A 72089-nucleotide genomic window follows, 5' to 3' on the forward strand; every position below is an offset into this window, starting at 1 on the left:
TTAGGGACATCAAAGCTGTTCCACATCAAATCTGTGATAAGAGTACCATGCAAATTCATTCAAACCTCCAAGGCCTTTCTTCACTCTTTTTACTTCTTTCCAGATGAACTTGACCTTTCTGCTCTTGATCCCTCCATGTCAACCTCAACTGTTCCCTGCTCAGTTAAGACTTTCATGAATGACCCACCACCCAGCAGAGTTAAATAGCTCCTAAGCATATGCTCCATAATATGATATAAACATGAAAATGATAAAACTTACTACATTATTGTAACCTTGCTTAGGTGTTTATCTTCTAGGTAGACTTACAGCTGTTTAGAGCCAGAGTCTTATTTTTCTCTCAGAGAGGTTTTGTGGTCTAAAGGGACCCTGGAGGGCCTTCTGAGTGCCTTCCTGCTGGGGTGATAGGATGCAGTTTGTTAATAATAACAGAGAAATGTGGTGGAATAATTTTCAAAAATAGCAATCAACATTGCCCACACCCCATACACATTTCTTCTGTTTATCCTTCCTTTCAGTTCAAGAAGCATTTGATGTTTCTGTGCTGATTGGCTTAGCTATGGGGCCAGGGAGAATGTTACAGGCAAAATGTAAGAGCTGGAGAGAAATGCAAGGCTATGGGTCAGATGCTGAGACCTTCAGTGAGGTGGTGTGTGATCAGAAGGTCAGTAGAGATCAGAAATAAGGTGAGCTTGAGAGTGGGATAGTGATACCGTTGGTCTCAGAGGCACAGTGATGTTACTAGAAAGTGGAGGAGAAACAGTTTGGAGGCAGCACTGGCAATGAAAAGAAATCCAAGCTCCACATTTCAGGTCATGGGCTTCTTTTCTACACTGACATGTGAACGGTTTTCAACTTTCACTTGTGTTGCTACTCTCCTCCTCTGTTCTGAGAGGCACTACAGGTGTCGAAGCACATAGGGATATTTTCCCCCGTAAATTCTCCAGTGGGCACTTACACATTGCCTGGTCCCTTCCTCCTCCTGTACTTTGCTCACCAGATGTGTACGCCAACATGAGACAGTCAGTAGGCTTCTCACTCTTCTATTTTGCTATTTAATCCTGCAGGGAGGAGGAGAGTAGAGAGGAAAGCATCCTTATTCTTCCTGCTGGCAGTTCTCATCCAAGAGATAGGCAAGAAAGCTGGGCTATCCATGCCCAGTTTCTCTTTCCAAATTCGTCAATCAGTTAAGTTCTCCCTTCCAAACCACACCAGTGAAGGGTAAGAGAAAAAAACATGAAGAGAGGTCTAGAGTGTCACCTTAACTCAGCTCCTTCTATGTGAAAGAAGAGCTCCCGGGCTTCCCTGGTGGCACAGTGGTTAAGCATCTGCCTGCCAATGCAGGGGGCACGTATTCGAGCCCTGGTCTGGGAAGATCCCACATGCTGCAGAGCAACTAAGCATGTGCACTACAACTACAGAGCCTGTGCTCTAGAGCCCGCAAGCCACAACTACTGAGCCTGTGTGCCACAACTACTGAAGCCCACACACCTACAGCCCGTTCTCTGCAACAAGAGAAGCCACCACAATGAGAAGCCCGTGCACTGCAATGAAAAGTAGCCCCTGCTTGCCACAACTAGAGAAAGCCGCACACAGCAACAAAGAACCAAAAGCAGCCAAAAGTAAACAAATAAAATAAATAAATTTATTAAAAAAAATAAAGAAGTGCTCCCTCCTGTAGTGGATGCTCTGATGTGCCACCCAGATCTCCTGCAGGACCGAGGCACCATTCCACCAGCTTCTAGCACTGCTGTCTGCTGAAGTACCGTGGCTGGACCTCTCCCCAGGGTGGTCTTCCTGCCGAGGGAGTTGTCTTGTCTGAGGTTATGTTTTCTTTCCAAGGCCAGCTCTCATCCAGTGAATGTTTGATGTATAAGACAAAGGCCTCCGCAGCATCAGAGCTCCCTACGGGGCTGGTAGGTTGCTTTGTTGCAGCTCTATATCAGTTCAACTTCTGTCTTTCTATGCTGCCCTCACTCCTTCACAGTTGTTGCTGACAACACTCCCCAGATAGCTTTCTGCTTGCAAATCTCTGTCTCACAATCCATTTCTCAGGGAACCCAACCTATGATATTTTCTACTTCAGTAGTTTTTATATCAGAAAATGTGATTATCCTCTCTGTCTCTCTATCTCTGTCTGTCTCTGTCTCTCTGTCTCTCAGGTCAGAGCTCATTCGATCCATCCTTGGATTTTCCACACTGAATGCAACCAAGACGCTTTCATAGAGGAAGGAAATGTTATGAGCTCTAGTTTCTCTTCCTCCTCCTCCAATATCAGGAAACATCCAAAATCAAGGCCCTAACATTTTAAAGGAGGGGGAGTATTCTATAATTACATCCTTGGGAAGAAGACAAGGAGTATTTGTAAACAGGCCTCTCCCCAGCTTCCATCTTTCTGTAGATATCGGGGCACAGACGTTGATTGATAAGCACATCAGGAAATCTGGTGCCTCTAAGCTGCTGTGAGTCCTGAGTGACCATGTTTCATAGGTGGGATTTATTCAGTCAACACAGACACGCACAGCACACCCCAGCACAGGTGTATCTGCATCCCTGATTACCACATTACCCCACAGGAAATTCCATTTTAAAATTGCGTAATGAAAGTGTATGTTACACTTCAATACATAAGATGCATAAACCTATCATCCCTAAACCATCAATCAGAGGTGGTTAATATGTTTGCCCTAAAATGATAAGGGTAGCTTGCAACACACTATGTAGCTATTAACTCTAAACTTCTTGCATTTTGCCACCAACTCCTCTCAGGGTCCCATCAGTACAGAGAAATGAAAACAGTGGGGTGACCTGACATGGAGCTACCCTGGTGGGTCTTTGTTATTTCCAGATGTTTTAAAGTGTCCCCAGGATCCCAACCTCATCTTAATTTTCTCAAGTCCCTGGGTCCTCACAATCGCTGATCGAGGTAGGGTTTATTCACCGAGACAAACAGCTCTTAGAGCTCTTCCAAAGGCCTCTGAAGCTGCTCTTGAACCCTTAGCTATCATGATAGCTCTTCATCGGCACTAACTGTGGGGACCTTGGCTGGAGCCACCCTCTTGTCCCTTTCAAAACACATTTTCCTCATTATCAGGCATGAGCCTTGCCCTCCCCTTCTTTCCCTTCCTTGATTGGCTCTGTAACAGAAAGGAGTAGGAATGGTGGCCAGATTCCACCTGATAAAGCTAAGAAAATGTTTCACTTACAGTAGCCCCAGTCTGCTCTATATCCATCCTACATTCTCTTCAATTTCTCTCTCTAGCAGTGGGCTCTACATCTCTAAACACAAAACTGTTCCCTTGTCCTTTTAGGGAGTAATTAAGAAATTAGTCAATTCTACCTCTGCCTCTCCACATTCTTAAGCCTGTCCTAAAGCACAGATGCAGTGTTATCATTGATGGAGGGTCTGTTTGAGCCCAAATATTGGGCTTCGGAGGTATCATATTGACCTCAAGAATTGCTGAGATTCGATCATCATTTTACCAGTATCTTTGTAGAGGTTAATATATGGCTATATAGGTAGTTAAAATGTTGAATAATTTCCATTACAATTGGTAAGTGGTGATATGCTGCATCCCTTCCCCAGGTTTGATCTTCTTTACCTGCCTAGCAGCCTAGCCAGGCTTGCCCTAGACTGCCCCCTCCCAACCTTCCTATAATACAACAACTAGAGCATTAATGCCTGGAGTAGCAGAGGGCCGCTGAGAACCTGTTCCAGTGCTACTGGTGGTATCCACTTGTAGTGGGTTGAGTAGTGTTTCCCCTCAACATTCATGTCCACCTGTACCTCAGAATGTGAACTTATTTGGAAATAGGGTTTTGTAGAAGTAATTAATCATGTTAAGATGAGGTCATACTGGAACAGAGTTGGCCCTAAATCCAAATATTGGTGTCCTTATGAGAAAAGAAGAGAACACACAGAAACACACACAAGGAAGAAGGCCATGTGGAGACAGAGGCAGAGATTGGAGTGACGCAGCTACAAGTCAAGGAATGTCAAAAATTGTCAGGAGCCACCAGAAGCTAGGAAGAAGTAAGAAAGGATTCGGGAGAAGCATGGCCCTGCAAACACCTTGATTTTGGACTTCTTCCCTATAGAACTCCAACAGAATAAGTTTCTGTTTTGTTAAGCTACCGAGTTCGTGGTGATTTATTATGGCAGCTCTAGGAAAATAATACACCACTCTAACCGATTAATGCCTATGTCATTTCAGTTATGAAATATTATGAATTTCTACCCCATGTTGTATGATCTAGTCAATATTTCAAGATTTCTATGTATTTACTCATAAGCTAGTTTATCATTAGGGTCAGTAGACTGGCAGACTTCAACACAAATTTTCTTTGATTCACTACTTTGCTGGTACATCTAGCCAAGGATGTCACATTCTAGTTTGTTTTAATGGATTCTCCCATCTTCTTCCAGTTCTATCACATCCAGTAGGAATTCCCATTACCATTTCATAGAAAGGATTTTTATCCTGTTGTATTGCTCTTCTAGTAATCTAATGCCCATCCTAAGTAATGCTAAAATGATGAGAGAGAAACACGTGGCTCTAGGTTCTGGGTGCTACTAAGCACATGGTGTAATATACATGGCACCAGATCGTCCAGTTCCTGAGCCCCAACTGTGATGGAACTGAGTTCTTCAATGTCCTGGCTCAGAGGGAATCTTGAGATGGCCCTACTCAGCACCTCATTGGGTCCTGAGGACTTTTTTTTCCCCAACACCATTAAGTCAGTAGTTTTAAAAGACTCATAGGTGTCCTAGAAATTACAAGGGAAGTATTTCTTCAGGGGTGGATTGGCATCACTTCCATTTGATGATTACCAGGAAAGTTTTAGATATAGTCAAAGTGCAGTCCCCTGCAAGCACCTATGGGTCTAGTTTATCTGACCTAGACCCTAGATTTGAGAGAATGCTCATTGAAGTGAAGGCTGGGCTGGCCTGGAGGCTGACTCAACTCTCACCTCTCTCCTGGGGGCGCTGTAACAAGCCCTCTGCAACAGCCCTTTGCTAAAATAATTCTTGATCCTGTCAGATGACCCAACCACTTTTTGTTCTTCTTACCTCCTTGTCTGTTTAATCCTCTACCTCTTTCAGTTGCAAAACTTTTTTCTGGTGAGTAGAAAGTGTCCTGCCCTCTTTCTTTCTCCTGATGTTTCTTGCAAACATTTTACCTAGTCCCAGAAATACTTCTCCAAAGTCTGAGGCTCTTGCAAAGAGTGCTAGGAAGAATCCATTTGCTTTCTTCCTTGTTGCATATTTCCCCTGACTCCTTGAGCCCAGAATGGCCTAGCAGCTTGTGCAGAGAGAAGATAAAGTGGAAAATTGCTGGGGAAAAATATGAATTAAAATTTCAAAAAATATTATTCTATCACATTGAAAGTATTCTAAAAACTCTATTATAATTAGCACACAATCTGCAAATATTGTTTCCCAGACCTATGAAATACCTGCTAGACAGATGCATGAGTGACCTATAGATTACATCTACTAAAATCCTATAGTCTGTGATGAGGTTCTAGATGTGATCTCTTCAAGGCAGGAGTGACATCTGTGTCATTAACTTGGGACAACACCCAGCCCATGTGGGTTCTTAAAAATGCTTCCTGGTAATAAAGATGCAGACGTAGAGAATGGACTTGAGGTCACGGGGAGGGGGAAGGGTAAGCTGGGATGAACTGAGAGAGTGGCATGGACATATATACACTACCAAATGTAAAACAGATAGCTAGTGGGAAGCAGCCACATAGCACAGGGAGATCAGCTTGGTGCTTTGTGTCCACCTAGAGGGGTGGGATAGGGAGGGTGGGAGGGAGACGCAAGAGGGAGGGGATATGGGCATATATGTATATGTATAGCTGATTCACTTTGTTATAAAGCGGAAACTAACACACCATTGTAAAGCAATTATACTCCAATAAAGATGTTAAAAACAAACAAATAAAAAATGCTTCCTGGTGTCTCTGGATTACCTGCGCCTGGGTCCATAGCCCTGTGAACATTGTCTGGGACAGGAATCTGTTTCCTCTTTTCATGAAAGAAAAATAAGAGTTTGGGGCCAGCCGCGGCATTCTGAGCAAACTGGGAATGTCAGCAGGAAATAAAGATGAGTGATATCCAGTTCACAACTTGTAAGAAGGGAAAATCTCCTTTGCTGTGTGACAGTTTCATCTGCTTACCCCAACCTGATGTACAGTCAGCTTCTTATTCCCTGATTCCGACGTGAGACATCTATCTCTGAGCCTCCTTCTCTCCTCCCAGGTGGGTGATGGGTTGTCTCTGGCACATGGATTATGGAGTCATTATAAATGGCTGCCTGGCCATGCAGCTGTGTAAGGCTTTCAGAACTTTTCCCAACACAGCAGAGCCTCCAGCTACCTTATCATTTGTTGCTTCCTCCTCCCTGTACCTATTACCTTACTTTTCCTTTTATATCAAATGGCAACAATCTTTCTTCTTGGCTTCCTGGATCTATTCCTATTAACCCATGTCAGCAGCTGAGGTCCATGTAGGCAAAAAGTCTGAGCAGAGATGGCCCCAGTTTGATTCAGGCCATGTGTGGCTCATTTTCCTGTATACATAAGACCTGTCCTAGACCACAGGGGAAACTGCTGAAACTCCACAGTTTGCTGCAGCTTGCAGGTTGGAAAAAGGATTAGAGAACCATCTTTTATAACCTCCTATGAACTTACGTGGTATTTTGGAGCACATAACTTTTGACTGACAGAACAAATGCATGAATGTGAAAGAGTAGATCTCACTTTGGGTTCTCTGTTCCTGAGGTCATTCTGTCCCAGGCTTACATGGCAAGGATGTTAGATACAAATCAGATCCTAGACTCTTAACTATCAAAGAAAATTTATATTCAGAAAATCAGCAATCTCTCTTTATAGATTGTGTAGTCAGGCTTGGACAGCCATTGTCTCACTAATCCTTCTCAGAGTTCTTATTTCATCTTGAGGAGCACTGCTTCCAGTGCTAAATCTGAGAAGGTTCTTCTGTTTGATGTCTGACACATCACTGCTAACACAGATGTAGGAAAAATTTAAGAGCTGCTTTTGTGCCCACCTTTTGAGTTACTAATCCTCCAACTACTCTCTTTTCCATCTTAAGCACTAAATTTAGTTTTCAAATCTTTAAATTTTTCCTTTCCAGTTAATGTTATCTTTTTTTTTTTCAGTGTTAAACCATTTTATTATTCACAAACCTTCTCCACTTAAAACAAAATTTCAACATTCTTATGAAGCAATCAGATAGTGTGTCTCCATTATGATGCAATACATCACCTATGGTGTGTTCAAGCCAAAAATGTTTAACTTGAATCCTTTAAGCCTTTAGCAGCAGAAAAACAGTTCTATGAGTCAGTGTCATAAAACATAGTTGGAAGGGGCGATGTGTTAGATAAGAAGAGAAGTAATAGACAGTACAACCAGCTGCAACAAGTGGTCCTGGATTAGACCCGGTCTGAACCACTCACCTCTAAAGAACTTTTTGGCACAATTGGGCCAACTCAAAACTACATTAAGAATTAGATAAAGTAAGCATTTGCTGGTATGAAAAGGTAGAGATTGGCAAATGAAAAAGTAGATTACAACATGTGTGATATGCTCTGATTTTGAATTTAAAATACACATGTATTAAAAAAAATATGTACATATATTATGCATTTTCATATAATATGCATAAAAAGATATTTAGGCATATACAATGCTTAGTGTTAGTGTATGTAAATGTCTTGTGTTTTTATTTTATTATTCTTATTGATCTATATTTTCTAACTTTCTACAAGATATTCTCTTGCAATAATTATTTTAATCAATTGATTAATTAATTAAGAAAGGAAGAAATCTCATTATTAATGATGTGATGACTACTTGCACTGCTTTTGGTGAGACACCAAAGAGTCGTAAGAATTTTAATAAATGTGATAATTCAATTATCTTAATTATTGTGATTCTTAAGCATCAGGGAAAGACAATTCTTCTGGGACCTGGGTCTTCATTTATTGCTACTATTGGGCCCCTTAATTAATTTTTTGAAATGTTCACCCCATTTATAAAAAAAGAGTGAAAAAGATAATCACCAAAAAAAGAAACATAACCCTAATCCTGTTGCCTGAAACTTTATTGTCATTCACAATCTCTTCTTTTGTTAAAACAAATTATTTAGAGCTAAAGGCTCTAGGAAGGCTGTCTGGCTACCTGAGAAAAAGTTCAGAAAGTAGACGATGTCTAAATGACAGACGGCTCAACTCTTGATTTTCAAATTTGGGCTATATTTTCTTTAGGTTCCAAGGAACAAAGAAATGGATAGGTATTGTAATCTCAGCATTAACTGCTGAGTTACAATCAACAGTGATCTCAGCTCTCTCTTTCAGTGGACTTTTTTTGAATACACAATCATACCCATGTGCCTATTAAACTGTGCCACCTTTATCGCATCATGTTTTTTGTGTTCCTTACAAAATCCATGCAATGTTATGATGTTGTCTTAGCTTCCAGTCTTTCACACTTAGGATTAGTATGCCATTAGTATCAATAAAATGCTTAGTGAGATATGATTGAAGAAAGAGCCCTACTGTGTGTCACGAGAAGCCTCCCTACAGGAAGATAGCAAAAGCAGTCATTAAACCATCTATTCTTGTTTTGTCTTCAAGGATGACTTCAGACTCTGTTGAGAAACTTGCTAGAATTCAGATGCACTGTGCTATGTGTTCCTTTGATTTATTACTCTAGAAACCCTATGACAAAATCACGTGAAGCTTTTGCAACAGGGCCTTCCCTAAGAAAACTCATACCAACTCCTTTTAATGATATCTTCTAGAATCTTGGCTTATTCCAACATCAAACTCATTGATCTGTGCTTTGCAGAATCAATATTCTGAAAATATTTGAATTCCTCTAAGTACTCTCCCACCTCAGTGATGCCGTGGTGATGACTGACAGAAGTTAGCTGATCTCCTCTTGGTCTCTGGGATACAGTTGTTTCTAATTAGGATCCCTGAACTCATCAGAGCACCTAGGCTTATTCTTACAAGTACCAGGCCTGCCCTGAGCTTCAATTCCACTCTTTTTCCCCAATATCTGTTTCATCCTTTCCAATTGAAAGATCAGTTGTCTTGGCGGAGGAGATGGATGTCTCACAGCTTTGCTATCTTTCTGTCATCTGTAAAATCAAAGTTCTATCCTTTCTTTATTATTCTTGCTCAAACACTAAAAAGTCCTTTCCATGATCTTTCCAGGCTAGCAATTTCAGCTCATTCTCAGCATTAACATTTTGGACACCATTCCTGCTGCATTCTTTTGTTGATCCTTGGTTATGTGCCTTTATTTCTCTCTTTTGTGCATTCCTTTTCAAATTTAAGCTTCTTGAAAAGTTCTCTCTGTAGCCATTAGTTTTTAGGCTGCTTCATCATTTCTTCCCCATTGGAATCATTTGCAGTTGCCTAGTCAGAATTATGGGTTGGGGAACAGTCTGACCCCCTGGAAATGACTTTTATACCATTTCACAGAACTGAAATTCCACTTCAAGAATCAATTCCTCCAAATTAATCAGATTTAAGAGAGATGAAAGTATTAGAAACATAACTCAAGAAAGTAATTACATAAATAATAAATAGTGCAAATTAGGCTAACAATCCAAGTAGGTTTACTTCTTTAAATATCTAACCAGCTTCTTAATCAATTTATAAAACATTTCAGATGATTCCTTACTCTTATGTTCTCCCCGGCCTGGTTCCTTTAAGGAGGGAATTATCTATTACATATAACTCTCAAATGTATCCCCCTGGTCTGGTCTACTAATGTGGACTCCTAATTCTCATTTCTAGGGGCTGAGCCCAGGAATATACTAATACAAATGGTTTGTAGTGGCCACCTGTGTATCCAGTAGCTCTTCTGTTTATCTTTGCTGCATAGCAAATCATCCCAAAACTTATGCCTAAAAACCACACTAATCATTCATTTTTCTCATGAATATGTAATTTATGTAAGACTTGCAGGGATTGCTCATCTCTGCTCCATTGCAGTATTAGCTGGGGCAGCTCTACTGGGAGCTGGAAGATCCATTTCAAGATAGTTCACTCATATGGCCTGCAAACTGATGCTGACTCTCAGCTGGGAGCTCAACCAGGTCTTGTGCCAAAGGTCCTCAGGTCCTCTCCTTATGGACCTTTATGTAAGTTGCTTAGATTTCCTCACAACATAGTGTCTTGGTTTTGAGCATGTCTCCAAAAGAATGAAGGGCATGGCATTTTTTGACCTAGCCTTGGAAGTCACACAGCATCTCTTCTACTGTATTCTATTGGTCAAGGCCATCAATGAAACTCACCCAGTTTCAAGGAGAGGAGACCTAGAATCTACCTTTGGATGGGGGGATAGTAAGGATCTAGAAGAACATGTGGGCAAGGATATATTGTTGAGGACATCTTTGGAAAATATTATCTGCCACCATAGCAAACTAAGTTTGTCCAGTGCCTTCTGTCTCTTAGTAAATCAAAAGATGTTGAGTGGCATGGTTACCTTAAATGGCACAAACATTGTGATTTGGAGAACATATCTTTAGTTCCTCTCATGCAACCAACCAACAGATATTGACAGCCAACTTGTGTCAGCACTGTGTTAGGCACTCTAGTGACCCTTAAATTCATATCTGAATTTAGAGAAGTCCATTTTCAATATATCTTCACCCTTAAACATTTCATAGGGATTTAGTCCTTTCTTTTTTAAAATTCTCATATAGCAAGTGTTTTTAAAAAATCTGCATTTCTTGGCCTGGAGCTAAGAGGACATTTTCTGAAGCTGTAGTATAGCTACTGCTCATTTATTAATAGGCTGATGTTCAAGATATTTGCCAACTGCTTTGGTTCAGACACTGACCGATCAGCAGGGTCTCTGCCCAATCAGATTAGAAGCTGACCTTAAAAACCTGATACAGTCACATTGGTAATAGTAGGTGTAACAACTGAATACCTGCCTACTCATTTTTCCTTCTCCATTCAAGTAAATGAAAAAAATGTTGAGCATGGACTACACTCAAGTGCCTTCGTTCGGCATTGAGGAAACAAAAATAAATAAGCAGATCCTGTATGTCTGCTCTTCATGGGATTTTAAAAGCCTTTGCAATTAATGTGTCCTCTGCCTAGAATATTCTTTCCCAGATATCCACATGGCTCACTCCTAACTTCCTTCACTTCTCTGTTCATGTGTTACCATATCAGAGTTTTTCCTTGTTTGCACTAAAGTAGCACCCTCCCATTATTTTCTGTCCCTAATGTATTTTCTCATAGCACATATAACCACCCAGAATGTTGTTTATTTACTATTTGCTTCCTTCACAAGAAATAAAGTACATAAAATCATCTCCTTAGCATTAGGAGATACTTGACACACAGGAGGTGCTCAGCAAATATGTGTTGAATTGAATTGAATACTTGTTGAGATGTGGAGATGGAGGGAGATGGCAGAGAAAGTAACTGAAATTCAAGCTAAGGTGTCAGGAGGAATAATAATGCTATGAATAGAAGTAGGGAGGATGGGTTGGAAGTGTTTTCATTGTGATTACTGCTTTTGTGCCATACCAAAGATTTGTCTCTTTAGAGACACACATTTGATTGCATTCTGGAATATTCCACAGATATAAAAACAAGCAGTTAAATGTTCCAGAATATTTCCTGACAAGCACAGAACTTTGTTAGCCATTTGGCCTGCTGCCCCTTTACTGTCCAACATCTTCTGGGACATCTTTACTACAGGAAATGCTACTCTCTGTCTTAGGATGACCAATCTCCATGGTTAGTTATTAATCAAAGGAAAGTGATAATGACTCATGTTAGCCTTTTATCCTTGACAAGGCTGTTTCCTAGAAGTAATATCCAAATATGATGAGGTGTAGAATCTCAATTGCCTAGCCTATAGAAGATCTCAGATCCCACACAGGTGCATGGGGTCGGGGGAGATCATGGAAAAGGGCTGGGAATCCCAGACACAAACAGGACCTCAGGGTCAAGGAAGGCTTCCCCAAAATAACAACTGTTCAAGAGCCAGGGCTTGTCTGTGTGCAAGCCAGTGGACATCAATAGTACACACAGCACTCAAGTGAAAGCAGAGGCGAATGATTTGGCAGTTGTTTCCTGACCATATAAAACTATGAAAAAATATTCTATTAACATAAAGCTAATAGAGAGATTTTTGCAGCTGTAATGTGACTACATTTCACATATTAATTCTTGGAGCCTAGAAATAGTGGATTCTAGGGGCTTTATTATGCAAGAAGCCCTAGAAAGAAACTATAACCAGGGTTCCAAAGATTTTCCAACTTTGGTGATCCTGAAGTAATGGGAGGTATCCAGGAGGGTCTGCTGGGGAAGGATGAAGGGGGAAGACAATGAACTGTAATGAGTTTTGTCTACCAACACCAACCTAGATGTCCTGAACAGTGGCACCTGGCAAAGCTTGAAAAATACCTATTCTTAGGCTGTTTCTGAGACAAATTAAATCAGAATGTCTGGGACTGGTGCCTGACATATGTATTTTTAAAGTCCTGCTATATGTCAGTTTCTTATGGCTGCTGTAAAAAAAGTACCATAGACTGGATGGCTTAGACACATAAATTTATTGTCTCAGTCCTGGAGGATAGAAGTCCAAGATCAAGATGTCAGTATGGTTGGTTCCTCCTGAGGGGTGTTAAGGAGAATCTTTCACATGTCTCTCTCCTGGCCTCTGGTAGCCTCAGGAGGTCCTTCACTTGTAGATGGCTTTCTTCTGGTGCCTTTACATCATCTTTTCTCTGCGCATGTCTGGCTCTGTATCCAAATTTCCTCTTTTTATAAGAATACCAGCCATATTGGACTAAGGCTCACCCTAATGACCTCATCTTAACATGATCATTTGCAAAGACCCTATTTCCAAATAAAGCCACATTCACAGGTACTGGAGTTTAAGACTTTAACATCTTTTTTGGAGATACAATTTGACTCATTCACAGGCTTTTCACTGTACAATCAATGAGTGTCTCTAATCTAAATCTGACTTGGGCCTCCCTCTACCCAGCCACTCTGAGAAGAAGAGAGAAGGGGAGGGGGAAATAAAGAAAGAAAACTTGAAGGAGATGTCTAGAACAGCTCATGTATGATTGTACTTGAAGAGGTAGAAGGACAGGTTTTCTTCATACCTCTCCCAACTCCTCATCCCCAAGAGATGACCTGCTACTGAAGATAAGCACTCTGGTTTCATCCTCTTCCATTTATTCTGACCACATGAACCTGATCTTTCCTACATGACTGATGCAGGAACTTCCTTTGGCTCTTGGTCCAGAATAAACATGAGGATAACCTGGGGGAACTTTTTTTTTTTTTTTGAATATCTTAACCATTTTTTAAAAATTTATTTATTTATTTTTGGCTGTGTTGGGTCTTCGTTTCTGTACAAGGGCTTTCTCTAGTTGCGGCAAGCGGGTGCCACCCTTCATCGCGGTGCGTGGGCCTCTCACTATCGCGGCCTCTCTTGTTGTGGAGCACAGGCTCCAGACGTGCAGGCTCAGTAGTTGTGGCTCACGGGCCTAGTTGCTCCGTGGCATGTTGGATCCTCCGAGACCAGGGCTCGAACCCGTGTCCCCTGCATTGGCAGGCAGACTCTCAACCACTGCGCCACCAGGGAAGCCCCTACCTGGGGGAACTTTTAAATAAAACACCAAAGCTCAGGCCCCATCTCTAGCAAGTAAGTTAGAATCTCTGTGGGTGTAGCCTGGTCATAGAGATATTTAAAAAGTACCCCAAGTTTCTATCCATGATGTAGTAACTGGAACTGGACTTTTCCTTCTGTTGTTAAAAATTAGAAAACCTGACAAAATATATAAAGTAATAGTTTTCAGACATTGGATAAAATGAAGCACAGAGCTGTGATTCCAGAGAAGAGAAAAACTGAAGAGATGAGCCTTATGATCTCCCAGTTTTCTTCCTGAAGACACCTTTGACTCAGGCAGGAAGGTGGAATCTGAAGCATAGAGCACCTAGTTAAGGAAATAAAAATCCAAGTTCAAGAAAATTGAAGCAGCCAGAGTTTGTAGGGCAAAGTATCAGAGAGGAGGGAGCTATACAGAGAAATGTGCGTAAGGTTTCTCTTGAGTGTTGCTGGATATGAAACCATGCACATGTAGGGAGAAACTCCGTAAGTCCAAGCACAACCTGTCAAGTAGCAGTAAGCTGGACAATTCCTAGAGCTCCCACAGGGTTGGGAGACATCCAGTTCTGACAAGCCAGAATGTAGATTCCTTATTGAATACTCAGGACATTCAGCAGAGACTCCAGATGGAGCATGCTTTAGAAATAGTGCTAAACTAGCCCCGGAGTAAATGATAGTCTGCATCTGCCTTAACAAATTTTTTAAAAAGCCTCAAAAGGATCAAGCTGATCCACAGATAAAACTGCCTCTCAGAACAAAGCCCAATACTTAAAGGAAGGCAACTGAATTAAGTACTCAACAATTTGAAATATACAGTGACTACATCCAGTCAAAAATTTCTACACATGTGAAGTAGCATGAACATGTGACCCAAAACAAGGAGAAACATCAGTCAATATAAACATCCTCAGAAATGATAGGTAAGAACTTTAAGATAGCTATTATAAATATGCTCAAGGAGTTAAAGAAAAATAAGAATTTAATAAAGAGGGGACTTAAAAATTACCCCAGATAATTACAATACGCAGCTAAGGTTGGAGATGTTAGATGTTCTGTCCTAGGGCAAAGTAGGTGGAAACAAATTTTATTTTTGTTGTGGGGAGAAATTTAAGGGGATAGATAATAAAAACTGCCATTGTTTATATTATGAATCCATTTCCTAGAAAGCAATTTATCTCTCCCAGCTCAAGCATAGTGCACTTTGCATATACAGGTGCTTGATAAAGGATATTGACCTGTGAGTTGGTAACTATCATGCATGAATGTTTTCAGATTGCTCTGTGTGTGTGTGTGTTCTCAGCTAACAATGTGTTGTATCTAGCATGAAAGGAAGACTTAATGGATTTAAATTATTTAAATAATTATACATTTTTTGCATTTGTCAGAGTATTATAACCATGTGTTAAATATAGTTACAAAAAATGAAATGTGAGCATCTGAAGACCCCATTCATGGGTGTTCTCTAGTATCTTTAAAGACACATAAAACTTGGATCTCTGATAAGAACATTACAATAAATATCATGTGCTCTCAAGAGAAAAAAAATAATGGTATCCTAAAGAGATACTCTAGGGAAGGAGATGTACTAAGTAGCTTCTTAAAGCCTTATCTGGGTTCAGAGATGGATAAGTTGGCTGTTTGAGAGTATAGCTCTCACAGAATATTGGGGTCAAGTCACTAGCTTTGGAAATGGGAACACTGTTCAATTGCTTTTTAAAATGCAGTGGCTGGGCTTCCCTGGTGGCGCAGTGGTTGAGAATCTGCCTGCCAATGCAGGGGACACAGGCTCGAGCCCTGGTCTGGGAAGATCCCACATGTCGCGGAGCAACTAGGCCCGTGAGCCACAACTACTGAGCCTGCGCGTCTGGAGCCTGTGCTCCACTACAAGAGAGGCCGCGATAGTTGAGAGGCCCGCGCCCCGCGATGAAGAGTGGCCCCCGCTTGCCGCAACTAGAGAAAGCCCTCGCACAGAAACGAACACCCAACACAACCAAAAATAAATAAATAAATAAAATTAAAATGCAGTGGCTGTGCAGACAAGTGACTAAAAGTGTTATTTCAGAATCAATCACATCATGATGTGTGCTTAAGTTACTTCAGATTTGCTCTTGAGATTCCCAAACTTAACACTGAAGGAGTATGTGGCAAAGAACTTATAATTTAACTCAAAAATTCCCCAAGGATGTGAGCAGCTTGTTCTTCTGCAGGCTGTGGTTTTTATATGGATCAAGAATTCTCTCTGCATAGTTGATCATAATTATAATCTTGAATCACTAGATAAGCAACAAGAGTGAGGATAGTATTAATTCAAGTAAAACCAACATTAACTACATTGACAATTTGAAGTTAAAAACCCAGTGACTCATGTAAAGAAGTGTTAATCACCACAGAGTGATTTTTATGCTTTTAAATGGTTGCATACGACATAAGACTCGAGTTCATGCAGCTCCCTGCCTGGAATGTTGCAAAAGATCTCGTGATATTTCACAGACTCCAAGAGAAAAATGCTGAATTGGAAAACATTCAGTGAATGACACCGAGGTTAATCCCAAAAGGAAAAATCATGCTGTAGAGCATATTTATATCTGAATAATGAGGAGCAAGTTCCTGCCTTAAAAATAATATCATGCAAGATCCACTGAAGTCCACTGGAGTCCAAACTCTATCTGAAATACCCTAAGACCACACGTTTTTTGGTTTTGTTTTTTTTTTTTTTTTAGTGAATAACATTTTATTTTGAATTGGACAGGTGGTGAGGGGAAATAATAAGAAAACTGAACCTCAGATGATGAATTCTTTTCATGGGAAAAATGAACCCCAGTAATAGTCTTATCTGATATACAAAATAAGACAAATAGGTATTCAGAAACAAACTAGAAAATTCAAAGCAGGTATCAGGAAGTACTATTAAAATGAGAAATCACAAGTATGTGAGAAAGATTATTATGGAAGAGGGCTAAGGGTAGAGTGAGGAGAGAGAGAGGGAGATGCAGTTGTGTAGGCATCATGGAAGCAATCCAAAGATATCATAGGGGAAAAAATATAGAATATGTAAGACATGCACAACTTTTTGTAGTGTCCATTCTGATTGCTAAATCTTTCATGTCTCAAGCTCTTACTTCAACAGGACTTTGATGAATGTAGTTATGTCCCACTTTGTTTATCTCTCTCCTCATCACTGTATCAAAGTGTCAATTCTAGGCCTGCTAGGTTTGCTGATAGAAAAGTTATCTGTGACTGAGCAAAGATATTATGCATCCCCTACTTGTAAAGGCACAAAAGAAGGGTCTTACTGAGACTTTATTACTCGGCAGATACCATATTTTCTCCCTTGAACCTGGTCTCTGGTGCACTGAAATCAATCCCTGAACACAGTAGAGAAGCTTCAGTATCACAGGTTTAATTTTTATTAGGCCCATCCATTAATAAAAACTCACAAGAGTGATTGCTTTATCCCTAATGATGTATGAAAATTCTGTCCCCAGACACATATCATGGGAATGCTGAATGAGAATGTTCATACCTCTGGCTCTTTGGTTTGCTCTCCAACTTTGCTGTCTGACTGTGTATCTATGTGAGCTGGGTAAGTTCATGGCTCTTCATGTGATTTACTCTCCACAGCACGTGCATTAGTGGCTCCATTGCACTGGGTGTGATTCAGGCCTTGGGAAAGGGAGTACCCTCTGGACTCACAAGGTCTGTAGTGAGGGGGTGGCTGAGCAGGTCTTCCATGACAAGTCCCTCTGACATTCCAATCTGTCAAAGCCCTTGGATACTTCCTCTACAATACACCAAGGAAGTTTGGACATTTTAAATCCACAGCCCTTGATGAATTCTCATATTTGAGCCAGTTTGTTATCTGTGTCCCCTTGAGAAGGATCCTGCTATGCTGCCAAAAATGTATCCCATTAATCGTTCTCCTAACTTTCCCCAAAGGGACCTCTCTTTCTCGAGTTACCAAGGGGACTGTACATTGAGGAAGGGGAAATAATCAGATTTTGGAGGGATGACTGGATACTTGCTTTAAACTGACACTAATTTCCGGAGACCCAAAATGCTACTGTGGTCCATTAATATCTACCAGTCAGAGTAGGGGCTTATGGAAAGCAGGCGATCAATGGAATTTTGGTAAAGTACCTCACACAGTGGGACTATTGGATCCCTGCATCCACCCTATGATTATTTCCTTAGCTTTTGATGCATAATAGGAATGGACACACTCACCAATTGACATATCCCCACATCTGACCTGTGGAGTGAGAGCTATTATGATAGGAAATGCCAAGTGGAAGCTACTAGAACTGCTTCTACCTGCAAAAATAGTAAACCAAAATTAGTACTGCATTCCTTGAACAATTTCAGAAATTAGTGCCACCATCCAGGGCTTGAAAGATGTAGTGGTGGTTATATCCACCACATGCAATTCACATATGTGGCCTGTGCAGAAGACAGATGGATATTGGAGAATTACAGTGGGCTGCTATAAACATAATCAGATAGTGACTTCAATTGCAGCTGGTGTTCCAGATGTGATTTTATTTCCAGAGCAAATTAACACATCCCCTGGTAATTCTTATGCAGCTATTAAATCTGTTTAATGCTTTTTTCTCTATACCTGTTAGTAAAGACCACTGGAAGCAGTTTGTTTTCATCTAGCAGGGCCTTTACTGTCTTACCTCAGGGCTTTATCAGCTCTCCAGCTCTATGTCATGATTGCAGTCCACAGGGACCTTAATTGCCTTTTTATTCCATGGGACACGGTGCTGGTGCATTACACTTATGATACTGAGTTTCTTGAACCTGGTGAGCAGAAAGTAAAAAGTACTCTAGACATATTGTTAAGATACTTGTGTGCCACAGAGTAGAAAATAAATACCACAAAAATTCAAGGGTCTGCCATGTTGGTGAAATTTCTAGGACATCAGTAGTCTGGAGCATGTTGTGTCATTCCTTCCATGGTGAAAGACAAGTTGCTGCATCTGGCCCCTCCTACCACTAAGAAAGAGGCACAATGCTTGGTGAATTTTTTTCTCTTTTCTTTTTGATTTTGGAGGCAACATATAACATATTTAGACATACTGCTCCAACTCATTTACCACATGACCTGAAAAGCTGCCTGTTTTGAGTAGGGCTCAGAATAAGAAAAGGCTTTGGAAAAAAGTCCAAGCTGTTAATGCAAGCTGCTCTGCCATCTGAACTATATGACCCAACAAATATGATTGGGGCTTCCCTGGTGGCGCAGTGGTTGAGAATCCGCCTGCCAATGCAGGGGACACGGGTTCAAGCCCTGGTGTGGGAAGATCCCACATGCTGCGGAGCAACTAGGCCCGTGAGCCACAATTACTGAGCCTGCGCGTCTGGAGCCTGTGCTCCGCAACAAGAGAGGCCGCGATAGTGAGAGGCCCGCGCACCGCGATGAAGAGTGGCCCCCACTTGCCACAACTAGAGAAAGCCCTCGCACAGAAACGAAGACCCAACACAGCCATAAATAAATAAATAAATAAATAAATAAATAAATTTTAAAAAACAGTAATTAAAAAAAAAAAAATTCTTGTAGAGGCTTTCACTTGTCTCCCTTCTTGGCTTTGGGTCTTCGCTTTGTGCCATTACTTAGGAGAATATGTCTCCAGCATCTTTCTTACTTGTAATCTACTGTTGTTGTTAATGGAGGTTTATTTGTGTGGTAGTAGGGTGTGTGTGTGGGGGGTATACTCTCTAATATACTGATTAACTCTCAGTCATTGGAGTGCACAGTGGACCGGTGTTTTTTTCTTTTTTTTTTTTTAGCATCTTTATTGGAGTATAATTGCTTTATAATGGTGTGTTAGTTTCTGCTTTATGAGAGTGATTCAGCTATCCATATACATATATCCCTATATCTCTTAACTCTTGCATCTCCATCCCTCCCACCCTCCCTATCCCACCCCTCTAGGTGGTCACAGAGCACGGAGCTCATCTCCCTGTGCTATGTGGCTGCTTCCCACTAGCTATCGGTTTTATATTTGATAGGGTATATATGTCCATGCCACTCTCTCACTTTGTCCCAGCTTACCCTTCCCCCTCCCTGTGTCCTCAAGTCCATTCTCTAGTAGGTCTGTGTCTTTATTCCCTTCCTGCCCTTAGGTTCTTCATGATCATTTTTTTTTTTTTTTTTAGATTCCATATATATGTGTTAGCATACAGTATTTTTGTTTCTCTTTCTGACTTACTTCACTCTGTATGACAGACTCTAGGTCCATCCACCACACTACAAATAACTCAATTTCCTTTCTTTTTATGGTGAGTAATATTCCATTGTATATATGTGCCACATCATCTTTATCCATTCATCTGTCGATGGACACTTAGGTTGCTTCCATGTCCTGGCTATTGTAAATAGAGCTGCAATGAATATTGTGGTACATGACTCTTTTTGAATTATGGTTTTCTCAGGGTATATGCCCAGTAGTGGGATTGCTGGGTCGTATGGTAGTTCTACTTTTAGTTTTTTAAGGAACCTCCATACTGTTCTCCATAGTGGCTGTATCAATTTACATTCCCACCAACAGTGCAAGAGGTTTCCCTTTTCCCCACATCCTCTCAAGCATTTATTGTTTGTAGATTTTTTGCTGATGGCCATTCAAACTGGTGTGAGATGATGTCTCATTGTAGTTTTGATTTGCATTTCTCTAATGATTAATGATGTTGAGCATTCTTTCACGTGTTTGTTGGCAATCTGTATATCTTCTTTGGAGAAATGTCTATTTAGGTCTTCTGCCCATTTTTGGATTGGGTTGTTTGTTTTTTTGATATTGAGCTGCATGAGCTGCTTGTAAATTTTGGAGATTAATCCTTTGTCAGTTGCTTCATTTGCAAATATTTTCTCCCATTCTGAGGGCTGTATTTTCAACTTGTTTATGGTTTCCTTTGCTGTGCAAAAGCTTTTAAGTTTCATTAGGTCCCATTTGTTTACTTTTGTTTTTATTTCCATTTCCCTAGGAGTTGGGTCAAAAAGGATCTTGCTGTGATTTATGGCATAGAGTGTTCTGCCTATGTTTTCCTCTAAGAGTTTGATAGTGTCTGGCCTTACATTTAGGTATTTAATCCACTTCGAGGTTATTTTTGTGTATGGTGTTAGGGAGTGTTCTAATTTCATTCTTTTACATGTAGCTGTCCAGTTTTCCCAGCACCACTTATTGAAGAGGCTGTCTTTTCTCCATTGTATATTCTTGCCTCCTTTATCAAAGATAAGGTGACCATATGTGCGTGGGTTTATCTCTGGGCTTTCTATCCTGTTCCATTGATCTATATTTCTGTTTTTGTGCCAGTACCATACTGTCTTGATTACTGTAGCATTGTAGTATAGTCTGAAGTCCAGAATCCTGATACCTCCAACTCCGTTTTCCTTTCTCAAGATTGCTTTGGCTATTCAGAGTCTTTTATGTTTCCATACAAATTGTGAAATTTTTTGTTCTGGTTCTATGAAAAATGCCAGTGGTAGTTTGATATGGATTGCGTTCAATCTGTAGATTGCTTTGGGTGGTAGAGTCATTTTCACAATGTTGACTCTACCAATCCAAGAACATTGTATATTTCTCCATATGTTTGTATCATCTTTAATTTCTTTCATCAGTGTCTTATAGTTTTCTGCCTACAGGTTTTTTTGTCTCCTTAGGTAGGTTTTATTCCTAGGTATTTTATTCTTTTTGTTTCAATGGTAAATGGGAGTGTTTCCTTAATTTCACTTTCAGATTTTTCATCATTAGTGTATAGGAATGAAAGAGATTTCTGTGCATTAATTTTGTATCCTGCTACTTTACCAATTTCATTGATTAGCTCCAGTAGTTTTCTGGTAGCATCTTTAGGATTCTCTATTATAGTATCATGTCATCTGCAAACAGTGACAGCTTTACTTCTTCTTTTCCGATTTGGATTCCTTTTATTTATTTTTCTTCTCTGATTGCTGTGGCTATAACTTCCAAAACTATGTTGAATAATGGTCATGAGAGTGGGCAACCTTGTCTTGCTCCTGATCTTAGTGGAAATGGTTTCAGTTTTTCACCATTGAGGACGATGTTGGCTGTGGGTTTGTCATATATGGCCTTTATTATGTTTAGGAAACTTCCCTCTATGCCTACTCTCTGGAGAGTTCTTATCATAAATGGGTGTTGAATTTTGTTGAAAGCTTTTTCTGCATCTATTGAGATGATCATATGGTTTTTATCCTCCAATTTGTTAATATGGTGTATCACATTGATTGATTTGCATGTATTGAAGAATCCTTGCATTCCTGGGATAAACCCTGCTTGATCATGGTGTATGATTCTTTTAACGTGCTGTTGGATTCTGTTTGCTAGTATTTTCTTGAGGTTTTTAGCATCTATGTTCATCAGTGATATTGGCCTGTAGTTTTCTTTCTTTGTGACATCTTTGTCTGGTTTTGGTATCAGGGTGATGGTGGCCTCGTAGAATGAGTTTGAGAGTGTTCCTCCCTCTGCAATATTTTGGAAGAGTTTGGGAAGGATAGGTATTAGCTCTTCTCTAAATGTTTGTTAGAATTCGCCTGTGAATCCATCTGGTCCTGGGGTTTTGTTTGTTGGAAGATTTTTAATCACAGTTTCCGTTTTGGTGCTTGTGATTGGTCTGTTTATGTTTTCTATTTCTTCCTGGTTCAGTCTCGGAAAGTTGTGCTTTTCTAAGAATTTGTCCATTTCTTCCAGTTTGTCCATTTTATTGGCATATAGTTGTTCATAGTAGTCTCTCATGATCCTTTGTATTTCTGCAGTGTCAGTTGTTACTTCTCCTTTTTCATTTCTAATTCTATTGACTTGAGTCTTCTCCCTTTTTTTTCTTGACAAATCTAGCTAATGGTTTATCAATTTTGTTTATCTTCTCAAAGAACCAGCTTTTAGTTTTATTGATCTTTGCTATCACTTCCTTCATTTCTTTTTCATTTATTTCTGATCTGATCTTTATGATTTCTTTCCTTCAGCTAACTTTGTGGTTTTTTTGTTTTTCTTTCTCTTATTGCTTTAAGTGTAAAGTTGGTTGTTTATTTGAATTGTTTCTTCTTTCTTAATGTAGGATTGTATTGCTATAATCTTCCCTCTCAGAACTGCTTTTGCTGCATCCCATAGGTTTTGCATCATCATGTTTTCATTTTCATTTGTTTCTAGGTATTTTTTGATTTCCTGTTTGATTTCTTCAGTGATCTCTTGGTTATTAAGTAGTGTACTGTTTATCCTACATGTGTTTGTATTTTTAACAGATTTTTTCCTGTAATTGATATCTAATCTCATAACGTTGTGGTCGGAAAAGATACTTGATATGATTTCAATTTTCTTAAATTTACGAAGGCTTGATTTGTGACCCAAGATATGATCTATCCTGGAGAATGTTCCATGAGCACTTGAGAAGAAAGTGTATTCTGTTGTTTTTGGATGGAATGTCATATAAATATCATTTAAGTCCACCTTGTTTAATGTATCATTTAAAGCTTGTGTTTCCTTATTTATTTTCATTTTGGATGATCTGTCCCTTGGTGAAAGTGGGGTGTTAAAATCCCCTACTATGATTGTGTTACTGTCGACTTCCCCTTTTATGGCTGTTAGCATTTGCCTTATGTATTGAGGTGCTCCTATGTTGGGTGCATAAATATTTACAATTATAATATCTTCTTCTTGGATTGATCCCTTGATCATTATGTAGTGTCTTTCTTTGTCTCTTGTAATAGTCTTTATTTTAAAGTCTGTTTTGTCTGATATGAGAATTGCTCCTCCAGCTTTCTTTTGATTTCCATTTGCATGGAATATCTTTTTCCATCCCCTCACTTTCAGTCTGTATGTGTCCCTAGGTCTGAAGTGGGTCTCTTGTAGACAGCATATATACGGGTCTTGTTTTTCTATCCATTCAGCCAGTCTATGTCTTTTGGTTGGAGTATTTAATCCATTTACATTTAAGGTAATTATTGATATGTATGTTCCTATTACCATTTTCTTAATTGTTATGGGTTTGTTATTGTAGGTCTTTCCCTTCTCTTGTGTTTCCTGCCTAGAGAAGTTCCTTTAGCATTTGTTGTAAAGCTGGTTTGATGGTGCTGAAATCTCTTAGCTTTTGCTTCTCTGTAAAGGTTTTAATTTCTCCATCAAATCTGAATGAGATCCTTGCTCAGTAGAGTAGTCTTTGTTGTAGGTTTTTCCCTTTTATCACTTTAAACATGTCCTGCTACTCCCTTCTCGCTTGCAGAGTTTTTGCTGAAAGATCAGCTGTTAACCTCATGGGGATTTCCTTGTATGTTATTTATTGTTTTTCCCTTGCTACTTTTAATATTTTTTCTTTGTATTTAAATTTTGATAGTTTGATTAATATGTGTCTTGGCATGTTTCTCCTTGGATATATCCTGTATGGGACTCTCTGTGCTTCCTGGACTTGATTGACTATTTTGTTTCCCATATTAGGGAAGTTTTCAACTATATAATCTCTTCAAATATTTTCTCAGTCCCTTTCTTTTCCTCTTCTTCTTCTGGAACCCCTATAATTCTAATGTTGGTGCATTTAATGCTGTCCCAGAGGTCTCTGAGACCATCCTCAATTGTTTTCATACTTTTTTCAGTATTCTGCTCTGCAGTAGTTATTGCCACTATTTTATCTTCCAGGTCACTTATCTGTTCTTCTGCCTCAGTTATTCTGCTATTGATTCCTTCTAGAGAATTTTTAATTTCATTTATTGTGTTGTTCATCATTGTTGGTTTGCTCTTTAGTTCTTCCAAGTCGTTGTTAAACATTTCTTGTATTTTCTCCATTCCATTTCCAAGATTTTGGATCATCTTTACTATCAGTATTCTGAATTCTTTTCCAGGTAGGCCACCTATTTCCTCCTCCTTTCCTTGGTCTGGTGGGTTTTTATGTTGCTCCTTCATCTGCTGTGTGTTTCTCTGTCTTCTCATTTTGCTTAATTTACTGTGTTTGGGGTCTCCTTTTCGCAGGCTGCAAGTTTGCAGCTCCCATTGTTTTTGGTGTCTGCCCCCAGTGGTAAGATTGGTTCAGTGGGTTGTGTAGGCTTCCTGGTGGGAGGGACTAGTGCCTGTGTTCTGGTGGATGAGGCTGGATATTGTCTTTCTGGTGGGCAGGACTGCATCCGGTGGTGTGTTTTGGGGTGTCTGTGACCTTATTATGATTTTAGGCAGCCTTTCTCTTAATGGGTGGGATTGTGTTCCTGTCTTGCTAGTTTTTTGGCATAGGGGGTCCAGCACTGTAACTTGCTGGTCATTGAGTGGAGCTGGGTCTTGGCATTTAGATGGAGATCTCTGGGAGATTTTCACCATTTGATATTACGTGGAGCTGGGAGCTCTCTGCGGACCAATGTCCTGAACTCATCTCTCCCATCTCAGAGGCACAGGCCTGACGCCCAGCCAGAGCACAAAGACCCTGTCATCCACATGGCTCAGAATAAAAGGGAGAATAAATAAATAAATAAATAAATAAAATATAAATAAAATTGTTATATTAAAAAATAAAAAAATAATTGTTAAAAATACAAATTTTTTTAAAGTAATAAAAAAAAAAGAAAGAAAGAAAGAAGAGAGCAACCAAACCAAGAAACAAATCTGCCAATGATAATAAGCACTAAAAACTGTACTAAAAAAAAAAAAGAAAAAAAAATGGGGACTTCCCTCGTGGTGCAGTGGTTAAGAATCCGCCTGCCAATGCAGGTGACACGGGTTCGAGCCCTGGGCTGGAAAGATCCCACATGCTGCGGAGCAACTAAGCCCGTGCGCCACAACTACTGAGCCTGGGCTCTAGAGCCCGCGAGCCACAATTACTGAAGCCTGCATGCCTAGAGCCCATGGTCCGCAACAAGAGAAGCCACCACAATGAGAAGCCCATGCACCACAACGAAGAGTAGCCCCTGCTCGCCACAACTAGAGAAAGCCCATGCACAGCAACGAAGACCCAAGGCAGCCAAAAATTAAAAAAAAAAAAAAAAAAAAGGACAGACAAAACCTTAGAACAAATGGTAAAAGCAAAGCTATACAGACAAAATCACACAAAGAAGCATACACATACACACTCACAAAAAGAGAAAAAGGGGAAAAAATATATATTTCGTTGCTCCCAAAGTCCACCGCCTCAATTTGGGATGATTCGTTGTCTATTCAGGTATTCAACAGATGCAGGCACATCAAGTTGTTTGTGGATGTTTTATCTGCTGCTCCCGAGGCTGCTGGGAGAGATTTCCCTTTCTCTTCTTTGTTCGAACAGCTCCCGGGGTTCAGCTTTGGAGTTGGCCCCGCCTCTGCGTGTTGGTCGCCTGAGGGCATCTGTTCTTCGCTCAGACAGGATGGGGTTAAAGGAGCAGCTGCTTCGGGGGCTCTGGCTCGCTCAGGCCGGGGGGGTAGGGAGGGGTACGGAGTGCGGGGCGAGCCTGTGGTGGCAGAGGCCAACATGACGTTGCAGCAGCCTGAGGCGCACCGTGCGTTCTCCCAGGGAAGTTGTCCCTGGATCACGGGACCCTGGCAGTGGCGGGCTGCACAGGCTCCCAGGAGGGGAGGTGTGGAGAGTGACCTGTGCTCGCACACAGGCTTCTTGGTGGCGGCAGCAGTAGCCTTAGCGTCTCATGCCCGTCTCTGGGGTCCGCGCTGATAGCCACGGCTCGAGCCCGTCTCTGGAGCTCCTTTAAGCGGCACTCTGAATCCCCTCTCCTCGCGCACCAGGAAACAAAGAGGTAAGAAAAAGTCTCTTGCCTGTTCGGCAGCTCCAGACTTTCTCCTGGACTCCCTACCGGCTAGCCGTGGCGCACTAGCCCCTTCAGGCTGTGTTCACGCCACCAACCCCAGTCCTCTCCCTGCGATCCGACCTCCGAAGCCGGAGCCTCAGCTCCCAGCCCCCGCCCGCCCCGGCGGGTGAGCAGACAAGCCTCTCGGGCTGGTGAGTGCTGGTTGGCGCTGATCCTCTGTGCGGGAATCTCTCCGCTTTGCCCTCCGCACCCCTGTGGCTGCGCTCTCCTCCGTGGCTGCAAAGCTTCCCCCTCTGCCCCCCGCAGTCTCCGCATGCGAAGGGGCTTCTAGTGTGTGGAAACCTTTCCTCCTTCACAGCTCCCTCACACTGGTGCAGGTCCCGTCCCTATTCTTTTGTCTCTGTTTTTTCTTTTTTCTTTTACCCTACCCAGGTACGTGGGGAGTTTCTTGCCTTTTGGGAGGTCTGAGATCTTCTGCCAGCGTTCAGTAGGTGTTCTGTAGGAGCTGTTCCACATGTAGATGTATTTCTGATGTATTTGTGGGGAGGAAGGTAATCTCCACGTCTTACTCTTTGCCATCCTGAAGCTCCTCTCAGACCTGTGTCTTAGGGGCGTGGTCTTTGCAAGTGTTTCTGTCCCTCCTCTAGGGATAGAGATTTCTTCCTTTTGTCCCTAATCCCTTCTCTGACTGCAGTGGTATCTCAGTCTTCCCAGTCTATGTCCTTGAAGCCTTCTTCCCTGTGAATTATGGATTTGTTTTCTTCAGTGTACTAGAGTTTAATAGAGTTTCCAATCTCCGTTGAGGTAAGATTTCACTGTTACTCTATGGAAATGTCCTCTTTGGAGACTGAGCTTAAGGAAGAAGAGTCTTAATGGATTTCACCATGACTACTCTTTCACTCCTCATGCCATGACCCCAAGGGGAAATTTCTCTGGATTCTCCCTTATCCACTCTATGAGAGCCCAGCGGTGTTCTTGGAAGAAAAGTCTGCTTATGTATGGAGATTCCTGGGAGCTTCTTACTCTGATGCTACCCCAAACTTGGCCTCCAGAAATTCATCAAATTTCTAGTTTAATGTTCCAGAAGCATTGCTTCAGGTAAGCAAATGCTCAGGTCCTCTGTCTCCCTGGAGGTACCTCTCCAGATTTTGGGAGGTAGTTTGCTCTGTGACCTCAGTTCTCTGATGGGCCTAAGAAAAGTGATTTTTCATTTTCCCAGGCTTTTCATGTTATAAGGATAAGAATGATAACTTATAAAGCCTTTTCTAAATCTGAACTTAAACTGGAAATCTCCACACACTTTTGTTTCTAGTTCCGTTTTTTATCTAATTTTAGTGATTCCATTGAGTTTAGGTCCAGCTGCAGGTGACACAAAACCCAAAATAACAGTGGCTGGACAGATAAAAGTTTATTTCTATTTCAAGAAAAGGTCATCCATAGAAGGCCTGGTGTCAATGGGTCAGGGATCCAGACTCCTCCCACTTTTTGGTCCACTAACCTTCGCAAGTGGAATCCACATAATGGTCCAAAACAGTGCTAAGCTCCAGCCATTATACCTGCATTCAAACCAGCAGAGAGCAAGAACAGGTTAAAAAAAAAAAAAAAAGGTACTCCCTTTAAGAGTGCATCCTGGAAGCATGTGACATTATTACTTACATCCCATTGGCTATTCACATGGCCATACCTAGCTGCAAAGAAAACTTGGATATGTGGTCTTTATTCTCAGTGACTTCTATGCCCAGCTAACAACTAGGAGTTTTCTTACTAAGGGAGAAGGAGAGAATGGATATTGAAAGACAGTTAGCAGCCTGAATGAATGTTTGTGTATATCTGTGTATGTATGCGTGTGTGTGTGTTATTAATATGTTAACTTTGGAACAAACTCGATCTTGGGCCTATTTCCAATAACTGAATTCCCAATTTGCTTTTTTTACCCCCAGCATTTGACCAAGTCTGTCTATATATTTCTGCCTTTTTGGAATGCAGAGGCTGGGTTTTCTTATCTGAGACACAGGGTTTCTGATAAACGGTGTGCAGGAGTTTATCAATTAAACCTAAAGTAAGAGTTCTGATACCAAATACAGGTAAGCAATGGGGCAAAGCATGTGGCTTATGGATTAGGAAGGATATTGCTATGGACCAGGTTATTATTTCACGGAGAACTCAGCCTGTTGGTTGCTTCTGCATCAACTTTTCTTGGACTCAGTTGAATCAAATGACCAATGCGAAGTTAACTGAGGATTTACTATGCTTTCAGTTAAGAGCTGGATGTAAATAAGAAATAAAATACATAGTCCTTTTCCTCAAGGAACAAAGACTAACAGATAAAACAATTTAATGCAGTAGATTGCATTTATCTGTGTGTACAGATGATAACTCTTAGAGCAGTTGTGAAAATGGGGCAATCAGTGCAGGCAGGATAGTTGGGAATGTGTGACTTGTGCCACTCCTGTGATGTTGGAATAAAGACACTCTCACCCTCTACCCAACAGGAGAAAATTAAAAATTATACAAGGCTTAGAATAGTTTTATAAATGCAAAATAAAACATAAATATGAAGGGATTATCATTATTATCTAAAAGCCACAAAGGCCATTGCTTGCTTCACATTTGTTCTAAATTCCAGGACCTGCAAAGAGTTAACAAGCACTCCTTGGCCACATGGCAATTAATGTATGTCTAAAAATAGTTACTAATTATAACAGGCTTTTATTCAGAAAAGAATAATATAAAGACAATCACTCACAGAAGGAAAATTATTATCTTAGTTTCCATTAAGCAATTTTTCCCCCCAAAATACTTACAGGTGGGTTATGGGCTTCCTGCCTTGGTAGGCTCCACTTCTTTGAGTCACTTCACTGTTTCTAACATCTCTTACTAATCATAGTCACCGAAGTGACAGGTCCAAACTGGACAGCTGTTTCTTGAAAATAAAATGTCTAACGGCAAAAACTATTGCCCTTGCCAATGAAAAAGCAAAGGCATCTGTACTTCTCAACTAAAAGGGGCTGTTTCTTGGTTTTTCGGTTCCTTTGTAGTTTCAGGCCACATTGACATGAATCTATTTTGCTAAAATACTGAATTTTCCAGTGAAGTCGGTTAGGTATTAGCTATTTGTCAGGCATAACAGAATCACGACCTGTGTAAAGCTCAAGATGCTTAGTGTAACAGTAATGTAATTTTATTCATTTTCCTTAAATTCTGAGAGAAACAAGATGCCACTGCCTGATTGTTTGGAGCACTTTTGGAGCTGAAAAAGAACCTTCATTACTACCCATGTGTTTCCATAGTGAAATTTGATGTGTTTCAGGAGATGTGATAGTGCAAAGGAACTTAGCTGGAGGAGCCAAGTACCAGAGTAGAGAACACACCCATGGGCAATCAAGGGCCACATGTGTAAAGAGAAATGCGGTTTCAGTTTTTAAAAAGAGAAAATTTAAACTATTCTATTTTTTTAATTAAGATGAGGAAACATGCAAATCTAAAAGTACTATAATAATAATAATAATAAATGGCCTAGTTCTTCATTTGAGGGGGAAAAAGGGTGATAGGAAGAGAGAGATAAAGAGAATACAAGGAAGAAAAGTTGAAGATTTTTAAAAACAATCACCAAAAAAGACTCATTAACGCAGGTCTAAAGAGACACTCTCATGAAGTAATTGCCCCAAGATTTGGCTTTTTTGAATGTACGTTGCTAAAGATTTTTCTAACTACACGTGGGTTTTGCTGCTATTGTTTTAATGACAGCAGTACTATTATCTTTTTATATTTGTCTCTTCTCAAAGACATACTTTGAGGGCCTGATTTGAGCCATCACAAATTCCTCATCCTGACCTGCAGTTTTTAGTTCATTCTGTCTCACAGACCGCTTCAGACTATGTGAAATCATACATGGGAGTCAGTGTAAAGGTGTTCAGGCTGTTATAAAAATGTCTTTTTGTCCTTAAAGTCTCCCAAACACATCAAGGAGACTGAAAAACAAGCAAACAATAGTAGTGTTTTAGAGATGATGGTCCTTAATGTTGTTATGGCACAATACACTTACTTTATGGGTGAAAATATCAGATCCCAAACACTGAAATGACTTATTCAAGGGTCATAAAAGTAGATGATGCTGCAGAACTCCTATTCCTATTTTCTTGCCTCTACATAAAAGTAAATGATGCTGCAGAACTCCTATTCCTATTTTCTTGCCTCTACAAATATAATAAAACTATGGCATGCAGTTACCTCCATAGAGTTTTCCACTGCATTCCACATTCTATTCGAAAAAGATCCCCTGAATAACTGAGCCAGGTGCCTAGGGGATGACAAAGTTATACTTGCTTTTCCTAAAACCTCTGCCTTAAAGATATTAATAACATTTGGATACAGGCTCCCTTTAAATGGCTAGTAATAACTATTGGGTTGGCCAAAAATTTCGTTCGGGTTTTTCTGTAAGAGGTTGTGGAAAAACCTAAGTGAACTTTTTGGCCAACCCAATAGAATTTCTCCTAATTCCTTCCTATGCCAAAATAAAAAAGTAGAATTTTAATTTTTGCTAAGGCCTTTCAAATTCTAAAGAATTGGATGAGGACAATGAATGTGTCATTATAATAAAACCACTGATTTCTCCTTCCCCTCTTCCCTGGGACTGGTAACAATAACTTACATCTAGGCCACCACCAGGAAAAATGAGAAGTGACCGTCAAATAGCTGAGACTCACGGGTCAACCTGGCCTCAAACATATTCTGCAACCAAATACTTTTTGATCAAACTGCAAACATTCTCTGATTATAACACTCAGAACTCATAACCAAAAATGGCATTTTTCAATGAGACCACTTCCAGTTAGCTGAGGAATATATTTTTAAATTTGATACTGAACAGTTGTAGGACCCATAGCAAAACATTTCAGCACTATATGACTCAGTTTCCTCATCCATAAGATGGATATGACCTTACTTTACCTCACTTGGATGTTGGAGCAATGAATGACAAATTCACTGCTCTAAACACCTCTGTCCACATTAAAATAACATGCGAAATATTATGATAAATTGAGGTGTGAACCACTCTTTAGTTTATTAAATTCGAATTCCATTAAGTCATGTAAATGGAATGCTGAAGCTTCCCCTGAATTGAATCACATTGTCACTTTGGTACAACTGATACAATATTAGAAGGTAAAGTTGTAAAGATCCTTGTACACAGTCCCCTGTTCTCAAAGTCCCAAAGAGTTAAGAGATGAAATGTTGTAAATGGTATTATTGGTCTACAGGAATTTATAAAAAACAGTTCCCCCTTTAAATTTAAGTTGTTCAATAAGAATATATTAGATTATCCATAAATCTTGGAAAATCATAGGATCAAGTAAAACACCATATGAAATCACTTTAAGTTAGCGTTAATCACTGTGAAATGCATTTTGAAAAATAATGTGCAATACAATTGGCAGGACATTGAATGCCACAGTCAGAATACCCTTGTTCTCCATTTTTGATTGCTTTTTTCTTTTCAAAAGCAGAATTTATCCATGGAAAGAGAAATTACAAAGTATTTTCAATTTGCAAAACTATCAGGACATGCAAAATGAAAGCCCTAGGCTCCTAATTATGAGCAACCCACAAAAAGTTTGACAGACACTATTTCTGTCTAGCTCTCATCTAAAGGTATCTAAGAGCCGCAAATGAAGTGAAATTTCTACTGCACATTTTGGACATTTGGACCTTTGCATTAGCAATTATTCTAATGTGCAAAAAGAAATTTAGAGTTAGCAATTACAGAGGTTAGCTCAGTCAATTTAGACCAAGTGGATAATTCATTCAGTTTTCAAAGTAATTATCTGGTTTTATTGACACATATGAACTAAAACTACACTTCCTTTTTTGCTTTAGAGACATGATGTTGATAAATTTATCTAGGTGAGAATGTGGAACTCATTAAAATATGATTAAGTTAACTTAAATGTTTTTTTCTTTTTGGCATTCTTTATGGTATAAGACATAGATACCATGTGAAAATTTTGTCTCTATTTGCTTGTAGTATGGGTATTTGCATTTGGTATTCATATCTAGTATATAAAGTCAGGTTTGATTGAATCCACTTGATATTGTATCAAGTCATATATTCCACCAAAACACATTGGGATAATAAAAGCCAAAGATAAGATTGGTCTAGAGAGGAAAAATGGAAACTTCATTAATGTTTACTAATATAAAAAATACAAAGATAATCCTTCACATTTATATTCTGCATTAATCTGGGATGAATAAAAACCCACCAACTCTAATACTATACAGTGTTCTCTGTAGAAATTCAATTAATTTATGTTCTGCCTTATGTTTTCCTCCATTCAGCCATCCATCCATCTATTCCACATAGTATTTGAAAGATCTATACTTGCCATGTTGCAGACTTGCTCAAGTTCACCTCTGATGGACCGATTTTAATTCTTAGAGACAATAGACTCTAAACAAATAGGAAGAGAAATAGTTTCCTAACTGCCTTACAATTTACAGGTCTGTCTGTCTGCAATGGAAATAATGCTTCACGTTATTATGCACAGCGATGCTATTTCACCTCCTTCATTCCCAGCCCCGAGTTTTAAATTTCTTTCCTAGTCACTCTTACTTTTCAGTTATACTCCTTTGGGTATGACAGTTCTAAAAATAGACCCCTTGTGAGTCAGTTACCTAGTAATAGATAATCCCTAGTGACCTGAAGATCAGAAAAGCTTTGAAATGACTAATTCTAGGGATTCTATAAGGTTTTACCCAAGACCCAGCACCACTTAGTCGGGCATTGGATGAGGTTAGGGTCGTTAAAAATGGTAATACAAAGAGTTGTATTCTTCCACTTTCCACTCGTTCATTCAATAAATATTTGACTGTCTAGTATGTGCCCAAGACCATTCTCGGATCCAGAGGGTCATGTCCACCAGCTCTTCCTCCTCAATCCAGCCCTTAAAAAAAAATGGATGATTTCCTCTAGAGTTCTGCTTTGGTTCCCCTTTTTCTCATTACATGTGGACTCTCTAAGCCTCTGTACTGGATCTAATGATACTGTCCTCTCTTGCTATGTATAATCTGTTAGTCCAGAGTTGAAAAAGGTCAGATAAATAATTAATATAAAGAGGTAACTAACTGGAATAATTTTATGTATTTCTCTCTTGGAAGCATTAGAAGTTTTAATGATAGATAAATATATGTAATGAGTATATATATATATATATACACACACACACACACATATATTATGACTATGTGGCTGAGGGAAGAGAATTTTCTGCAGCAGGGAGTTTTCCCTGCCCCTGCAGTGCACACCACTTAGGCCATAATCTCTAGAAATTTAACCCCCTTCCCTCATCTTGCAGGGGAGAGTGGGACTATTTCCCCAAACCAAGGTTGTAACAGGATTCACTTCACTTCTGGAGAACGAGTATTTTGGAAGGAGACTGACTGGTTTTAACTGGAAAACCGTCTCCCCAGCCTCTGAACACTAGCTCCACCACTGCCTGGAAACCTTAGCGACCTGTTTATTTAAGAAAGTCACAGCAAGGGCTCCTATTTATAACAATACCCTCACATTGCATAAGCCTTTCTCCCTACCATTCTCTGAGGTAAATTTGTTGTTGGATTCCAGAAAAAAAGACTAACTTGAGAGAAACTAAGATTACTAGATAAGATTGGAAAAACTCAGACTCACTCTCTGAGAAGGAAATGCCTCTTTAGAGCAGAGAGGAGGAAACTGGATCAATTTGTAAAGGCTCCTGGCCTGCAGGGAAGAACACGGCTCCCCTGCTGGGCTGGGTCAGCACAGTTGTCTGCTCAGGCACCTTGCAGCCCGGGCCTCCCAAGGCTGCAGGTGGAAGCCTGTGGCTGACGACGTGACTCAGAAGTGGCGGCCAAAATTCCATGAAGCTGTTCTCTCTGGCAGGTGGTTGAGGTATTGAAAGGGCTGGGCCTTGACAGCAGGGGAACCTGGGCCAAAACCCGAGGGAGTTTTAGCATGGAAAAGCTGACACTTGGCCTGGAAATCAAATTCCAGGCACATGTGGCAATGTGGTTGCTTTTTTACAAGAAAGCTCAGGAAAAATCTCAGAAGCTGCCAGGCCCGGGTCATCTGCTTCCTGCCCTGACTCGGCTGAGGGTCACAGGCAGGAGAGCGCTGGGCTTCTTGCCCCAAAACGCCTAGTGCACTTGACTGATAGGATTCACACTGCGGCCCATCCCACCCCTGCCTGAGTCCCTTTGGTGCAGGAGTTCATTTTGCGCCATTACCCCTTGCTGCTGGTGAAAAAGTCCAGGGACTTCGCAAAATAATGTTCTTAGACACAACAAATAAAATACATAGGATTACAAAAGCAATTTTGTTGAAATTTTTATCAAAAATTTTTTACATTTATGAGAAAGGAAAACATACAGAAAACTTAAGAGATTAGAAATATATGTGCACACTTTTCTGTCAGTTCATTAAAGAACAAGATTTTGTGATGGTATCTAATAATGAATGTCATTTCAAAGTAGTGATGAAGGTAAAAAACATTTCAAGATATCAGTAATAACTGAAATATGATAATACAAATATGAAAATATTTGATTTCTACAGGTGGCCAGAGGCACAGGTACTCTTACTGTCATGTAGGTTTGCTACCTATGTTTGAAACATAAGCACCTGCTAAATTTCAGTTAGAGGGTAGCAAAGACCAAGATGTGATTTTTTTCTCTCAAGCTCATAGAACCTCCTGTTTGGAACCCCCGCGTTAGAGCTGGTTCTCTATGTTGCTTAGCAAAAAGGGACAACTCACTTCCTGACTTCTTTAGTCTCACAGTCTGGAATGTCTACTTCACCAAGGCATTGCTATTTGACAAAAGACAGGAAAGAGGTCAAACAATTTTAAAGGTCTTTTATGTGCCACAAGCTTTACAAACAGTCTCTCATTGTATTCAATCTTCACAACTTTTCTGAGTAGAGATGGCCTCCCTTGTTATGTAGATGAGGAAACTGAACCTTAGAGGGCTGGAGTAGCTTAGCCAAGTATGCAGCTGGTGAGCCTCAGAATCAGGATTTGAACCCAGAGCTCAACCAAGTCATGCTTCCCCCACATTTATCTCTTGAGCAAATTATTTGCACCTAAGGTCAGGTACTATGCAGGACTTATTAGAGACTTACTTCTAGGCTAACATAATAAGTGTTACAGTATAGTGGTTAAGCATACAGTCTCTGGCGATAGACTACCTGAGCTCAAATCCCAGCCGTGGCACTAACTGTATAACTCTGGGCAGGTTACTTAACCTTTGTAAGTCTCAATTCCCTCAAGCGTTAAATATCTTATCAGGCTGTTGTGAAGATCTCATGAATTAATTCAGGTAAATGTTAACTCGTATCATTTTAAAAGTCACCTGAAAAATATCTCATTACTTTATAGCCATGCCTTGTGCTTCTTTATACTCTACTGTTATCAATCTTGTCCCATCTGTCTACTCTTCATAATAAAGCCAGATTGTTATTTCCAAACTAAAAATCTGATTGTGTCTCTTCCCTGCTTAAAACGGTTCCATGGTTCAACAGCTCCCCATTGCCTTCAGGAGGAAATCTAAATTCAGAATGTGACTTAAAAAGTCTATCATGATCTGGCCTGTCCCTGTTTTTTCACTCACCTCACTCCTGACCTTGTCCTTTGTATTCCAAACATATAATTATTTGAATTTCCTTAGCATCTCATGCTCCCAGTAGCAAACACTGCAGAGTATAGTAGCCATTCTCCCATTCTTCCTTGCTAAAAAACCAAAATGAAACAAAACAAAACCTGTAATGCATTTACTAATCCTACAGAGGAGATATATTTTGAGAAGCCTGGGCCTTTCCTGAGATCTTAGGGATAAATCTTAATTGTTCTAAGAAATAGCGGGATTAACATATAAATACTACTATATATAAAATAGATAACCACAAGGACCTACTGTATAGCACAGAGAGCTATACTTAATATTTTGTAATAACCTATAAGGGAAAAGAATCTGAAAAAAATAGATATATATGTATGTATAACTGAATCACTTTGCTATACACCTGAAACTAACCCAACATTGTAAATCAACTATACTTCAATTTTAAAAAAGAAAAAAAAGAAAACTATCAGTGATTCCTTGAGACTCTCACAGCCAAAGGCTGTTGAACCAACCTTGATAGATGATTTTTTTTTTTGTACTCTATACTGTACATTCTTCAAGCAAGGCATAAAATGTTAGGAAATAGTAATTGACAAATATGTCTTCAATTAATAAAGTATAAAACAATTTTAAAAAAAGAAATAGTGGTCAGCTCATTACCTTTTCAAAATGGTTGGTTTAGGCCATTCATTGACACTAATCATGTGACACTATTCTAAGAGAAAGTCTGTTGGGGGCTCGTGGGATCCAATACAGGAATAATTCCTATTCTCACCTCTGGAATTTGATATGTAAAGATATGGTGCCTGGAGCTGCTATAGCCAATATGTGATCATGAGTGGAGCTGCTAGCTGTTGAGAATGGCAGAACAGAAAGATAAAATAATATGGATTATTAGTGATTTTGTGGAACCTTTAAATTAACCTACTCCATCCTTCCTCCAGATATCTTATTATATGAGATAATAAAGTGACCTTATTGCTCAAAGTATACTTGGTTTTCTGTTTCTTGCTCCTGAAAGTCTGCTGTGCTATTCTCTCACCTATTGATTGTCCTTGGCACTGAATTTTTCTTTGCCTAGATCATCTGTGATGTGTCACATTTACCCTTTACCTGTTCAACTCCTAATTAGGTAAGTACTGAATTCCTCACCCTCCCTTATTGTTGGTGGTGGCTATATGACACAGCCTGGTCAATCAAATAAATCTAGAATTAGTTGAGAGATTTTGGACAGCAATGGTTTTCCCAGTAGAAAGCATAGTTGACTGTCATGGCCCTTCCTTCTGTGTTCTTTTTGCCTTGAATGTGGAAATAATATTTGAAGCTGTAGCCATCTGGTGACTCTGAGATGAGATGCACTTGGGAAATGCCAAGAGAATTTCAGAGACATCATCAACACTGACATCACTGAGCTGCTGAAACAATATTAGTTACTGCCTAAGTCTTGAGTTCTTATTAAGTGAGCAGGAGAAACACTTGTTTCTTTCAGCTACTATAGTCAGATTTTCTACTCCTCACAGTCAAATGTATTCCTTATTGACATGAAGGTATTCAGTAAATATTTATTGAGCACTGGACTAACCACAATACATCAATTTTTCTCACTAATAAAGGATAGTCTATCAAGAAACTTCCACTTTCAAGTAAGATAAAGTAGGTTGTGAAAGGTCCATTGTAACAACGGAAAAAAAGTCAGATAAATTACAAGCATTATATTTTAAAGGCATCACAGAGCTGTGAAAACTATGAAGAATAGATGAGCTAAAATTCCAGGGAGTGGAGAAACTGTTCAGAGATGAGATGACAATCACAAGCTATTTTTTTCCCCAGAGGACATTTGTGGATATTGGGTGAAGACTGAGGATCAGAACCTCTTCTTGGAGAAAAAGCTCACAAAGTTTTTTTGTTCAGTCAGTAACAGGTTGGAATTTGGAGGTTTTTCCCATGGGCCATTCTTGAGCTCCAGGGCTGAGGAAAAGGCTATAAACTAGGCCCAAAGCTTCTGAAACACAGAATAAAATCTCTTGCAGTCTTTCAGACTAATAAATAAAGATTCTCCATCAGATGGGACCTCCTTTAAGTACACTGCTGGTCTTCCCTTTAAGATGCTTGCAAGATTTTGAGTCTGTTTAGTGTAAGAGGTTGGAGAGGTAGGACAGAAGCCTCTGAAAGCAAGAGCTGAATCTCCTGTAATCATTTAGATTTGAAGAAATGGAAATCTGCTAGGCTCTCAATCAAAAGCCTGGAAGGCCACTCCATAAAAACAGAGGCAAGTTGAAGGAAGATAGAATCTTACCAAAGTAGAATCTCAACCACATTTAGCTCACTCTTTTACCCTATCTGCCTAATAGAGGAAAGGGCCACTCATCTCTGGTGAGATATAAAATTATCTGTATCCTTCAGAATTTTACAATGTCTAGAATGAAATAAAAATTACAAGTCAGGGGAAGAGGCAAGCAAATATGATTGATAATTTAAAAATAAAAGGAACAATACAAGCAGATTTACAGTTAACATGCAATGACTTTAAAATAATTATGGTAAATATGTTTAATAAAAAATTTAAAAATGATGAAATAGATGAAAGAATTAAAATGTAATCAAGAATTGAATTTATACTATAAAAAATTAAATGAACACTATAAAATTGAAAAAACTACAGTATCTGATATTAAAAACTGATGGGTTGTGTTTAACAATAGATTGGTCACAGTAGACAAAAAGTGTAAATGGACTAGAATATAAAATATACAAAAAATATACACCCAATAAAATATACCCAGACTAAAACAAAAGGAGAAAAAAGAATGGAAAACATATTGCATAAGAAACATGTGGGAAATGCTCAAACGGTATGTATAAATGGTATTCCAGAGAAGAGAAGACAGAATGTTAAGCATTTTCTAAAAGACATCAATCTACAGATTCAAGAAGCTCATCAAACCTCAAGCAGTGTAAACATATAGACAACCATATTTAGGCACATGAGTGTCAAACTTTTAAAATTAAACACATAGAGAAAATTTTAGAAGCATTAAAAAAAATAAAGAAAAACAAATTAAATTCAAAGAAACAGAAATGACTTACATCTGATTTCTCAGAGGAAATGATGGAAGCCAGAACATGGAATAATTTATTTAAAGGTCCACATGGGGGAAAAAAGTGAAAATATTCTTTAAAGATGAAGGTAAAATAAAAATATTTTCAAAAAAATAACTACAAAAGAAGTTACTCACCAGTGAGGCCTTCCTTATAAGAAATACTCAAGCGACCTCTTCAGGCAAAATGAAATGACTCTAGGTAGATAAATAGAAGAGCAGAAGTTAAAAAAAAAAAAAAGTACCTGAAAGGGTGTGTGTATATATAAGGGTAAATAAGTAGATAGTATATGTAAATATATATGTGGTTATATGAGTAAATATTGTCTGTAAGAAATGGTTATTATGATATCCTTTGAAGTTTCAAATATGTATACAATTAAAATACATGACAAAAATAATGGAAAAGGAGGGAAAGGGACAATGAAGTTTAAAAGGTCTAAGTAAATCCAGGAAAGGGTAAACATATAAATTTGCATTAGAACCTAATGTCATGCTATAACCTCTACGATAACCACCCAAAGGAAGCAAAAAAAGTGTATAACTAACAAATTATAAAAGGTAAACTGGAATAATAATAACATATCTGGTTAACCAACAAGGAGACAAGGAAAAAAGTGAAGTAATATAAAACAGATGGCCTAAATAGAAAAAAAAAAACCACAAAATAAAACCTTAGTAAGATGGTAGATAACAAGCCCTACTATATCTGTAATTACATGAAATATAAATAGATGAAATACTCTAAGTAAAATAATAAGATTGTCAGACTTCATAAAAAACAAAACTTCAAAATATGCTGTGTTAACAAGAGATGAATTTTGAACACGAAGAGCAGAAAATTTAAGAGTAAAAAAATGCAAGAACTAACCAAATGAAATTGTGAGTAGCTACACTTATATCAGAAAACATAAACCTTAAGGAAAGAAGCATTATTGAAGATAAACAGAGACATTTCATAATGATAAAGAAATCAATATAAAAGGAAATAATCACAATTTAAGATCTGCGTGTACCTAGTTACACAGATTCAACATACATAAAGCAATACATGATAGAAATAAAAGGATCAAGGGACAAATCCACAGTCATAGTGGAATCATGGTGAATGCAGGTATATATTGTCAGCCCTAGAGCAGGTTTTGGCAAAATTTTTCTGTCAAGGGACAAATAGAAAATATTTTTGTTTTTGCAGGCCATATGGTTTCTGTCACGACTACTCAGTTCTGCAGTTGTAGTGCAAAAGCAGTCATTGACATAAATGAATGAGTATTACTGTATTCCAATAAAACTTTATTTATAAAAACAGACAGTGGGATAGATTTGGGCTACAGGCTGTAGCTTGCTGTTTTTTCTTTCTCCGAGGGCAACAACTTAACCCAAACAAAAAAAGAAAAAACACAAAAAATTAATAAGCCAATAGTAGAGATGTAAAGAATCCTCAATTCATCTAAAAGAAGGCAGAAAAAGAAAAAACACATGACCCAAAACAAAACAAAATATTACAAAATACAACCAGCTTATCACTGATGAAAGTGATCTTTTGAGCTTCATTTCCATGTCTCTTATCTCTCTCTCTCAATAATTTCTGACGCTCGGTAGGGAAAAAAGAAGTATTGTTAACTGAATTCCTAAATCATCAAAGCTTATCAACCTCCAAATTGTGTGTGAAATCCCTTTATTTTCACACTCACACACATGCTCACAAAAACAGGCACACAAATCCTACTCACAGAAGCCTCTGTACAGTAAGAGTTTGCTGAAAGTGGAAAAATTAAGAGAAGGTTTTACATCTTAGCCACCCAAGAACTTCAAATTACAAATCAGCCATGCTTGTTCTTAAAAGCTCTCTGGTAGGGTTCTGCTTCAAGCTAGGATGGGATAGGTTGTGTGGACCACTTATCTCATTGAAGAACTAGGAATATTAAGTAAATTGCAATAATTATATGTATGAGGTATTGGCAAACTATAGACCACAGGCCAAATCAGCTATGCCTTTTTTTTGGTATTGTTTTATGCTATAACAACATAATTAACTCGTTGCGACAAAGACCATATGGTCTGCAAAGCCAAAAATATTTACTATCTGGTCTTAACAGGAAAGTTTGCTGACTCCTGATATACTTAAAAGCACCAGAGGGCAGTACAAATTCAGACAGAGGAGAAATATTCAGAGAAAATTTAAGGAACATCAGCTGTCACTGGGGTCATGTGCTGATTCTTGATGAAGGTGGAAGACTGAGAATCAAGGTTTGGCCCGAGCAGAGGGCCATGATGGGGGACAGAGAAAGCAGCAGAGATTTCTGTGGCCACTTGACACAGAAGAAACTCAACTGGAGACTTGTGGGGCCTCTTTCCTGAGTTCCAAAGCTGTATGAGGCAGAAGGCTAAAGACTAAGCCCAAACCTTGGTCAAGCAGTTTCCCATTGCATGGGAGGCAATATGCCACTGATGGAGGGAACCTGCTAACAACTGGTGAGATTCTGAAGCCCTAGATTTCTGGTCCTTTGACGTTGATGATCCATGACCATTTTACCCCAGGCCAGGGAAACTTGCTCATCAGGGACATCAGGAGTGAAGAATCCAGGCTTGGATAGGTCTTTGCTTGGGGACAGAGAAACAAGACCTTCCATAGTCAGTACCTCCTTTGATAGGTGTGAATGACCAGAAGGGACTAAACAGGGGGTAGTTATTGATGATGTTTCTATTTCACGGTCTAGGGGTGTCCATTTTCTAAAAATTAATTGAATTATATACTTTGGATTCATTACTTTAGTGTTATGTATTATTTCAGTTAAATTTTCCAAAAAATTAAATTCTTAGGCTAACCATCTTCAACTCTTCCCCAATCTACAATTTCTATTAGTTTCCAAGATAGAATAGTTTAGTCTGTGGCTTACTTGACTGCCACTAACTTATGCCTTCATGGTCTCGCCGTCTACCTCAAGCTGCTTACTGATTTAATTTCCTAAATACAATTTCTTCCTTAAAAATAATTCTGACATTAACTATGAAATGGTTTGACTTCACCCCTCTTCAGAAGTAATGGCCACACTGCATCCTGTATGGGTCAGATTAGCGGAGTGTCACGTTTAAAGAAGAGCACAGAGAGATTGAAACATGTGCAGAGGAGGGCAAGAAGGATGATGAAGTGTATGGAAATGATGTTGTGTGTGAAACATTTGAAGGGATTGCGGATTTTCAAGGTGAAAAATAACAGACTTGATTCAGAAGGGTAGTGCGATCCCTGCTTTCAAACCCATAACCTATTTTGAGGAAGAAGGATCCATTTTATTCTAAGTATTTTGAAGGCAGAACAGGACAAAGTGTAGACGCTTATGGGGAGCAAATTTCTTTTGAATGCTCAATTATCCATTCACATAAAAATTGGTTATGTTCTTCATGAACTCAGTTAACAAACATTTATTGAATGATAAATATATTACAGGCTCTGCTGCCAAGAGCTCACAGCCTAGTGCTGAAGACATGTATGTACAACTATGAAACAAACTGAAGCTCCAAATCATGATATCTCAAGGTGATATTGGAACTCAGAGAAGAGAGGGGTGGGTGAGGAGAGGGAAGTAAGGAGGTGAGTTGCAAAGCAGAACTCAGTCTTCTTATCCCCTGCTCTCCATCCCTACCCTTCAGGGAAATGAACAGCACCACCATCCACTCAGTTACTCAAGTTGGGGACCTAAGAGCCCACCACGACCTCACCTTCTCCCTCACCCTCACACCCAAACCCAGTCAGCCTCTCAATCTTATCAATCCTAGAACTAAACATTTCTCAAAAAGATCTCTTCATTCTTGTCAACAGTTGACTTTAGGCTCCCATATCCCCTGCCTGAATAGTTTTATATCATCCTAACTGTTTTCCTGTCTCCAGCCCTGGCCCCTTCAAACCCAACATCACACAGACCTTAAGGTCCTTTTTTCTGAAATAAAAATTGAGTCATGCAAATGTCCTGTGCAAAGTCCATCATAGGCTCTTGGCATGTAGAAAAGCCATCACTCTGACATAAGATGAGAGGCCCTTTCCTCTGGGGCTGCTGCCCACCCAACCAGCTCATCTCAGAGCAGTTTCCTATTTGTATGTGCCCTACATTCCAGTAGTCCCTGACTCACTGTAGTGACCCTGTCACCCCACACTGCTGCACATATCCACATCTGTGTTGACCATGTTCCTTTTATCTGAAACACCTTTCCTCAGCTCATCCATCTGGAAATGCTACTCACCCTCCATGCATCACCTTTAACATCAATTCTATGAAGTCCTCCCAGAGCCCCACACTTGAGATGAATATCTTCCCCCTTTGTGCGTCTACTTTCTTTCTACAGGTCTATAAGATGATATGGATTTGCCTCTCTTCTTGTCAAGCTATGAGTCCTGAGGAGCATCAGCAAGGTTGTATAACATGGTAGACTCAGGAGTCAGGCTGCTTTGGCTTAAATTCCGGCTCCATTTCTTATTAGCTGCATATTTTTGGTTTCTTCACCTTTGAGCTTCAGTTTCTTCATATGCATGCTTCAGTTTCTTCATCTGCACAATGGAGATAATGGTACTTACCTTATAGGGTTGTTGCAAAAATCAAATGAGATATTACCAGTAAAGTACTTGGAACAGAGCCTGGCATGTTGTAATTCCTTAGTAAATGTGATCTATTATTATTATTACTACTATCTCTGCATGGGAGGTGTATAACTCAGAAGATGGTTTATAATAGATCCTTAATAAATATTTAATGTATTTTCCCAACTCTACACATTGCAAGAAAACTTAACTTTGGAACACACATACACACACACACTGCCCTGAGAACTAGAGTCTGAGAAATTTACACATCACAGGTATTACTTTTATTATGGTGGTCCATTTCTGGCCCTCCAAAAGGAAATTTTTCCTCACAGTCTAATGTCTTAGTTCTACAATCTTCTTCTTGCCCTGCATAGAGCATTTCTGGAGAAATTCAGTGCTTTAAGCTAAAGAGGTGACTACAAAGGTCCCTAAGTGACATTTATTCATAAAATAATAGCAAGTAGGAGGAAACTTCGAGATGAAAATCTTAACCCATGGGCGGTCATTTGAATGTTCTCCTTAGCAGTAAGTTTTCATACAACATACACTAAATTATTTCTGTGCTCCAACCTGAAGTATAAATACTGTCTTTCAAGCAAAACCTAGTTACTATGAGCTTTCATAACACTAGAATTTGATAGAAAAGTCATATAGTTCAGTCTTTGTAATGGCACTATTCCTTGCTGGCCCTTGTTACCCCACCACACCAAGACCTTCTAAGACTAACTAACTGGTAAGTTTTTTTTTTTTTTTCTTTCAACTCTGGATTCTGAAAATTTTTGTCTGAGGTGCAGAGTGCTTCTTTCTTTATATTTCTAAGGAAGCTTTCATAACATGATGGCCAAGTTATTTGAAAAATGTTTCCCTGTGGTGATGTCATTTTGAAGGGAAAACATACTTGGGATATGAAGTATTCCCATCAGAAATCTTCGAGATCTTACATCTGTACTCTTAACCCCAAGAGGTTATCAAATGATAGTAGATTATTGTAAAAGGGATAACTCCTAATGGGGTGTTGGCAGGCAGACTGGCCAACAGTCATAGGTCAGCGCACAAATATTTATAGAGGAAGTGAAAGCTTCATTTTTGCTTTCACTATCAGACAGCTTTCACAAATGTACAAAGAAAGACTAATACTCAGGATTAAGATACCCTTGTACATGAGAAAAATCCAGAAACCAATAGCCCTGTTGGCAGATTCTTACATGATGTCAAATGCCAACCTATAATGATAAAGCATGGCTGCCTAAAGGATTTCCACAATGAAAGGGAAAATATCCCAGATAAATAAGCAAAGCCAGGCCAAGAAATCTGAAGAAAAATGCATCATCTACTCAAATAGAACACGAAGAAGCCTTTTAGAATGTATAAACATTAATTATAAGCTGTGTGAAAGCATTTATTCATTGATGATTTCAAGATGGTTGCCAGTATTAGACTCAGTAGAGAAACATTTTTATTCCCTCCAGGCCAAAGTATATTATGGCAAGTCTTCTGATCAGCTATTCATTCACAGAGCAAGATCTACATGATCGTAAGCACAGGTAGCTGACAAAAATGGAAGGAAAAAAACAGATATTTGGTTTCCAGTGGTCCTTTAATTGGGTCATTGGGGAAGCAGCGTGGAATTGTAGCTAAGGCATAGACTTTAAAGCAGAAAAGACTCAAGCCTTTTTGTGCTTCTTATTGACTCTGCCTTGCTTAACTTACCTTCTCTAGGTTCCATTTTCCTCTTCTGTAAAATGGGGACAATCCACAGGGTCATTGTGAGGATTAAATGAGATCATGACAATTAAATCTTTGGCATGTTTCCTGGCATTCAAACATTATTCCAAAATATTTAGTTATTGTACTATGGAATCAGTGACCAGAGGAAAAGGTCACTTTCTATTTCATTAAGTTCATTGAGTGAAACCTGATTTTTCTAATCACGTTGACAAGTCTTATCAGGGACTGATGTCAATGTTTTCAAGCCTAATAGGAGACCCAGAAGAACCCAGACACCAGACTTCCCAGCTATAAAGTAGGAGAAAGGGCTAATAAGGTCAAGACCTGCCAACAGGGAAGGCTGTGAGTCTGACTTACCAAATAGTTTATGCTGATTCTTTGATTCATTGCTATGGGTGATGATACTGTATGAAGGACAGGACCATGGTGATGGCAGCACAAATGAGAGCTCTGGGGTGAGTCACAGAATAATCACAACAGACCACATAGGATTCCATATCCTTGCCAGACAGCTGACTTTTTTCGTTGTACAGACTGAAAGACTATACATGAGGATTTATTAATCTACTTCCATGTAGCCAAGAAAACATAATCCACGAGTGACAAGGTTTATAGCTGGCTGGCAGCCCATGAAGCTCTGGGTTTGGTAGTGGTAGAAGAATCACAAAATACAAATTTCATGCAGCAAACTTGTTTACTCTCATCCATGAGGAAAATTTATGGCAAATACTTCCTTTATGTATACCACAATTAGCTGACAACAACAGAAGTAAGATGTTAACTGGGTACTCTCTAAGTTGAGAAAATCTCAAATCTTTTACATAATCAGTTATTCCTAATTATCAATTCTGCCTCCTAATTTTATTTTGAATTGGCAATTTAAAAAAACACGATAACTTGGAGATGTGCTGTTTGTTAATAAGTGTATTCTATGCCTCAACCATCCCATAAATACATACTGCACCAATACAGCACTGAATATCTGAAGTTTTAGAAAGACTAGACTAAAACCAGGTTCTGTTCTTCATACTAAATATGTAAAATTAGTTATCTTTCCCTAATCATAATCCAAAAGATGCAATAAGTATGCAGCAAACCCAGATAAACCTTTTTCTCAGAGTATTCTTTAAGAGCAATCCATCATGATATGATTGCAGCTATGAGTACATATATGCATCATATATGCATGTGCACATGTTTGTGTATAACTAGAAGGAAATATGCAAAGTAGCCTAGTTACGATTAGTTGTGACATTATAGCAGATTCAATTGCCCATATCCTTACTTTACTACATTTTTACTACAGTTTTACAGTTGAAATAATATAAAATGATAAAATGCATTGGCCCAATTTTCTGCCTCAGTAAACAGAATACAGTGACATCTCTTTGAGATGACTTTAAGATAATTTAGGATCATGTTGGGATGCACAGTTAACATCTTGTACATCTGCATTAATATGGTAAGTGGAAAAAAAGGGAATAAAGTATGGTGATCTGAGAGTATGATGCCCCCATATATTAGTTTTTGTGGCTACTGTAATAAATTACCATAAACAGCAAGGCTTAAAACCACAGAAATGTTTTTTCTCGTATGTCTGGAGGCCAGAAGCTCAAAATCAAGGTGTCAGCATAGTTAATTGCTTCTGGAGACCTTGAGAAAGAATCTGTCCCATTCTTCTCCCCTAGCTTTTAGTGGCTGCTGGCAAGCCTTTTTGCTCCTTGTCTTGTAAATGTATCACTGTAATCTCTGCCTCTATCTTCACATAAAATTCTCCTCTGTGTATCCTTCCTTTCTCTTCTGTTATATGGGCAATGTCATTGGACTTAAGTTTCGTCCTAATCCACATTGATCTCATCCCAAGATCGTTAACTTAATCACACCTGCAAAGACCTTTTAATCCAAATATCATCACATTCTGAGGTTCTGCGTGAACATAACTTTTGATAGTTCACAGTTCAACCCACTATACTGAGTGATTTTGGAATAAACCCATTATGTCACTCTCTCAGCATTATATTCTAGATGAGTGTCACAAATAAAACAAAGCTGTATTATTGGCCTGATTTCCCTTTTTATGTTGACTATCTGGGAGTTTTTAGATAATTCAGAGGGCCATTTGATGTTACTATAGAAGGTCTGATAGAATGCTTTTATTGACCTCACTCTTGTTTTCATTTTGTGACCCTGGTTTTGTTTATCTTCTTCTCTTTCCCATGTTTTAAATTTATGCAAACTTTGCTGGATTCTTGGGAGCCATCTTCATACCTTTCTAGAAAAAGGAAGAGTATGAAGATCATATATGCCTATTATGGGCTGAAGTGTGTCCCCCCCAAAATTTATATTTTGCAGTCCTAATCCCCAGTACCTCAAAAGGTAAACATATTTGGAGATAAGGCCTTTAAAGAGATAATTAAGTTAAAATGGGGTTGTTAGGGTGGGCGCTAATCCAGTATGACTGGTGTCCTTATAAGAAGTAGGGATCAGGACACAGACAGAAGGGCAACCATGTGAGGATACAGTGAGAAGGTGGTCATCAGCAAGCAGAGGAGAAAGGCCTCAGAAGAAACCAAACCTGCTGACACTTTGAGCTTGGACTTCCATCCTCCAAAAGGGTGAGAACTTAAATTTCTGTTGTTTGAGTCATCCAGTCTGAAGTATTTGCTATGGCAGCCCTAGTAAATGAATACAATGCCTAACTATAAGTTTTCTCTTAAAATTAGTACTCAGAAAGGGAGAACTGGCCTTAAAGTCAAGAGAGTATTACAGGGCATTCTGTCAAGTATTTTATATTAGATAATGAGGTGTAGTTTGGGGAAAAAAACATTAGCTTGAAATAACTATAATTAGGACTAGTTTGGAATGTTTTATGAAAGTCACCTAACAAAATTGGTAAAAAGAATCATAATAACAAAAGGAAATGAATTATTTCACCATTACATCTTAGTGTATGATCTCACAATTGCAAATGTTAAATGTTATTTTAAACAAGATTTTTGTTTTAAAACCCAATACATTAAGTGGTTATGTTCTAGAGAAAGGAATAAATAGGATGTATATCTATTATACTATTACATGAATGAGTTGAGAGTCTTGTGGTTTGGGATAAAATTTCCAGTGACTATATTATAAAAATCTAAATAGTGCTAGTGCTCTATCTCAAATGACCTATATGGAAGTGAAGAAGAAAATTCTGCTTTATAAAACTGTTAGATGATCTCCAAAGTGGCTGTGTTGATTACTGTATTGTACTTTATGGTGTAATCCCAAGTGCTATAATATACTGTAGTGACCAACTTCTAAAATGGCCCCTAGTGATTCATGCCTTCTGGCATTTTGGTGCAGTTTTCTTTTACATTGAATAGAACTGACTTGGGTAACTGATAAAATATTGTGGGAATGAGAGAGTGATTCCTAAGGCTAGGGCATGAGGAAATTACAGCTTTCACTCTGCTCTCTCTTATATCACTCCTTCTGGAGAAAGCCATCTTCTATGTCATGAGAACACTCAATTAGCCCAATAGAGAGGTCCATGTGATGAAGAGATGAAGTCTCTTGACAAGATTCCACAACCACATGCCAGGCATGTGAATGAATCAAGTTGGAAGTAGATCCTGCAGCCTCAGACAAGGCTTCAGATGACTGCAATCCCAGCTGACATCTTGCCTGCAATTTCATGAGAAAATAGAAGCTAGAACTACCTAGCTAAGCAGGTTCTAGATCCCTGGCCCACAGAAACAGTGTGAAAAATATTTTATTGTTTTAAGCTACTAAGTTTGTAGTAAATGGTTATGTAACAATAGAACATATCTTAGAAATTTAGTCATTACAATTCTGGTGAGCACTGTTGGGTTCTGGTGAGAGCTAAACTATCTGATTTGCCATTTTCTTGCTGTTTCCTCACATGGTGGAGAGAGGAGAAAAGAGTTCTCTCCTGTCTCTTCTTATAAGTGCCCTAATCTCATCATGAGAGCTCCACCTTTATGATGTAATTACCTCCAAAAGTCCACCTCTTAATACCATCACATTGGGAATTAGGGTTTTAATATATGATTTGTATTGGAACAGGGGGACACAAACATTCAGCTCATAGCAGATAGCTAATACGGATTTTGATACCTGGAAGTGGGATGCTACCATGAACAAGCAAACAAAAAGAAAAACAGACACTAGGAATAAAAGAGAATAGCTTTGGAACCAGGCAGTGGGTGTAAACTTTTCAAGGACTTTAAGAATACTGTTAATGAAAGCCTAAAGTTTCTTGAAAACACTTTTATTAGAAGCTTCATGACTTTTGAGGAGGCTGCTGGTTAAAGTTTAAAGGAATGCAAGGTAAATGTTATTGGAAACATTTAAAAACTATTTTAAAAAATGGGGATTCTTGTGTGCTGGCAGAAAGAGTTTAGCCACACTGCCACCAGTCGTAATATGAAAGAAGAGAATGTAACTGAAGAACTAGATGATCTGGATAAGGAGACTTCCACATAGAATAATAAAGCTGCTACCTAGTTTCTCCTGTTGATAAAAGCAAAATGCAAGAGAAGAGTGATAAGATAAAGGAAAGACTGTTAAACAAAAAGAATCCATGACTTGCTGGTTATGAAATTTTCCAGTCTTTCAGATGAACAACAATGTTATTAAGAAGTAGCTTCTAGGAAAAGGTAAAATCTAGGACACTTCTAGGAAAACATGTTTTTGTTTTTTTTTTTTTATTAAAGTATAGTTGATTTACAATGTTTTGTTAATTTCTGCTGAACAGCGGAGTGACTCAGTTATACATAAATATATTCTTTCTCATATTCTTTCCCATTATGGTTTATCACAGGATATTGAATATAGTTCCTATGCTATACAGTAGGACCTTATCGTTTATCCATCCTATACGTAGGAGTTTGCATCTACTAATCCCAAACTCACAGTCCTTCCCTCCTCCACACTCCCTCCCCCTTGGCAACCACAAGTCTGTTCTCTATGTCTGTGAGTCTGTTTCTGATTCGTAAATATGTTCATTTGTGTCATATTTAGATTTCACATATAAGTGATATCATATGAAAACATGTTTTAATAATAAAGCTTGGGATATAACTGTAAGAACTGTTAAGGCTTCAGAAGGATTTAATATGGTACTTTACAGAACTGTTCAGTCAAACGATATGTTCCAAGAAGATCAGCAATTTCATAAGACACCAAAGTATAGAAAAGCTTATCTCCAAGATATCTGTGGATGTGTTTTTTGTTTAACGAGTGAACTAAAATAAGATTCAAAGAAGACCCACAAAGATTTTAAGAAAGGTGCATTGACGAAAACACCACAAGCTTACATTGAAAGGGATGGAAATAGTGCAAAATAAAAAGAAGTATTTGGACCACCAGATTTCTACAGGCAGCAAACAAGTTGAAACTGTTGTTCAACTGGAAACATAGACTTCCTTTCATGGAAAAATGATTCAAAAGATGGAACCAAAAGCTCAAAAGATAGAGCCAGGATTCATGAAGAATCATCCTAGACAGAAGTAGGACAAAATTCCAACATTTGCTAAGCTGTATTTCAGAATTCAGTGGATTGGTGGCCCTGTGTGCTTCCTTTATTCTCAGTTTTTGACCAGATGTGTCTATAGCAGTTATCCTGTATGTAAGGATAAAGCCTTTCTTTTTAGTTTACAGTTATTCAAATTGAGAGAAACTGTTTGAGGAGCAGTATTTAAGGAAGTATACCCACAGAGATGCAACTGCCTCTGGACCTGGTTTAGGTTATGGGAATCTGGACTTTGAGATGATGTTGTAACAAGGGATGAGACTCATATCCATAAGAACCATGATAGGTGTTCGTGTGTTGATGGGGGTTCTTCTCCATAGCATCATTCAGGGATTTAGATTGATATAGGCTCTGTCACTTTGCATATTGAAATCCCACTGTCAGAAAGGTGAATGTTGAAGATGCCCATGAAAACTTTGAATTAAACTGTTTTATTAAATATGAGAGTGGAATAAAGCAATACACTTCTCAATTTTCACATATATATGTAAATTAAGACATTAAAAACCATAAATTTAAAGTTGATTATTTCATTTTCTAAAAATTGATAATTTAGGGTTGGTCAAATAATTATTTTTCAGATGTCATTGGGAAAATGAGAGATTACCTTATGTGTAGTATCATTTTATACTCTGGCATATACAGAAAATTTTTTTTAAGTTATTAATTCACTGCTAGGTACAATGCTTCCCAATATGTGTTCTGAAAAACAGTGGTCCTTTGACATACTCTAAAAAGAAAAGTTTTTTTAGTCAAGTAAGTTTGTGAAAAGATGTATAGACTGTCTCTTGCATAGAGAATCCAGGGCATGTCAGCATATTAAATGTTCTGAAACATCCTTCAGTAAAGAAACTGGTTTAATTTTGTTTGAGCCAGATCTCCCAAACATGATTTATTCAAGAGACAATCCTCTCCATTTAGAAAAATACACTGCACTTTTTAGAGCAGTTTTGGATTTACAGAAAGATTGCATAGAAAGTACAAAGTTCCCATATAAGCCTCCCTCCCTTCTCCGATTATTAACATATTACATTATTGTGGTACATTTGTTACAATTGGTAAGAGGGGGATATCCTTTTCCTTTTCCCCAGTTTAGGGGGAAAACATCTAGTTTTTCACTATTAAGTATGAAGTTAGCTGTAGAATTTTTGCAGGTGTTCTTTATCAAGTTGAGGAAGTGTCCTTCTATTCCCAGTTTGCTGAGAGTTTTTATCATGAATGGCTGTCAGGTTTTACCAAATGCTTTTTCTGCATCTTTTGATAAGATCACATAATATTTTATCTTTAGTCTATTGATGTGATGAAACATTAATTAAGTTTCAAATGTTGAATCAACCTTGAATACCTGGAATAAATCTCAGTTGGTCATGGTATACAATTCTTTTTATACATTATTGGATTCAATTTGCTAATAAAATTTTGTTGAGGATTTTTGTACCTATGTTCATGAGAAATATTGGTCTGTAGTTTTCCTTCTTAGCAATGATTTTATATGGTTTTTGTATTAGGGTAATGCTGGCCTCATAAAATAAATTAGAAAGTGTTCCTTCTGCTTCTATCTTCTGGAAGAGATGGTAGAGAATTGATAAAATTTCTTCATTTTCCTATGTAAAAATCCTTTTCAAACTCAACCAATAAAAATGTTTTGTCTTTAATTAATTACCTGGTTATTATTTTTCATATTTTTGTTTTCTCTCTTATGGATATTTTTGTTTTTGCTTACATACAATAAAACGGACAGATTGTAAGTACACAATTTGATGAGTTCTGACAATTATATACACCAATGTAATCGCTCCAGTAAAGATATAGAACATTCCAATTACTCCAGAAAGCTCCCTTGTGCATCTTTCCAGTCAATTCTCCCTGCCCACCCCTATCCCTTCACCTGCCTAAGCCACCATTATTCTAATTTCTATTACCATAGCTCAGCTATGCCTCTTTTGCTCTTTATATAACTGGAGGTAGATATAATATTCTTTTGTATCTCACTTCTTTTACTCAACATGATGTTTTTGAGATTCATCCATATTGTTTAGTGTGTCAGTTGTTTATCCCTTTGTACTTATTTATCTATTTTTCTTTAGTAAATATTAGACATAACATTGTGTAAGTTTAAGGTGTATAGTATGTTACTTTGATACATTTATATATTATAATATGATTGCCAATGTAGCAAAAATTATCACATTATATAATTATGGTATAATATTATTATCAATATTTAATATACTGTGCATTAGATCTCTGTTAGTTATTTTCTGCACATTACAAGTTTATACCCTAAACATTATCACTCTAGTCCCATCCCCCACCATCCTATGGAAAGCACCATTTTACTCTGTATTTAGTTGGTTTGAAACTTTTTTTAATTATTTATTTATTTATTTATTTTAACATGTTTATTGGAGTATAATTACTTTACAATGGTGTGTTAGTTTATGCTATATAACAAAGAGAATCAGCTATACATATACATATATCCCCATTTCTCCTCCCTCTTGCGTCTCCCTCCCATACTCCCTATCGCACCTCTCTAGGTGGACACAAAGCACCGAGCTGATCTCCCTGTGCCATGCGGCTGCTTCCCACTAGCTATCTATTTTACATTTGGTAGTGTGTGTATGTCCACGCCACTCTCTCACTTCTTCCCAGCTTACACTTGCTCCTCCCCGTGTCCTCAAGTCCATTCTCTACATCTGCGGCTTTATTCCTGTCCTGCCCCTAGGTCCTTCAGAACCATTTTTTTAATATTCCATATATATGTGTTACCATATGGTATTTATTTTTCTCTTTCTGACTTACTTCACTCGTATGACAGACTCTAGGTCCATCCACTTCACTACAAATAACTCAATTTTGTTTCTTTTTATGGCTGAGTAATATTCCATTGTATATATGTGCCACATCTTCTTTATCCATTCATCTGTTGATGGACACTTAGGTTGCTTCCATGTCCTGGCTACTGTAAATAGAGCTGCAATGAACATTGAGGTACATGATGCTTTACGAGTTATGGTTTTCTCAGGGTATATGCCCAGTAGTGGGATTGCTGGGTCATATGGTAATTACATTTTTAGTTGTTTAAGGAACCTCCATACTGTTCTCCATAGCGGCTATATCAATTTAGATTCCTACCAACAGTGCAAGAGGGTTCGCTTTTCTCCACACCCTCTCCAGCATTTATTGTTTGTAGATTTTTTGATGATGGCCATTCTGACTGGTGTGAGATGATACCTCATTGTAGTTTTGATTTGCATTTCTCTAATGATCAGTGATGTTGAGCATACTTTCATGTGTTTGTTGCCAATCTGTGTATCTTCTATGGAGAAATGTCTATTTAGGTCTTCTGCCATTTTTGAATTGGGTTGTTTGTTTTTTTGATATTGAGCTGCATGGGCTGCTTATATATTTTGGAGATTAATCCTTTGTCAGTTGCTTCATTTGCAAATATTTTTTCCCATTCTGAGGGTTGTTTTTTCATCTTGTTTATGGTTTCCTTTGCTGTGCAAAAGCTTTTAAGTTTCATTAGGTCTCATTTGTTTATTTTTGTTTTTGTTTCCATTTCTCTAGGAGGTGGGTCAAAAAGGATCTTGCTGTGATTTATGTCATAGAGTGTTCTTCCTATGTTTTCCTCTAAGAGTTTGATAGTGTCTGGCCTTACATTTAGGTGTTTAATCCATTTTTTTTTTTTTAAACGTCTTTATTGAAGTATAATTGCTTTACAATGGTGTGCTAGCTTCTGCTTTACAACAAAGTGAATCAGTTACACATATACATATGTTGCCATATCTCTTCCCTCTTGCATCTCCCTCCCTCCCACCCTCCCTATCCCACCCCTCTAGGTGGTCACAAAGCACCGAGCTGGTCTCCCTGTGCTATGCGGCTGCTTCCCACTAGTTATCTATTTTACATTTGGTAGTGTATATATGTCCATGACACTCTCTCACCCTGTCACATCTCACCCCTCCCCCTCCCCATATCCTCAAGTCCATTCTCTAGTAGGTCTGTGTCTTTATTCCCATCTTGCCACTAGGTTCTTCATGACCTCTTTTTTTTTTTTTTTTTCCCCTTAGATTCCATATATATGTGTTAGCATACTGTATTTGTTTTTCTCTTTCTGACTTACTTCACTCTGTATGACAGACTCTAACTCCATCCACCTCATTACAAACACCTCCATTTCATTTCTTTTTATGGCTGAGTAATATTCCATTGTATATATGTGCCACATCTTCTTTATCCATTCATCCGATGATGGACACCTAGGTTGCTTCCATGTCCTGGCTATTGTAAACAGAGCTGCAATGAATATTTTGGTACATGACTCTTTCTGAATTATGGTTTTCTCAGGGTATATGCCCAGTAGTGGGATTGCTGGGTCATATGGTAGTTCTATTTTTAGTTTTTTAAGGAACCTCCATACTGTTCTCCATAGTGGCTGTATCAATTTACATTCCCACCAACAGTGCAAGAGTGTTCCCTTTTCTCCACACCCTCTCCAGCATTTATTGTTTCTAGATTTTTTGATGATGGCCATTCTGACCGGTGTGAGATGATACCTCATTGTAGTTTTGATTTGCATTTCTCTAATGATTAATGATGTTGAGCATTCTTTCATGTGTCTGTTGGCAATCTGTATCTCTTCTTTGGAGAAATGTCTATTTAGGTCTTCTGCCCATTTTTGGATTGGGTTGTTTGTTTTTTTGTTATTGAGCTGCATGAGCTGCTTGTAAATCTTGGAGATTAATCCTTTGTCCGTTGCTTCATTTGCAAATATTTTCTCCCATTCTGAGGGTTGTCTTTTGGTCTTGTTTATGGTTTCCTTTGCTGTGCAAAAGCTTTTAAGTTTCATTAGGTCCCATTTGTTTATTTGTGTTTTTATTTCCATTTCTCTAGGACCTGGGTCAAAAAGGATCTTGCTGTGACTTATGTCATACAGTGTTCTGCCTATGTTTTCCTCTAAGAGTTTGATAGTGTCTGGCCTTACACTTAGGTCTTTAATCCATTTTGAGTTTATTTTTGTGTATGGTGTTAGGGAGTGTTCTAATTTCATACTTTTACATGTACCTGTCCAATTTTCCCAGCACCACTTATTGAAGAGGCTGTCTTTTCTCCACTGTATATGCTTGCCTCCTTTATCAAAGATAAGGTGACCATATGTGCGTGGGCTTATCTCTGGGCTTTCTATCCTGTTCCATTGATCTATATTTCTGTTTTTGTGCCAGTACCAAACTGTCTTGATTACTGTAGCTTTGTAATATAGTCTGAAGTCAGGGAGCCTGATTCCTCCAGCTCCATTTTTCGTTCTCAAGATTGCTTTGGCTATTCGGGGTCTTTTGTGTTTCCATACAAATTGTGAAATTTTTTGTTCTAGTTCTGTGAAAAATGCCAGTGGTAGTTTGATAGGGATTGCATTGAATCTGTAGATTGCTTTGGGTAGCAGAGTCATTTTCACAATGTTTATTCTTACAATCCAAGAACATGGTATATCTCCCCATCTATTTGTATCATCTTTAATTTCTTTCATCAGTGTCCTATAATTTTCTGCATACAGGTCTTTTGTCTCCTTAGGTAGGTTTATTCCTAGGTATTTTATTCTTTTTGTTGCAATGGTAAACGGGAGTGTTTTCTTAATTTCACTTTCAGATTTTTCATCATTAGTATACAGGAATGCAAGAGATTTCTGTGCATTAATTTTGTATCCTGCTACTTTACCAAATTCATTGATTAGCTCTAGTAGTTTTCTGGTAGCATCTTTTGGATTCTCTATGTATAGTATCATGTCATCTGCAAACAGTGACAGCTTTACTTCTTCTTTTCCGATTTGGATTCCTTTTATTTCTTTTTCTTCTCTGATTGCTGTGGCTAACACTTCCAAAACTATGTTGAATAATAGTGGTGAGAGTGGGCAACCTTGTCTTGTTCCTGATCTTAGTGGAAATGGTTACAGTTTTTCACCATTGAGGACAATGTTGGCTGTGGGTTTGTCATATACGGCCTTTATTATGTTGAGGAAAGTTCCCTCTATGCCTACTTTCTGCAGGACTTTTATCATAAATGGGTGTTGAATTTTGTCAAAAGCTTTCTCTGCATCTATTGAGATGATCATATGGTTTTTCTCCTTCACTTTGTTAATATGATGTATCACGTTGATTGATTTGCGTATATTGAAGAATTCTTGCATTCCTGGAATAAACCCCACTTGATCATGGTGTATGATCCTTTTAATGTGCTGTTGGATTCTGTTTGCTAGTATTTTGTTGAGGATTTTTGCATCTATGTTCATCAGTGATATTGGCCTGTAGTTTTCTTTCTTTGTGACATCTTTGCCTGGTTTTGGTATCAGGGTGATGGTGGCCTCGTAGAATGAGTTGGGGAGTGTTCCTCCCTCTGCAATATTTTGGAAGAGTTTGAGAAGGATAGGTGTTAGCTCTTCTCTAAATGTTTGATAGAATTCGCCTGTGAAGCCATCTGGTCCTGGGCTTTTGTGTGTTGGAAGATTTTTAATCACAGTTTCAATTTCAGTGCTTGTGATTGGTCTGTTCATATTTTCTATTTCTTCCTGGTTCAGTCTCGGCAGGTTGTGCATTTCTAAGAATCTGTCCATTTCTTCCAGGTTGTCCATTTTATTAGCATAGAGTTGCTTGTAGTAATCTCTTATGATCGTTTGTATTTCTGCAGTGTCAGTGGTTACTTCTCCTTTTTCATTTCTAATTCTATTAATTTGAGTCTTCTCCTTTTTTCTCTTGATGAGTCTGGCTAATGGTTTATCAATTTTGTTTATCTTCTCAAAGAACCAGCTTTTAGTTTCATTGATTTTTGCTATTGTTTCCTTCATTTCTTTTTCATTTATTTCTGATCTGATCTTTATGATTTCTTTCCTTCTGCTAGCTTTGGGGTTTTTTTGTTCTTCTTTCTCTAATTGCTTTAGGTGCAAGGTTAGGTTGTTTATTCGAGATGTTTCCTGTTTCTTGATGTAGGCTTGTATTGCTATAAACTTCCCTCTTAGAACTGCTTTTGCTGCATCCCATAGGTTTTGGATCGTCGTGTCTCCATTGTCATTTGTTTCTAGGTATTTTTTGATTTCCCCTTTGATTTCTTCAGTGATCACTTCGTTATTAAGTAGTGTATTGTGTAGCCTCCATGTGTTTGTATTTTTTACAGATCTTTTCCTGTAATTGATATCTAGTCTCATAGCGTTGTGGTCGGAAAAGATACTTGATACGATTTCAATTTTTTAAAATTTACCAAGGCTTGATTTGTGACCCAAGATATGATCTATCCTGGAGAATGTTGCATGAGCACTTGAGAAAAATGTGTATTCTGTTGTTTTTGGGTGGAATGTCCTATAAATATCAATTAAGTCCATCTTGTTTAATGTATCATTTAAAGCTTGTGTTTCCTTATTTATTTTCATTTTGGATGATCTGTCCATTGGTGAAAGTGGGGTGTTAAAGTCCCCTACTATGATTGTGTTACTGTCGATTTCCCCTTTTATGGCTGTTAGTATTTGCCTTATGTATTGAGGTGCTCCTATGTTGGGTGCATAAATATTTACAATTGTTATACCTTCCTCTTGGATCGATCCCTTGATCATTATATAGTGTCCGTCTTTGTCTCTTGTAATTGTCTTTATTTTAAAGTCTATTTTGTCTGATATGAGAATTGCTACTCCAGCTTTCTTTTGATTTCCATTTGCATGGAATATCTTTTTCCATCCCCTCACTTTCAGTCTGTATGTGTCTCTAGGTCTGAAGTGGGTCTCTTGTAGACAGCATATATATGGGTCTTGTTTTTGTATCCATTCAGCCAGTCTGTGTCTTTTGGTGGGAGCATTTAATCCATTTACATTTAAGGTAATTATCGATATGTATGTTCCTATTCCCATTTTCTTAAATGTTTTGGGTTTGTTATTGTAGGTCTTTTCCTTCTCTTGTGTTTCTTGCCTAGAGAAGTTCCTTTAGCATTTGTTGTAAAGCTGGTTTGGTGGTGCTGAACTCTCTCAGCTTTTGCTTGTCTGTAAAGGTTTTAATTTCTCCATCAAATCTGAATGAGATCCTTGCTGGGTAGAGTAATCTTGGTTGTAGGTTTTTCTCCTTCATCACTTTAAGTATATCCTACCACTCCCTTCTGGCTTGCAGCGTTTCTGCTGAAAGATCAGCTGTTAACATTATGGGGATGCCCTTGTGTGTTATCTGTTGTTTTTCCCTTGCTGCTTTTAATATGTTTTCTTTATATTTAATTTTTGATAGTTTGATTAATATGTGTCTTGGTGTGTTTCTCCTTGGATTTATCCTGTATGGGACTCTCTGTGCTTCCAGGACTTGATTAACTATTTCCTTTCCCATATTAGGGAAGTTTTCAACTATAATCTCTTCAAATATTTTCTCAGTCCCTTTCTTTTTCTCTTCTTCTTCTGGGACCCCTATAATTCGAATGTTGGTGCGTTTAATGTTGTCCCAGAGGTCTCTGAGACTGTCCTCAGTTCTTTTCATTCTTTTTTCTTTATTCTGCTCTGCAGTAGTTATTTCCACCATTTTATCTTCCAGGTCACTTATCCGTTCTTCTGCCTCAGTTATTCTGCTATTGATCCCATCTAGAGTATTTTTAATTTCATTTATTGTGCTTGTCATCGTTTCTTGGTTCCTCTTTAGTTCTTCTACGTCCTTGTTAAATGTTTCTTGCATTTTGTCTATTCTATTTCCAAGACTTTGGATCATCCTTACTATCATTATTTTGAATTCTTTTTCAGGTAGACTACCTATTTCCTCTTCATTTGTTAGGTCTGGTGTGTTTTGACCCTGCTCCTTCATCTGCTGTGTGTTTTTCTGTCTTCTCATTTTGCTTATCTTACTGTGTTTGGGGTCTCCTTTTCACAGGCTGCAGGTTCGTATTTCCCGTTGTTTTTGGTATCTGTCCCCAGTGGCTAAGGTTGGTTCAGTGGGTTGTGTAGGTTTCCTGGTGGAGGGAACTAGTGCCTGTGTTCTGGTGGATGAGGCTGGATGTTGTCTTTCTGGTGGGTTCGTCCACGTCTGGTGGTGTGTTTTGGGGTGTCTGTGGCCTTATTATGATTTTAGGCAGCCTCTCTGTTAATGGATGGGGCTGTGTTCCTCTCTTGCTAGTTGTTTGGCATAGGGTGTCCAGCACTGTAGCTTGCTGGTCGTTGAGTGAAGCTGGGTCTTGATGTTGAGATGGAGATCTGTGAGAGATTTTCGCCGTTTGGTATTACGTGGAGCTGGGAGGTCTCTTGTGGACCAGTGTCCTGAAGTTGGCTCTCCCACCTCAGAGGCACAGCCCTGATGCCTGGCTGGAGCACCAAGAGCCTTTCATCCACACGTCTCAGAATAAAAGGGAGAAAAAATGGAAAGAAAGAAAAAAAGAGGATAAAATAAAATAAAATAAAGCAATTATAATAAAAAATAAGAAAAAAAATTATTAAGAGTAAATTTATTAAGAAAAAAAATTTTTTTTAATTTTTTAAAATAGATTTATTAATTTTTTGTACTAAAAATAAGAAAAAAATTATTTAGAAAAAATTTATTAAGAAAAAAAATTTTTTTAAATAAAAAATATGAAAAAACTTATTAAAAATTTTTTTAAAAATAGAAAATAAGGAAAAAATTATTAAGAAAACATTTATTAGGGAAAAAAAAAATTTTAACCCAAAAAAAAAAAAAAAAAAAAAAAAACGGACGGACCTAACCCTAGGACTAACGGTGAGAGCAAAGCTATACGGACAAAATCTCACCCAGAAGCATACACATCTACACTCACAAAAAAAAGGAAAAGGGGAAAAGTTAATATATCCTGCTCCCAAAGTCCATCTCCTAAATTTGGGATGATTCGTTGTCTATTCAGGTATTCAACAGATGCAGGCACATCAAGTTGTTTGTGGAGCTTTAATCCGCTGCTTCTGAGGCTGCTGGGAGAGATTTCCCTTTCTCTTCTTTGTTCGTACAGCTCCCGGGGTTCAGCTTTGGATTTGGACCCGCCTCTGCATGTAGGTCCCCTGAGGGCGTCTGTTCCCCGCCCAGACAGAACGGGGTTAAAGGAGCAGCTGATTCGGGGGCTCTGGCTCAGTCAGGCCGGGGGGAGGGAGCGGTACGGAGGAGGCGGGGCGAGCCTGCGGCGGCAGAAGCCGGCGTGACGTTGCAGCAGCCTGAGGCGCGCCGCGCCGTGCGCTCTCCCGGGGAAGTTGTCCCCGGATTACGGGAGCCTGGCCGTGGCGGGCTGCACAGGCTCCCGGGAGGGGCGGTGTGGAGAATGACCTGTGCTCGCCCACAGGCTGTTTGGTGGCGGCAGCAGCAGCCTTAGCGTCTCATGCCCGTCTCTGGGGTCCGCGCTGATAGCCGCGGCTCGCGCCCGTCTCTGGAGTTCGTTTAAGTGGCGCTCTGAATCCCCTCTCCTTGCACGCCGCGAAACAAAGAGGCAAGAAAAAGTCTCCTGCCTCTTCGGCAGCTGCTGACTTTTTCTCGTGCACCCTCCCGGCTAGTTGTGGTGCGCTAGACCCTTCAGGCTGTGTTCACGCCGCCAACCCCAGTCCTCTCCCTGGGATCCGACCGAAGCCCGCGCCTCAGCTCCCAGCCCCGCCCGCCCCGGCGGGTGAGCAGACAAGCCTCTCGGGCTGGTGAGTGCTGCTCGGCGCCGAGCCTCTGTGCGGGAATCTCTCCGTTTTTCCCTCTGCGTCCCTGTTGCTGTGGGATCCGCGCTGATAGCCGCGGCTCGCGCCCGTCTCTGGAGCTCGTTTAGGCGGCGCTCTGAATCCCCTCTCCTTGCGCGCCGCGAAACAAAGAGGCAAGAAAAAGTCTCTTGCCTCTTCGGCAGCTGCAGTCTTTTTCCCGGACTCCCTCCCAGCTAGCACCGAAGCCCGAGCCCCAGCTCCCAGGCCCCGCCCGCCCCGGCGGCTGAGCAGACAAGCCTCTCGGGCTGGTGAGTCCTGGTCGGCACCGCTCCTCTGTGCGGGAATCTCTCCGCTTTGCCCTCCGCACCACTGTGGCTGCGCTCTCCTCCGTGGCTCCGAAGCCTCCCCCCTCTGCTACCCGCAGTCTCTGCCCACGAAGGGGCTTCCTAGTGTGTGGAAACCTTTCCTCCTTCACAGCTCCCTCCCACTGGTGCAGGTCCCGTCCCTATTCTTTTGTCTCTGTTATTTCTTTTTTCTTTTGCCCTACCCAAGTACGTGGGGATTTTCTTGCCTTTTGGGAGGTCTGACGTCTTCTGCCAGCGTTCAGTGGGTGTTCTGTAGGAGCAGTTCCACGTGTAGATGTATTTCTCATGTATCTGTGGGGAGGAAGGTGATCTCCGCGTCTTACTCTTCCGCCATCTTGCCCCTCCTACTAATCCATTTTGAGTTTATTTTTGTGTATGGTGTTAGGGAGTGTTCTAATTTCATTCTTTTACATGTAGCTGTCCAGCTTTCCCAGCACCACTTATTGAAGAGGCTGTCTTTTTTCCATTGTATATTCTTGCCTGTTTTTATCAAAAATGAGGTGACCATATGTGTGTGGGCTTATCTCTGGGCTATCCTGTTCCATTGATCTATATTTCTGTTTTTGTGCCAGTACCATACTGCCTTGATTACTGGAGCATTGTAGTATAGTCTGAAGTCCAGGAGCCTGATTTCTTCAGCTCCGTTTCCTTTCTCAAGATTGCATTGGCCATTCAGGGTCTTTTGTGTTTCCATACAAATTGTGAAAATTTTTGTTCTAGTTCTGTGAAAAATGCCATTGGTAGTTTGAAAGGGAGTGCACTGAATCTGTAGATTGCTTTGGGTAGTAGAGTCATTTTCACAATGTTGATTCTTCCAGTCCAAGAACATGGTATATCTCTCCATCGGTTTGTGTCATCCTTAATTGCTTTCATCAGTGTCTTATACTTTTCTGCCTACAGGTCTTTTGTCTCCTTAGGTAGGTTTATTCCTAGGTATTTTATTCTTTTTGTTGCAATGGTAAACGTGTTTTCTTAATTTCTCTTTCAGATTTTTCATCATTAGTGTATAGGAATGCAAGAGATTTCTGTGCATTAATTTTGTATCCTGCTACTTACCAAATTCATTGATTAGCTCTAGTATTTTTCTGGTAGCATCTTTAGGACTCTCTATGTATAGTATCATGTCATCTGCAAACAGTGACAATTTTACTTTTTCTTTTCCGATTTGGATTCCTTTTATTTCTTTTTCTTCTCTGATTGCTGTGGCTAACACTTCCATAACTATGTTGGATAATAGTAGTGAGAGTGGACAACCCTGTCTTGTTCCTGATCTTAGAGGAAATGTTTTCAGGTTTCACCATTGAGAACGATGTTGTCTGTGGGTTTGTCATATATGGCCTGTATTATGTTGAGGTAAGTTGTGTCTATGCCTACTTTCTGGAGAGTTTTTATCATAAATAGGTGTTGAATTTTGTTGAAAGCTTTTTCTGCATCTATTGAGATGATCATATGGTTTTTCTCCTTCAATTTGTTAATATGGTGTATCACATTGATTGATTTGCATATATTGAAGAATCCTTGCATTCCTGGGATAAACCCCACTTGATCATGGTGTATGATCCTTTTAATGTGCTCTTGGATTCTGTTTGCTAGTATTTTGTTGAGGATTTTTGCATCTATGTTCATCAGTGATATTGGCCATAGTTTTCTTTCTTTGTGACATCTTTGTCTGGTTTTGGTGTCAGGGTGATGGTGGCCTCGTAGAATGAGTTTGGGAGTGTTCCTCCCTCTGCTATATTTTGGAAGAGTTTGAGAAGGATAGGTGTAGTTCTTCTCTAAATGTTTGACAGAATTCACCTGTGAAGCCATCTAGTCCTAGGCTTTTGTTTGTTGGAAGTTTTGTAATCACAGTCTCAATTTCAGTGCTTGTGATTGGTCTGTTTACATTTTCTATTTCTTGCTGGTTCAGTCTCGGAAGGTTTTGCTTTTCTAAGAATTTGTCCATTTCTTCCAGGTTGTCCATTTTATTGGTATATAGTTGCTTGTAGTAATCTCTCATGAGCCTTTGTATTTCTGCTGTGTCAGTTGTTACTTCTCCTTTTTCATTTCTAATTCTGTTGATTTGAGTCTTCTCCTTTTTTGTCTTGATGAGTCTGGCTAATGGTTTATCAATTTTGTTTATCTTCTGAAAGAAGAAGCTTTTCGTTTTATTGATCTTTGCTTTCAGTTCCTTCATTTGTTTTTCATTTATTTCTGATCTTACCTTTATGATTTCTATCCTTCTGCTAACTTTGGGGTTTTTTGTTCTTCTTTCTCTAATTGCTTTAGATGTAAGTTTAGGTTGTTTATTTGAGATGTTTCTTGTTTCTTGAGGTAAGATTGTACTGCTGTAAACTTCCCTCTCAGAACTATTTTTGCCACATCCCATAGGTTTTAGTTCCTCCTGTTTTCCTTGTCATTTGTTTCTAGACCTTTTTTGATTTCCTCTTTGATTTTTTCAGTGATCTCTTGGTTATTTAGTAGCGTATTGTTTAGCCTCCATGTGTTTGTATTTTTTACAGATATTTTCCTGTAATTGATATCTAGTCTCATAACGTTGCGGTCAGAAAAGATACTTGATACGATTTCAATTTTCTTAAATTTACCAAGGTTTGATTTGTGACCCAAGATATGATCTATCCTGGAGAATGTTCCATGAGCACTTGAGAAAAAAGTGTATTCTGTTGTTTTTGGATGGAATGTCCTATAAATATCAATTAAGTCCATCTTGTTTAATGTATCATTTAAAGCTTGTGTTTCCTTATTTATTTTCATTTTGGATGATCTGTCCATTGGTGAAAGTGGGGTGTTAAAATCCCCTACTATGATTGTGTTACTGTCGATTTCCCCTTTTATGGCTGTTAGCATTTGCCTTATGTATTGAGGTGCTCCTATGTTGGGTGCATAAATATTTACAATTATAATATCTTCTTCTTGGATTGATCCCTTGATCATTATGTAGTGTCCTTCTTTGTCTCTTGTAATAGTCTTTATTTTAAAGCCTATATTGTCTGATATGAGAATTGCTACCCCAGCTTTCTTTTGATTTCCACTTGCATGGAATATCTTTTTCCATCCCCTCACTTTCAGTCTGTATGTGTCCCTAGGTCTGAAGTGGGTCTCTTGTAGACAGCATATATATGGGTCTTGTTTTTGTATCCATTCAGCCAGTCTATGTCTTTTGCTTTGAGCATTTTATCCATTTACATTTAAGGTAATTATCGATATGTATGTTCCTATTACCATTTTCGTAATTGTTTTGGGTTTGTTATTGTAGATCTTTTCCTTCTCTTGTGTTTCCTTCCTAGAGAAGTTCCTTTAGCATTTGTTGTAAAGCTCGTTTGGTGGTGCTGCATTCTCTTAACTTTTGTTTCTCTGTAAAGGTTTTAATTTGTCCATCGAATCTGAATGTGATCTTTGCTGGGTAGTTTAATCTTGGTTATAGGTTTTTCTCTTTCATCACTTTAAATATGTTTTGCCACTCCTTTCTGTGTTACAGAGTTTCTGCTGAAAGATCAGCTGTTAACCGTATCGGGATTCCCTTGTGTGTTATTTATTGTTTTTCCCTTGCTGCTTTTAATGTTTTTTCTTTGTATTTAATTTTTGATAGTTTGATTAATATGTGTGTTGGTGTGTTTCTCCTTGGATTTATCCTGTATGGGACTCTCTGCTCTTCCTGGACTTGATTGACTATTTCCTTTCCCATGTTAGGGAAGTTTTCATCTATAATCTCTTCAAATATTTTCTCAGGCCCTTTTTTTTCCTCTTCTTCTTCTGGGACCCCTATAATTAGAATGTTGGTGTGTTTAAAGTTGTCCCATAAGTCTCTGAGACTGTCCTCAATTCTTTTCATTCTTTTTTCTTTATGCTGCTCTGTGGTAGTTATTTCCACTATTTTATCTTCCAGGTCACTTGTCCGTTCTTCTGCCTCAGTTATTCTGCTACTGATTCCTTCTAAAGAATTTTTAATTTCATTAATTGTTTTGTTCATCATTGTTTGTTTGCTCTTTAGTTCTCCTAGGTCCTTGTTAAACGTTTCTTGTATTTTCTCCATTCTATTTCCAAAATTTAGATCATCTTTACTCTCATTACTCTGAATTCTTTTTCAGGTAGACTGCCTATTTCTTCTTCATTTGTTTGGTCTGGTGGGTTTTTATCTTGCTCCTTCATCTTCTGTGTGTTTCTCTGTGTTCTCATTTTGCTTAACTTACAGTGTTTGGGGTCTCCTTTTCACAGGCTGTAGTTCCCGTTGTTTTTGGTGTCTCCCCCAGTAGGTAAGGCTGGTTCAGTATGTTGTGTAGGCTTCTTCATCGAGGGGACTGGTGCCTGTGTTCTGGTGGATGATGCTGGATCTTGTCTTTCTGGTGGGCAGGACCGTGTCTGATGGTGTGTTTTGAGGTGTCTGTGAACTTATTATGATTTTAAGCTGCCTCTCTGCTAATGGGTATGTTTGTGTTCCTGACTTGCTAGTTTTTGGCATAGGGTGTCCAGCACTGTAGCTTGTTGGTTGTTGAGTGGAGCTGGGTCTTTATGTTGAGACAGAGATCTCAGGGCGAGCTTTTGCCATTTGTTATTATGTGGGGCCGGGAGGTTCTCTGGTGGACCAATGTCCTGAACTAGGTCTCCCACCTCAGAGGCTCAGGCCTAACACTGAACCGGAGCACCAAATCCCTGTCAGCCACACGTCTCAGAAGAAAAGGGAGAAAAAGAAAGAAAGAAAGAAAGAAAGAAAGAAAGAAAGAAAGAAAGAAAGAAAGAAAGAAAGAGAGAGAGAGAGAGAAAGAAAGAAAGAAAGAAAGAAGGAAGGAAGGAAGGAAGGAAGGAAGGAAGGAAGGAAGGAAGGAAGGAAGGAAGGAAAGAAAGAAAGAGAAAGAAAGAAAGAGAGAAAGAATAAAGTTATTAAAATAAAAAAATTTAAAAATATTATTAAAATTTTTTTCAAAGTAATAAAAGAAAGAATGAAAGAAGAGAGCAACCAAGCCAAAAAACTAATCCACCAGTGATAACAAGTGCTAAAAACTATAGCAAAAAAAAAAAAAAAAAAAAGCAAAAAAAACCCAGACAGACCCCTAGGACAAATGGTAAAAGCACAGCTATACAGACAAAATCACACAAAGAAGCATACACATACACACTCTCAAAAAGAGAAAAAGGAAAAATATATATATATTAAAAGAAGAAAGGAAGAGAGCAACCAAATCAATAAACAAATCTACCAATGATGATAAGCTCTAAATACTATTCTAAAATAAACACAAAACCAGAAATAAATTAGTTGCAGAAAGCAAATCCCAATCTACAGTTTCTCCTAAAGTCTACCACCTCAATTTTGGGGTGATTTGTTGTCTATTCAGGTATTCCACAGATGCAGGGTACATCAAGTTGATTGTGGAGATTCAGTCCCCTGCTCCTGAGTTTGTTGGGAGAAATTTCCCTTTCTCTTCTTTGTTCACACAGCTCCTCGAGTTCAGCTTTGGATTTGGCCCGCCTCTACGTGTAGGTCACCCGAGGGTGTCTGTTCCCCACCCAGATAGGATGGGGTTAAAGGAGAAGCTGATTAGGTGGCTCTGGCTCACTCAGGCTGGGGGGAGGTAGGGGTACTGAATGCGGGGTCAGCCTGTGACAGCAGAGGTCAGCATGATGTTGCACTAGCCTGAGGTGTGGTGTGTGTTATCCTGGGGAAGTTGTCCCTGGATCATGGGACCCTGTCAGTGACAGGCTGCACAGGCTCCTGGGAGGGCAAATGTGGATAGTGACCTGTGCTTGCACATAGGCTTCTTGGTTGCTGTAGCAGCAGCCTTAATGTTTCATGCTCGTCTCTGGTGTCCATGCTGATAGCTGTGGCTCATGCCCATCTCTAGAGCTCATTTACACGGTGCTCTGAATCCCCTCTCCTCACACACGCCGAAACAATAGTCCCTTGCCATTTAGGCAGATCCAGACTTTTTCCCAGACTTCCTCCCAGCTAGCTGTGGCGCACTAGCCCCCTTCAGTCTTTGTTCATGCAGCCAACCTCAGTCCTCTCCCTGGGGTCTGACCTCTGAAGCTGGAGCCTCAGCTCCCCGCCCACACCCACCCTGACGTGTGAGCAGAGAAGCCTCTCAGGCTGGTGAGTGCTGGTCGGCACCAATCCTCTGTGTGGGAATCTCTCTGCTTTGCCCCCTGCACTCCTGTTGCTGCCCTCTCCTGCATGGTTCTGAAGCTTCCCCCCCTCCACCCCCTGTCCCCACCAGTGAAGGGGCTTCTTAGTGTGTGGAAACTTTTCCTCCTTCACAGCTCCCTCCCACTGGTGCAGGTCCCATCCCTATTCTTTTGTCTCTGTTTTTCCTTTTCTCTATTGCCCTACCCAGGTATGTGGGGAGTTTCTTGCCTTTTGGGAGGTCTGAGGTCTTCTGCCAGCATTCAGTAGGTATTCTGTAGGAGTTGTTCCACATGTAGATGTATTTTTGATGTATTTGTGGGGAGCAAGTTGATCTCCACGTCTTACTACTCCGCCATCTTGAAGGTCCCTCCTGGTTTAACATTTTTAGATTCCACATATAAGTGATATCAGACAGCACTTGTCTTTCTCTGTCATATTGCTTAGAATAATGTGCTCAAAAAAAAAAAAAAGAATTATGTTCTCAAAAAAAAAAATAAGAAAAGAATAATGTGCTCAAGGTCCATCCATGTTCTTACAAATCGAAGGATATACTCCTTTCTTGTCTCTGAGTAATATTCTATTGTGTATATGTGCCACCTCTTTTTTATCCATTTATTTATTGATGGGAGTTTGCATTGTTTCCATGTCTTGGCTACTGTGAATATTGCTGCAATAAACATGGTAGTGCATATATCTCATCTAAATCCTATTTTCATTTAATCTGGGTATATACCCAGAGTGGAATTGTTGGAAAGTATGGCATATCTATTTTTAATTTTTTGTGGAATCTCCATATTGTTTTTCATAGAGGTTGGACCAATTTACATTCCTACCAACAGTGTGTAAGTGTTCCATTTTTCACTACATCCTCACCAACACCTGTTGTCTCTTGTCTTCTTGGTGATAGCCACTCTAACAGATGTAAAGTGACATCTCATTATGGTTTGGATTTGCATTTCCTTGATGGTTAGTGATGTTGAGCATCTTTTCACGTATTTATTGGCCATTTCAATATCCTCTTTGGAAAAATTTCTTTTTAGTTATTCTGCCCATTTAAAAATTAGATTGTTTGTTTTATTGTTATTATGTTGACAGAGTTCTTTATATATCAATGCCTTATTCAGTATATGGTTTGCAAAAACTTTCTCCCATACTGTTTTCATTTTGTTAATTGTTTCTTTTGCTGTGCAGAATCTTTTGAGCTTGATGTAGTCCCATTTGTTGATTTTTGCTTTTGTTGTTTGTGTTTTTAGCATCATGTTCAAAAAGTCATTGCCAAGACCAATACCAATGAACTTCTTCCTACATCTTCTTCTAGGAGTTTTACAGTATTATGTCTTATGTTTAAGTCTGATACATTTTGAGTTAATTTTTGTGAGTAGTGTGAGGTAGGGGTCCAATTTCATTGTTTTGCATTTGTTTCTGCAGTTTTCCCAGCACCATTTTTTGAAGACACTATCCTTTCCCCATTGAGTATTCTTGGCTCCCTTGTCAAATATTAGTTGACTGCATTTAATTTTAGGGTCTCTATTCTGTTCCCTTTGTTGATGTGTCTATTATTGTGCCAGTACCATACTGTTCTTTTTATTATGGCTTTGTGTCATAGTTTGAAATCAGGAAATATTATATCTCCACCTCTGTTCTTTTTTCTTAGGATTGTTTTAGCTATCCTTTATCCTTTAGCTATGCTTTAGCTTTTGTGGTTCCACACAAATTTTAGGATTGTTTCTTCTATTTCTGTGAAAAATGCCTTTGATATTTTGATGGGGATTGTGTTAAATCTATAAATGGCTTTGGGTAGTATGACCATTTTAACAATATTTATTTTTCCAATCCATGAACAGAGGATGTCTTTATATTTGAGTCTTCCTCAATTTCTTTCATTAAAGTCTTGTAGTTTTCATTGTAGAAATCTTTCATTTCCTTGGTTAAATTTATTCTTAAGTACTTTATTGTCTTTGATGCTATTGTTAATGAGATAGTTTTTGGCGGGTTTGATTATTTTAAAATTTTTCAGATGCTTCATCATTAGTGCAAAGGAATACAATTAATTTCCTTATGTTGATTTTGTATCTTGCCACATTACTAAAATTGTTGACTAATTCCAACAGTTTTTTGACTGACTCTTTGGTATTTTCTCTATGTAAGATCATATCATCAGCAAATAGTGACAATTCCACTTCTTATTTTCCAATTTAGATGACTGTTTTTTCTTGTCTTGCCTAATTGCTCTTGCTAAGACTTCCAGTACTACACTGAATAAGAGTGGTGAGAGTGGGCATCCTTGTCTTGTTCGTGTTCTTAGAGGAAACGCTTTCAGTTTTTCACCACTGAGTATAATATTATCTGTGGGTTTGTTGCATATGGCCTTTATTATGTCAAGGTATGTTCCTTCTATACCTAATTTGTTAAGGGTTTTTATCATGAAAGAATGTTGTATTTTGCCAAATGCTTTTTCTGCATCAAATTAATCATATAATTTTTAATCTTTCATTTTATTGATGTGATATATTACATTTATTGTTTTGCATTTGTTGAGGCACCCTTGCATCCCAGGGATAAATCCCACTTGGTCATGGTATATAATTCTTTTAGTGTGTTCTTGAATTTGGTTTGCTAATATTTTGTTGAGAATTTTTCATCTATATTCATCAGGGATATTAGTTTATAATTTTCTTTTCTTGTGGCATGCTTATCTGGTTTTGGTATCAAAGTAATACTTGCTATGTAGAATGAGTTTGAAAGTGTTCTTATTCCTCAATATTTTAGAAGAGTTTGTGAATGATTGGTGTTAATTATTTTCAAATGTTTGGTAGAATTCTCCAGTAAAGCCATCTTGTTCTGGAGTTTTCTGTGTTGGAAGTGTTTTGATTACTGATTCAATCTCTTTACGTGGCATTTGTCTGTTCAGATTTTCTATTTCTCCTTGGGTCAATCTTTGTAGGTTGTATGTTTCTAGAAATTTATCTAGTTCTCCTAAGATATGTAATTTTCTGGCATATAATTTTCATAGTAGTCTCTTATGATACTATGTATTTCTGTAGTATCAGTTGTAATGTCTCTTCTTTCATTTCTAATTTCATTTGAGTCTTCTCTCTTTTTTTCTTAGTTAGTCTAGCTATAGGTTTGTCAATTTTGTTTATCATTTATAAGAACCAGCTCTTAGTTTTGTTGATCCTTTCCATTTTTTTCCTGGTCTCTTATTTATTTCTGTTCTGACCTTTATTATTTCCTTCCTTCTGCTAACATTGAGCTTAATTTGTTCTTTTCCTAGTTCTTTGACATGTAAAGTTAGGTTGTTTATTTGAGATCTTTCTAATTTCTTAATATATGCCTTTATTGCTATAAACTTTCCTCTCAGAACTGCTTTTGTTGTGTCCAAAATATTTGGTATGTTGTATTTTTGTTTTCATTCGTTTTGAGATAATTTTTATTTTTCGTTTGATTTTCTCTTTAAACCCAATAGATGTTTAGAAGTGTGCTGTTCAGTTTCCACATATTTGTAAATCTTCTCATTTTCCGCTTGTTGATTTCTAGATTCATAACATTGTGGTAAGAGAAGATAGTTGGTATGATTTCATTCTTCTTAAATTTGCTTTTTTTTTTTTTTTTGGCCTATCATATGATGTATCTTGGAGAATGTTCCATGTGCGCATGAAAAGAATGTGTAATTGGCTGCTGTTGGATGGAATGTTCTGCATATGTCTACTAAGTTCATTTGTTCTAAAGTGTGGTGCAACTACTGGTGCAATCCAATAGTTGGATGATCCAACTATTGCTGATAGTGAGGTATTAAAGTACCCTACAATTATCGTATTGTTGTCTATTCCTCTCTTAAGGTCTTTTATTATGTACTTAACATGATTTGTGCTTGGGTGTTGGTTATGTGTGTATATATATATATATATTGCAATCATTATGTCTTCTTGATGTACTAATCCCTTTATCATTATAATGACCTTCTTTGTCTCTTGTTATTCTTT

Source organism: Eubalaena glacialis, chromosome 17 (assembly GCF_028564815.1).
Source record: "Eubalaena glacialis isolate mEubGla1 chromosome 17, mEubGla1.1.hap2.+ XY, whole genome shotgun sequence".
In the NCBI taxonomy this organism is placed as follows: Eukaryota; Metazoa; Chordata; class Mammalia; order Artiodactyla; family Balaenidae; genus Eubalaena; species Eubalaena glacialis.